The 72,089-nt window shown below is 32.2% G+C and overlaps 1 protein-coding gene and 1 long non-coding RNA gene across 2 annotated transcripts; both read left to right on the top strand.

Moving 5' to 3' along the window:
* Window positions 1-30,545: 30,545 nt before the first annotated feature.
* On the top strand, window positions 30,546-47,027 carry LOC143050997 (uncharacterized). The gene is made up of 6 exons (XR_012970533.1): window positions 30,546-30,623; window positions 41,962-42,087; window positions 42,792-43,267; window positions 44,218-44,338; window positions 45,645-45,855; window positions 46,937-47,027. It is a non-coding gene; the product is annotated as an uncharacterized LOC143050997 (long non-coding RNA).
* A 1,571-nt stretch (window positions 47,028-48,598) lies between these two features.
* Window positions 48,599-56,910, top strand: LOC143052036 (uncharacterized). Its single transcript, XM_076225010.1, has 7 exons — window positions 48,599-48,605; window positions 48,913-49,242; window positions 50,497-50,598; window positions 50,738-50,947; window positions 53,524-53,616; window positions 53,906-53,962; window positions 56,136-56,910. Exons 1-7 carry the CDS (start codon window positions 48,599-48,601, stop codon window positions 56,291-56,293), a joined length of 957 nt encoding a protein of 318 aa, XP_076081125.1. The 3' UTR covers window positions 56,294-56,910.
* The last annotated feature ends 15,179 nt before the right edge of the window (window positions 56,911-72,089 follow it).

Genomic DNA, 72,089 nt, shown 5'->3' with positions numbered 1-72,089 from the left:
ATGCACCAGTAAGATATAGGTAACAATATGAATGCAACTATGAGCAAAAGCCATACCAATGGCGGATCCAGGGGGAGGATTCCAGGGTGGAAAGTTCAACTTGGAACCCCCCTTTTTTAAGGACAGTCAATGCATTTAATGGGAAAATATAGATGGAACAACAACAACCCCCCCCCTCCCCACCCTGCCGTCTTGGGTTGGGAACCCCCTTTTTAAAATGGCTGGATCCGCTTGGGCATACTATCTAGCTAGCTATAAAGGCTTTAAAATATGAAATAAATCAAACAAGGAAATTAACGGTGTAGATATGGTAGACAACTGTTTGAAATTTTTAAAAAAGCCTTCAATAACAATGTTAAATTTTGTGTGCATTTATTTTTGCTTACTTTCAATAATCATGATAATAAACAGAATTCAGTGATCGATTATTTTAATTTAATAAAAATCTGCATACATGTTATAAAATGGGAAGTGAAAACTGGGACTTTGTCAAAGAGACAACAACCCAACCAAAGAGCAGACAACATCCCAACCAAAGAGCAGACATTGACCAAAGGTCACCTATGTGTCTTCAATGCAGTGAGAAAATTTCGGCACTGGTCTTCAGCTCATCAATAAATCAGAAATGAGAATGAGATACAGCTCTCAGTTGCTAATAAAAACCTCACAATAACATAAATAAGTTCTGAATATATCAGAAAATACAGTATTGCAACATTCTCTCAAAATTTACACATGGAGCTGAGAAACTAAAATTAATCATGCTAATTTAACATTAAAGTCCTTGAATTCAATTTAATATGCATACTCCTGTACAAAGGAATATAAGTATGCAATAGACATATATATGGTCTTCAAAAATTAGAGTATTGATGCTATTAATTTATGACAAGATCTTAATCAAGTAATAATTTTGGTTTGTTTTAATATTTCGGAGGTTAGTATGACCTTCTTTTTTTTGATAATGTTTTCGTTTGGAAAAAAATGTTTGTACCAACAAAAATAAAAACACAAACATGACAAAGTTAATTTAGAATTATGTTTTTATCATTTTTTTATGTTTAGGTTGTCAGCAAGATGAAAAGAACAAATATGCAGTTAAAAGTCAAAATGTGGATAAGCTTCCTACCTTTGCAGATTTTCATATTTTGCATGAATGAATTTAAAGTTTATATCATGGACGGCAGTGAAAGAACAAAAAAATCTTTTCAATTTTCCTGCTACGAAGGATAAATATAAAGACATCTTGTTTTCGGTAAGTTTTAATTATGTTCTGTTTTTTTGGGGCTTGCTGGTCTTAACCAACAGGTCGCTGTTCATTTACGCTCATAATCTGCCTTCGATGAGTCAAAAAAATTTTAATGCCCAAAAAAAATGGCATTTTTACACCAAAGGGAGATAACTTGAAGCTTTTTTAATGAGATCTAGAATTTAAAAGTCACCTAGGGCCAACATGAATTGATTTTTATGCCCCACCTATGATAGAAGAGGGGCATTATGATTTCTGGTCTGTCCGTCCGTTCGTCCGTCTGTCTGTCCTTTCGTTCGTCTGTCTGTTCGTTCGTTCGTCCGTCTGTCCCGCTTCAGGTTAAAGTTTTTGGTCAAGGTAGTTTTTGATGAAGTTGACGTCCAATCAACTTGAAACTTAGTACACATGTACCTTATGATATGATCTTTCTAATTGTTAAACCAAATTTAACTTTTGACCCAAATTTCACGGTCCACTGAACATAGAAAATGAAAGTGCATGTTTCAGGTTAAAGTTTTTGTTCAAGGTAGTTTTTGATGACGTTGGAAGTCCAATCAACTTGAAACTTAGTACACATGTTCCTTATGATATTATCTTTCTAATTTCAATGCCTAATTATATTTTTTATCCAATGTCATGGTCCATTGAACATGGAAAATTAAAGTGCGAGTGGGGCATTCGTGTACTTTGGACACATTCTTGTTTTGAATTATTTTTGTACCATATGATAAAGTAACAAAATTCTATTAAAGGTAACTGATAAAATTTGTAACCATGGTAATGAAAAAAAGTGTTTAATTTTTTTTCTGAAAATCTTATACCCGTGAGCCTCCTTAATAGTCATGATAGTGTTTGTGCATTCATCTGTCCAGTCTTTCCTCTAAATTGTATTCTCCTTAAATATTGGTGAGTGTTCCTCATGAATTTCAGTAAGTCACTTGTGGATTTACATGTAAATACTCAAAATTTAGTACTTATATTAATGGGATTTTAGCATGACATCCTGTCAAATGCTCGTTAATCATGTTTATATTCCAGAACATATGAGTATTTGGACTGTACACGTACAGTCTGCCCAATTTTAAGAAGTTGGTCAAGTTTATTAGAAACAAATTTACATTACAGATCAATATAACTGAAACCTTTTAATAGATAATACAAAAAGTTAAATTTGTATTAAGTTAAAATTGAAATAAAAACACATGTTTGGTCTAGCTGGTACTAGACAGTACAAGTATACTCAAATGGTCTGACTTGCATACTGTATGCATATGGTCGGACTGTAAGAGTATACTTATATGTTTCAGACTGTAAACATACGGTCCAAATACTGATATTGTCTGGAACATTAATATACATGTCTTAAAATTAATATCAACCACATTGGTGTTTGTGAACTTGGTAATAAGTTATTCAATAGATCTGTTATGTTTTGGGATATGAAAAATATCTCATTTTTAATTTTAATAAAGAGGAAGATTATTGATGTATGTATAACTGTATATAAAAATGAGCCAGCAAGCCAACAACACAAAAAATAAGGATAAAACAATATAACATTTTTGTAGCAATGTTATAATTTCCAATATTCCAAAGAGTTCTAGTTATTTTTTCATTGAAATAAAGTTGAACTGTCAGAACTTCAAAAGCTTCAGGAAATGTTATTTCTTTTGTCTGCGTTTTGTAAAATATATTGCGAATTCTTGTGAATAATGGAATGGTATCATAATTGTCTAAAGTTTTAACATTGATCTTTATATATATAGCTTGGGAAAATACCCAAATGTTATAAAGAAGAATAAATCAATTGATTGTTATATAGTATTAGAATAGGAATATGTGGTATATTGATAATTTGACAACTCTCCATCAGAGACCAAAGGAAGTAGGCGGTTAGCAACTGATGACCATGATGACACTGGACAACCTTTAACAATCAGTAAAATCCATACCGCATAGCTATTTTTATTGAAAATCATATTATTACTACATGTATGCAAACAATTTTGTATAATCAATAACTTCAATTTGTGTTGGTTCTTTTGCAGAAGGATTGAAATTCATCACCTAGAATAAATGAAGAAAACATAGAAACAAGACCAGAATAAATTCAAAGACAATGTTGGATCAGTTATTAGTTTCATCAGTCAGTCAATGATTTAGAGTTCTTTAAAATACCAAACGATCTTGAAACCACAATAATGTCAATGTTCTTTGCTGAATGACCAAAAAGTGGACAATACAAACACACAATGCTTGATGATAAGAAACTATTAATGTTTTGTGTGGAGGGATATTGTGAAAAAAAATACATTTACTTAAATAGCTACTAGTATGTTTAGCCTAATAATAGAGTTTTTCACTGATTTCAAATGGTAAATAATTGTGTTTCGAAAAGTATTCTATAATTCATAAATAAACATATATTGATACTTACAATATCTGCTTTATAGAACAGTATGTTGAATTAACATTTTCAAAGAAAAAACGATATCAATTTAAAAGATTCATCTTATAACAATTTACTACCACAATAGAATATATTGTAACATACACATTACTGTATAATTATATCTATATATTTATAATTTGAATCCCATAGGATTTTATTTTGTCCCATGGGATATTAAAAATCCCATGGGATTTTTTTTTGTCTCATGGGACAACAAATTTCCCATGGGACAACAATTATCCCATGGGACCAAAACAAATCCCATGGGATTTAACCATAATCCCATGGGATAATGGTAAATCCCATGGGATTTGGCCCTGTCCCATGGGATATTGAAAATCCCATGTTTTTATAAATCAAATAGCAAAATAAATATAAAAGAAACAGTAGAAAACCAATGTAATTATTGAATCCCATGTAATTCCGCACATTTTGGTTATATACATGATACTGTAGCTCTTATTTGAGGCGGCGGCGGATTTGCAAATGAGTGTTTTGCAAATTAAAAGTGTCCAGTGTTTTTTGTGGATTGTCGTCTCATTAGCAATAATACCACATCTTCTTTTTTTATATTTTCAACAAAAACGGACTGCAATAAATTTTGATACTCTGCAATATTCGTTCTCAAAATGGATTGTTTTGAATCTTTGCAAATTGGCTAAAATTCTAGGGTTATTTGCCTTAAATCTAGGAGTTTTAACAACTTTATATCAATCTTAGAAAAAAAGGCAAATCTCAACATCCTTCAAATGCATCCTGCAATAAAAAAAGAAATGAATAATATGCATACTAAAATTTTAGAATTCCTTTTTGTAAGTTATATTTTACATTTTGAATTATACAATAAACTAAAATTGTTAGCCTACTGAAATTTTACATTCAAAACTCAGTGCTAAATTTTTAGCTTTCAAAGATTCTCATTTCAATGTTATTGGCTCGAGTTTTAACTGTTTGAGCAATTTGGACAAGAACAGTTAATACATGAACAAAAATGCTAAATTTTTAGTAAAAAAAAATATCACATTTTGCTCGAAAAATTGCAATTTGATTTTATTGTAATATAGTTAATTGTAAATTATAAGCCTGGTACCTTTGAAAAGCACTTAAACGTACCGCATTTCTCACAAAATTCATAAATTGGCATCACCATGCTTAATAGTCTATCATCAAATTATACTAATCGACATTTTGTGGGATTTTATTGCTCTAATTTGTAGGTATGATGTGGTTTGAGAAGGTTTGGTATTCTTTTCGATATTTCACGTTTTTTGACACGGTATTGTCGATGTTTTCGCCAATTGAATTCTGAGTTTGCCTTAGGCATCAGCAGCCTGTTACTATTCAATGTACTATAACTATATTATATTCCCCATTTCCATTCTCAGTTTTATTAGACAACCCCCCTTTTTCCCCTTCTGATAATGACTGGATCTGCCCCTGTATCTTGATTTCAGAATACTAAGTAACACAGGTACTTGTTTACATGAAAGTTTCAAAGAAACACAATAGCTGCATTTGCATATTTATGACACGGTATTATCGCTAAATCTTTGTTATCATCCTCCTTTTGTATACTTCAAATTCATATTGTATACCAGTACTGTTTATTTAATTTTGTGTCTACATATATGATACGTCGTTTGTTTTAATAACAATATGTAAACCATTAAGATTAAGTCAAGACAAGACAAACTAAAAGAGGGGTCAGTTTGGCTTTGGACAGGCGAGTGAAGATGTCCAAAATATGAATAAAAAAATACTTGAATAAATGTATAACAAACAACAGTTGACTGTGCTGTTTGAACACATATATATCAGCTATAGCACTTGTACATGACCATATGGGTTCAGTAGATTTTTTGTTTACATTTTATCATACATATAACAACTAGAAAAACAAGTCAAATATAAAGAAATACTCACGTAAAAGATTCCTGATGTTTCCTCCTGTTTTGGTATGATTCTTTCTCTAAATAAAATTCTTATTGCAATTTATAAAACAGAAAAAAATGATGTTTTTGCCATTTAACTATAAATAAAAAATAAATTTGCGCCATTTTGAAGTCTTCAAAATTCTTTATCTTTCAAACGCTTTAGACAAAGGATAAATCAAGGACTTTTCAAACGTTCAGGTGATTTCAGCATTTAAAGCGCTTTTATGTTTTGACTTTTGTCTCCTAAATGCTTGAATAAGTGTTTGACCTTTTATATTATTTGTTTTAAAGGGTGTTTCAACAAAGGAAGCAATTATAATATATTTCTAATTTAATTTTAACTGCTCTGATGTTATTACCTGTCATCACGGACCAGTCCATATATATACAGGTTTTTGAGATAAATTCATTAATTAGTGTTCAACTATTTGTCCCATACTAGTATCATACCGTCAGTTCTTTTATGTATCCGCGTGGTGACACTGATAAGTGATTAGAATCAATAATAGTTGTAACGACAATTATCCCTATCACACACATACTCAAATAGACTGTCCATATGCAAATTAAAGCGTAAGATCAGTTGAAATTACATTTGTTATAACAGATATTATTTCGATTTTTTTTTAAGAAACCATGCCAGCAAAAAAAGGAGTTTTTATTCTGCAATTCCTTTGATTCCCTAGAATTGTCCAATAATAAATATTTAAAAAAAAAACCCTAATATTTCAGTCCACCAAGTGCAGCTGACAGTCAACTTTGTTGTCTTATCTTTTTGCTCTTTTGGTCGAATAGCTCTTCAACTGTTTCTGTTGTTTTTCTTACATTCTCGTCTTTCAAATATCAGGCTCTGAGCGTAAATGATTAAGATCAACCCGGAAAAGCGCTTTGGACGCATGCAATATATATACCTTTTTTTCATTTTTTTGTTGTCAACAGTTATCTTAGTCTGACTTCAGTAACAAACTGTTTTCATAAGTGCTGTAATATGAAATGTATGACACAACGCAAGGAGGGGGATATAAGGTAAACTTTGTTTGCAAAAGAGGGGCGAAAGATTCAAACTCATACATGTAGATCGAAAATAAACTGACAACGCCATGGCTAAAAAAGAAAAAAAAGACAAACAGACAAATGATAGTACTCATGAAACAACATAGAAAACTAAAGACTAAGCAACACAACCCCACCAAAAACTGGAGGTGATCTCATGTGCTCCGGAAGGGTAAGCAGATCCTGCTCCATATGTGGCACTCGTCGTGTTGTTTATGTTATTACACATCCGGTATATAGTCTACTTCGGTAGGTCATATTCATGCACAAATGAAAGGGGATCAATGTTACCACTTAAGGAACATATACAATATCATCTGTGAAACTGTTATTCCATAACGGCCACCCGTCTCGTGATGGCGTCTGTAACATTAACGAAGGGATGATTTTAACTTCACCATTTGGAACTCTTGGTTTAATAACTTCCTTGTGAGCAGCAATCCTCTACCAAGAAAATCCTGTATTGATAGGAAATACAAGATCGGGAAAACCGTATCAATTTAGAGATATCTACTCAGTATGCAGGCGCTGGCTGCTAGAATGTGCACTACTAAGACCCTCATTGTCAATGTTTAGATGTAAGTCAAGATAAAGGCCGACTTAACTGTATCTGTTTTATCCGTTATCTCATGCTCGATGGGATAGATGCGTTCAATATAGTCACAATAGCAATTGCGATAGTGGACAAAATGATACAGTAGTATTTGTTAACTCGTGCAAAGTTAGGATTTTTGGAAGGAAATACCTATGCTTCCGAATGTATATATAATATGCATGATTATTTATTTGTAACTCCGATTCTTCCACTTAAGCATGTTAAACTCACTTTCTCATTCATTGGTGTGGGAGGAATCAAACTTTAGAGATAAGTGCCAAAAAAGAAGTAGTCGACATTTCAAAATCTTTGCATAGACATTTGTTAACTCATTTAAGCTCTCCTGCTGAAGAAGCATTCATAAAAGTACTCCGGAGGCGCATTGTTTATGAAATGTAATGCGAGTTCTTTATGCTATCAATGCTAAAAAAAAACTTCAATTTTCGGAGAAAGCATATAATTTTTGTTTAGGTCTGTTAAGTGAGCTGATGTTTTATACTAGAATCATAAAACAGTGTGGTCCTGGCCATTGATTGACGACCTAAACTATCCCATTGACTGGGACAGATTAGGAAGTCGGTAACAATCACTGCTCACTATGTACTTGTTAAAGACACTGAATCTGTGGTGTCACCAAAGGTTCTCAACACCTAAATAAAGCAATTCGAAAAACGAATCCGGATTAATACGATGTGTTGATTTATATCAATAATATAAATCAAAACATAAAGGTTATTCCTGAATAATTTTTTGAATTATTTTATTATTAAAGGTGTTAAGAACCTTTGGTGACCCCAAAGTTTAAATTATGTAAGAAGTAAGAAGTAAGCAATGGTCGTTACAGACAAACGTTCACCTAATCTGTCCCAGTCAATGGGATAATTTAGGTCGTCAATCAATGGCCAGGACCACACTGTTTTGAATATGATTCTAGTACCATTATGGCTTATTTACTGGTTGAAATTGATCTTTTATCTGTAGATAACACTTGTATTGATGACAGAAATGATAGGGTCCTGATATTTTATATACTTTAATATGCTAGATGCTCAATCAACATTTACCCTAAACTTGGTCTCTGCTTTTGAATAATCTCTTTGAACTGTTTCTCTAGATGTTATTCCTGACAATACAGTTTCTATGTATGTTCAACTTGCCGTTTGTTTTCGTTGTAGTTCAGTGCTTTTGATGTTCTGTTTTCCTCTTATTAATTGATTGTTCGGTTTTGACTTGTAATTCGAATTTGTTTTATTGTTTGATTAGATTTAAATTTATGACTATTGAACAGCGGTATACTTCTGTTGCTTTAAAGACAATCAAAGAGTTTTTTCATGATGAAGGCTATACTGTAATATTCATATCCTTGTGTCTTTGGTTGGTGAGTAGACCATAAGCAATCATGAAACCTAATTACCTAACTAAAAAAGTTATTCCAGGTATGCATGTAGGATTAATGACTTTGAAGGAGGAAAATAAGAAATAAAACTGTCACGTTGAGAAACTTTAAAATACCCAATCAAGAGAGTCTAAGTTCCCTGTACAACAGTAATTGAAAAAGGACATTATTTTGTCAAATGAGCTACACAAGTAACAAAGTAACAAAGCCAAAAAATCAACAAGCTGAATGATACACAATAATACATTAAAACAATAACAAACAATAAAAACACATAAACCTGGTTGAACTAAAACATTTTTCTATTTGTTTTTAAATAATGGCCTGTACCAAGTCAATAATGTGACAGTTGTTTATTAGTTGGTCCGTATCTATAAGCTTTCGAGCGTTTCTTTTGGCCAGGCTATAAGGGATTGTTTTACATAGATATTTTGTTTGAAGTTTAGTATTTCGGTTGTTCCTTTATTTTCTTTTAGCGACTGATGCGTTTCCCTTAGTTTTTGTTTGCAGCCTAGATTTGTTTCCTTTTTATCGAATTATGAATATTGAACATTGGTTGCCTATATTTGGAAATTTAATGAGAAATTGTTTCATTAATACATAAAAAAAAAACACATTTCCGTGAATCAATAGACCTTGAGACCTTTGAAAATGCTACAAAAAATGAATGTTCATTCAAAATATGGCCTTTTCAAATCTTTTTTTCTGTTTATTGTTTTTCAGTGTGTTTTTTTTTTTTCTGTCAACAAATCAATAACTACTAGTAACTTATATATGATTAAAATAAAGACAAATGGTAATCAATTGTGTACTAATTATGTATCATGACCTGTTGTAGTTCTACTAGTAAATCGGACAGACAGGACTATAATAGGAATATGGTAAGGTGTCGCATAAGTACATTCTGAACGCTGATTTATTCCTTCATGTCTATATCCAGTGCATCTCACACAAACTGGTAAAATGTGCACTAAATGATGAGCATGATAGGTTTTAAGTTCATGCAATAACCTCATAAAATCTTCTACACCTATATGTCCCTGTGAATTAAGTCCATTTGAATTAAGTAAATAAAACTCATTAATGACAGAACGATACATTGGTTTGATATAAAGTGGATGAATTGCAGCATCATTTTTTGCACTGAATTTTAGTGGCAGAAGCAGTTTAAAAAAGTCGGTTAGAACTTTTCAATCAGTGGAATAAGAAGAGCTGTTCTGCTCTCTCTGCATCTTTTTACTTCCCTGTTTTAATTTACTAAGTGTTTTAGTAAAACGTCTAATGTAAAATTGCGATTATTTTATCTATTTAAGATACTAACCAAGTCATTTAAGAATAAGCTACTAAACCAGATACCCCCATGTGCTTCAAGAAAAAGGCTTAAAGTGACATGATGCACAGCGATTCTGTTTACTTGAAATATTCAAAAGCTAATCAACAGAGCAACAAAAAGTATAAATTCAATATGTTCCGCAACGGCTATCAGAGGAGAAAGGAAGAACCTAAATGTCTAAATACGCATGAACATTAAGAAATAACTTATTTTAAATAATGAAATGGCCTGCTGGGACCGGCAAACCCTTTCTACAGAAAGTTTATTCACCCTTTTCAGATTGTTGAAAGAGGAATTAACAAAACAGATTTGAAGCTATATGTTCAAATCCGCATGAGCATGCCCCTAGATACTCTATTGGTAAGCTTTGAAATGAGGCATATAATATTTTAGTAATTAGGGGCAGCAGTCCATTGGATTATTCAAAATAAACTATTTCTTAATGCTCATGCGTATTTCGACATTTAGGTTCTCCGTGACTCTCCTTATAGGCGTTGCGGGGCATATTAATTTGATGCCTTTGGTTCCTCTTTTGATTGGCTTTCGAATGAGGTCTAAGACATATAAGTAATAAGGGGCTGAAGAGTCGCAGCAGTCCATTCCATTAATCAAAAATGGCTCTTTCTTATTTTTATTTTGGCATTCATGCTCTCCATAACCCCTAATATTGTTATTAAGTCACTTACTGTGTATACCCATTTTGTTCCATTATCAACAAGCTTTTAAAAAGTTTATTTACTGTTCTGTATATAGGCGCTAGAGGCTCGCACCAGTCAATGCCATTACTCAAAATAAGCAATTTCTTAATGTTAACGCGTATTTCGACATTTAGGTTCTCCGTTACTCCTCTAATATGCGTTGCGGAACAAATTTACTATATACCTTTACACCTTGTGTACCTCTATTGGTAAGCTTTCGAATGAGGTATAAAATACATCTGTAATTATGGCCCGAAGTGACGCAGCAGTCCTTTTTGTTATTCAAAGTTGGCTAATTCTAAATTTTCATGTGTATTTTGGTATTCATGACCTCTGTAACCTCTCTAATAGTCATTGCGGCACATATTTATCATATCCATGCATGTTGTTCTTCTATCAACACGCTTTCTAAGGGTGTATAAACTTTTCTAACAAAGGGACTAGTGGGTCGCACCAGTCCATTTCATTATTTAAAAGAAGTTATTTCTGTTAAATGTTCACGCGTATTTCGACATTTAGGTTTTCCGTGACTCCTCTAATTGTGGAACATATTTACTTTACACCTAAATGTATATATATATTGCTCCTCTATTATTTAGCTTTCGAATGAGGTGTACACACTATTTTTTTTAATTATGGGATGAAGATTCGCAGCAGTCCATGCATTCTATTATTTAATATATCCATTCCATCATCCAAAATTGGATATTTTTGAATTTTCATGCGTAATTTTTGGCATATAGGTCCTCCGTAACCCCTTATTGTCGTTGCGTCACATATTGTTTATACCCATTTTGTTCCTCTATCAACAACCTTTCAAAAGGTGTACGACATTTTCTGTATCTAGGGGCTGATGGGTCTGTTTTATTATTAGAATAAGTTATTTCTTAATGTTCACGCGTATTTCGACATTTAGGTTCTCCGTTACTCCTCTAATAGGCGTTGCAGAACATATTTACAATTCACTTATTGTATCTCTATTGATGAGTTTTCGAAGTGGGTATAATGTTTTTCTCTGTTTGTTTGTGACGTCTTTCCACTAAATCCATTGTATGTTGGATGTGTACGGATTGATTGTTTTGTCTTAGAGGCATGATTTTTTTATTAGTTGTAAGTGGCTTTGAACTAGCTGTCAGAAAACTGCGAGTGCTCTCAGATCTGTTCATTGTGTCTTTTTGTGTCGGGATGTATAAGTACCCGGCCACGTCCACTTGTATGTTTTGTATGTTTTGGTCGATGCCACTGCTGGTGGACGTTTCGTCCCCGAGGGTATCACCAGCCCAGTAGTCAGCACTTCGGTGTTGACATGAATATCAATTATATGGTCATTTTTATAAATTTTCTGTTTTCAAAACTTTGAATTTTTCGAAAAAACTAAGGAGTTTCCAAGACTAAGTACTAGTGTTACAGTCATTTTTTTATTTTATTTCATTAGGCATTTTTCAATTTGAATAATTAAATATAAACTATATCATTATTTATTATTCATGATTTAACATAGAATAGTAAATAATGAACTATTTCATTATTCATTATTGAATTTTGAATAATGAAAAATGAATAATGAACATACTTCAGCGCGGTAAATATTGCACCTGCATTTTATGAATGTTCTCTCATTAACCTTTTTCAAAATTTATAAACCTCGAAAAAAATCTCAAAAACCGTGGTCAATAAAAGTCGTCATATCAACTTAAGGTTTTTGTTCTTTATGAAATGGAATATCGCTCCTTTAGATGTTACGACTCCCTTTTTACACCCTAATCGATTTAGAGCTGAACTATATTGATTCCAACAAAGAAAATCAGAAGATAGGTACCAAACGCATGTGTTTTGTTTTTATTTTGTCTGTTAGTTTGCTGTCTCAGTGATAAATATTTTACATCTTTATTCAATACTTACATAATTGTGTCATGCATATCAAGCGGCGTGCACAATAAGCTTCTTTTTCATAGAAAAGGCAATCGTATAGGTTTAAGAAAGTTCACCAAATTATGAAGAAAGATTTTGATACTTTCTAAATAACTATTGCCAGAACGGCTTTGGGTGGGATTCCGTCTTTGGGAACGATCCACAATGCGGGGTACTAGCTCTTTATTCACACACAAGTCGGCAGTTCAATACAGTAAACATAAACAAATTGGTAAAGTCCAAATTCATTTTATTAAGTCCAAATATAAAGTATCAGTATTACAACTTAGTTATTTTAAATCAAAAACAATGTATATGAATGCGATGGAAAATCCGAACGCAGTTCATGTGCTCTTGTTGGCATATCCAAACGGAGTCCCTGAATATAAATTTATCTTTCTTTAAATACCAAATAGCGTTGCTTACAACAAAGTTTGTAATGGTCATTTCGTCAACAGAAATTAGATAACAAATTGAATACGTTTATCAAAGAGAATTACGATAGGTGATCAATCTATTGGTGAATTAAATTATGTGTATACATGTATTTGATATGACCGTATAAAAGTTGCATAACGAACTTGTAACATGTTTGCATTAGCTTAAAGTTTAAAAGGTTATTGACAAACAGAAATTTATGATCTTACATGTTTCAGATGTAAACAAATATTTCGGACATGTAAATTCATAGCGACTTTCGAGATCATTCTTATTATTGAATAAATCAAATACGCATGCAGTATACGAAATGTACATAATAGAAATCAATATAATTAGACAGTTTGAAATATAAAATTTAGTACCAAAATAATGTGTGACAACTATACGTTTTATTTAGAAAATATAGTGTGTAACAAATTTAAAAGGCAATTTCACTTTGCTGAATAAGCATTTAACATTTGCACACATCAACAAGGGATATGCACCTATTTTCAGTTTATTTTAAATTTGTGTTCACCTAATATTTGTTATGATAATACAATGTGTCATTTTCAATGAAGAAACGGCCGTGTGGTACGCCAATTTCAAAATGATGTAATTAAAATGCCTACATTGCATATTAATACACTAATCAGTTTAGACAGGCAAGTGCACGGCTTGTAGAATATGGATTTTACGAAAATGTTTATTAGGTCGATGTTATCTGAATGTTACAAAATGACTATGTTATACATTTGTACTATCAATACGCAGCTCATCATAGTTTCTCTAATAATCCGCAGTGACTCTGTCTTTTCATAAGATTGACTGTAATTGCTATTTAAATCGGTTTAACTATATTAACCTTGAAACAACATCTTGTGTGTCCTAGCTAGCTATATACCTGTAGCCCAAAAGGCTTCGACTTTTACTTCTAGTCTAACATCCTACAAACTGCCGTAAAATAAGTTTCATCATTAAGATTCTTGAACAGTCTATAAATACACATGGAAAAAGGTATTTTGAAATTGAAAATAAAAAATGCTCTATATTGTTTTGTGATATAAGTTATTGAAATAGGACCATTTAAACATTATTTGAACATCGCTTGAGTTTAATCGAAATAAATGTCGACTCGATAAGTTCTATTTACTGTTCCAGTAAACAGCATAACAACTGCGTTTATCCTCATTGTTTTCAACACATAACCTGGGTAAAGTCTCTTTTTTTATTACTGTGCTATAATATGGATAATGCACAGTAAAAGTGTGCATAAACTACATCAGATATTTTGCACAGTGTAAAATACTCTGACCTGTAGGAGCAGACCCTGGATTTTGAAAGGTGTGTAATTCCATTTGATTTAAAAAAAAACCAAAAAAAACCAAAACAAACAACATCATCGTGTGTAGCGAGACTAGCCAAATTTTTGACAATTTTACGATTAAACATTGTATTTGTTTTCCATTCAATAGGTGGGAACTTAATGTATGATTTATTTTTGTATTCAATGTAAATCCAAATCAGTGTTTAAAAGTCCAACCGATAAAAACACATTTTTTTTTGGTAATCTCTGCCAAAACTGTGATGTATATCTATCTATCTGTATTCTAATTTAGCTTATATACTTTTTTTTGCTTAGGGGCAAGCTGAAGCACGATTCCGGGTGCGGGAGTTTCTCGCTGCATTTAACACCTATTGGTAACCTTCCTGCCGTTCTTTGCTCTTTGGTCGGGTTTTCCATACTCAATTATTTTATTTTTTTATTTTATGCTCGAATTTAAGGAGGATCATACTTAAGGGTATTAAGCTGCAGATCAACCAGACTTAAAGATACGACATGTCTTCAATAATTAATACAGTAGAAACAAATTTAAAGATTGAAACGAGATTTTTTTCATTCGGTTTACTTTATCTGTATAAATTTATGTAGATCTATCCTTGGTTCATCTTCCTCTTCCTCTAATCATATTATTTAGCGAATGAAATGCAACTTATCTTAACTCAATAACCCTGTCAATTTTGATTTTTCTAACATATTCAATCAAAGTACTGAAGTACTGAACATCAGAGGACCTCAAGTTGTGTTGAATTATTGATAAATGACAGGTGTTTATATTATACTTGTCGGACAGATATGTTCACCTTACAATATAGTACATATAACATTATTTGCTATGCTATAAATATATATCATATCTGAGATACTGACTTGAACTAGGATACTTAACTTTGTGAATTATCAATGATTATGTGGTCAAATGAGAACTGTTAGATTGGCATTATGACTATATAGTTGCACACATACAAAAATAGTTAGCATATAACATACAATTATTCAATAGTTTTGTTGTGTATGATTTACAAATAGAAAAATAGAGATGGCAAGACCTGAAGAAGGCCGCCTGATTCTTTTAAGTGACATACATGTATGAACAACAGAGTCGGTGTGGGGCCACTAAGCTTAACTGCCCGCTTTGCACCAGCCAATATAAATGAATGCCTAGGGTGGGAATCGAACCCACATACACCAACTCTGTTGTCCCTATATTTTTAAATGAACAAAAAATTATCAAAAATAAATTTAAAAAATGTATAAATTGGTTAAAATTTAATTATCAATCTATACATGAAAATATTTATAGGTTGATTTTCTGTGATTCAGATGGCTACTCAGATTGTAATCTCATAGGCTCTAATGTACAGCTACATGAATAGACAGCGTAAGAGTGTTTAAAATTGCTAAGGCAGATTTTTTTGGGGGGGGGGAGGAAGGAGCTTAAGGCATGCTTTTTCGAGGAGCTCCATGTATGGTAAATGCGTAGTCCTTTTTTATATAGTTTTACCCAAAGTGTTGACTTGCTAGACCCCTCCCCCTTTAAAAATCCTGGATTCTCATCCAATTTGATAGAAATCTAAACTGCTTTGAAACAAGGTTGTTTAGGTAATAACAATTATGTTTGGGAAAAAAATAAATAGGTTGCTTTAAACATGTTAAATGTTGCTGAACATTTTGTTTGAATTATCTAGAATATACATGTCATTTTGGTCTTTTGTGGATAGTTGTGTCATTGGCAATCATACCACATCTTCTTTTTTATATGTACTTGTGGTTTTAATTGTGGACATTTTAAATCCATGTTAACTTATGCATGACTCTGGCCTCTGGTACAAATTAGAACATGGAATTATTCATGCAAACTCACAGAAAGATTCTTGAGATTTAAATTTCCACAGAATAATAAATAAACAAAAACATTAAACATTTTAAACAATTAACATACTAAAATTTATGATAAAACATTTAACATACTAAAATTTATGATAAAAGAGATAACAATCCATTTTTAGATCGTGAAACTCCCTTGTCACCTACTTACAGTGTTTATATATCTCAACTTGTATGATTCTCTCGTGTATGTACACAATGTAACAATGTTTTAGATTTTAACGAGAGAAATTTATGTATTACTGAAAAATTATTACACCAGGGTTTTCCATATCACAACCTAGTCATTACATATACTCAATTTTATCAGCGGTATAAGGACATTATTTATCCAATATAGCTCAACATGCAGACTTCTTAAACGTTCAGGTATTTCACATCCAATGTTTTATGGAAATATTCTTTATAAAGCACACAGGTGTCAGTATTCACCTCAGAAACTAACAAACCTTTGAATATACTTTTTAAGAAGGAATATAGTAACGATACTGTTATCAGGTCATTAAAGATTGCATATTTTGGCGTTAATATCGATTCACTTATAGGGTCTTTGCATTGGAACTAAACACATTTATTCAAAAAACAGTTGTTGGCATGACACTGGTTATGTTCTTCTTATATATGTTATGATGGTATGATACTAAACCCCTAACAGGAAGAATTGTGCTTGATATTCATATGATGAAATCATAATCTTTCAGTCAGTTTTATTGAAGTCTGGAGCTGGCATGTCAGTTAACTGCTAGTAGTCTTTTGTTTTTTATGTATTATTGTCATTTTGTTTATTTTCTATGGTTACATCTTCTGACATCAGACTCAGACTTCTCTTGAACTGAATTTTTATGTGCGTATTGTTATGTGTTTACTTTTCAAAATTGGCTAGAGGTATAGGGAGAGGGTTGAGATCTCACTAACATAACCCCGCCGGATTTTTGCGCCTGTCCCAAGTCAGGAGCCTCTGGTCTTTGTTAGTCATGTAATATTTTAATTTTGGTTTCTTGTGTACAATTTGGAAATTAGTATGGCGTTCATTATCACTGAACTATTATATATTTGATTAGGGGCTAACTGAAGGACGCCTCTGGTTGCGTGAATTTCTCGCTACTTTGAAGACCTGTAGGTGACCTTCTGCTGTTGTTTTTTTTTTCTTTGGTCAGGTTGTTGTCTTTTTGACACATTCCCCATTTCCATTCTCAATTTTAACATTTTGATAAAATAAAATAATACACTAACCCTTTGCAATGTTACTTCAACTTTTAATCTGGGGTTCCAGAAAACTTTTAAAATATCTCTTGCAGTCATATGCAGGGTATACATGGTATAGCGCTCATAGGTTTGTCTCTATAAACATGATAAAGATTTGCTAAGTTTACTCATACAGAATCCCAATATCGCTCTCATTAGTATATATAGATACATGTGTGCTCAAATTACCATTTGAATTAGTCTCAAAATTGATATATCTAACTCAATTGAGTAGATCTAGCTCAAATTTTACTCATAAATGTAAGTGATCATATTTGCTCAATTTAAGATCTCATGGGTGCTCGTAGTGATTGGAAACTGATTGTATTTGCTCAAGTACTCATGTATGCGTGAACATAATTATGTCTTATTCAAATACCTAAAATTTTACATATAAAAAAAATTATACAATACTACAAAAGAGGGACGAAAGATACCAAAGGGACAGTCAAACTCATAAATCTAAAACAAACTGACAACGCCATGGCTAAAAATAAAAAAGACAAACAGAAAAACAATAGTACACACGACACAACATAGAAAACTAAAGAATAAACAACACGAACCCCACCAAAAACTAGGGGTGATCTCAGGTGCTCCGGAAGGGTAAGCAGATCCTGCTCCACATGTGGCACCCGTCGTGTTGCTTAAGTGATTACAAATCCGGTAAATAGTCTAATTCGGTAGGTCATATTCATGAAAGGGAAGGGGATTGTAGTTACGACGTAAGGAACATATCCGATATCATTTGTGAAACGGTTATTCCATAACGGTCAACCAACTCGTGATGGCGTCCGTAAAATTTACGAAGGGATGATTTCAACTTCACCATTTGGAACTCTTGGTTTAATAGCTTCCTTGTGAGCAGCAAACCTCTATCAAGAAAATCATGATAGGAAATGCAAGCACGGGAATATCGTATCAATTGGGAGATATATACCCCGTATGCAGGTGCTGCTGGAATGTTGCTACTTAGAAATGGAAAGTTCACAATTGGAAAGCTGAAATCATCTCTTTTGTCGTAAAGTTTTGTTTTCAACCGACCCTCATTGTCAATTTCTAGATGTAAGTCAAGATATGAAGCCGACTTAACTGTATCTGTAGTATCCTTTATCTCTAGTTCAGTTAATCTATATTTATACCTCTAAAATTGTTGGGATTCTTCAAATATATCTAGAGGCTAGTAAATGGTACGGACAACGCCACTTATTGTAATTCAGTAAATGTGATTTACCCAAATTCTGACTTTCAGTGTAAAATAAGACTCTTGCTTTTACGAGCAAGAGTCAACATTCACACTCAAAAAAAATAGTCCATCTCTATTGGAAGAAAACTCTGAATATTACATACATGTAAAATACAATTATTTCAACCAATAATTATATATAAGAATTACTTACAAATTCATTAACAAAATCGGCTTTTTTTCTAGTCAAGGGACGTAATTATTCAAATATACTAATGCAAGTAACTAAGTCGGAGAAGGAGCGAAAATCCGAAACAGTACCTTAAAAAACAGAAAATAGTTCCAAGTGTGTCCAAGTGATCAATCTACTTGTTATTTACGAAGAAAAGAAATTTAACTTAAAAAATTGTTGAGATCTTAAAAAAAAAACCCACAAATTGTTGCATTTAAGAATACAAAGAAAGTAACCTTATCTTTAAGGGCCTTGCAGGTTCTTGTTACTCCTACCCAATCTGCTGGTATTTTCAAAATGGCTGCGGGGGACGCGGCCTGAAAAATAATTTTAATATTGTGTCAGATTAAATATTCCTGATTTTGCTACGTTAATATTATAGACAAATATGCTACAAACGGTTTAAAGATGTTACTCTAAATCAAATAATTGAAATATAATTACCTTTCTGTGTGTAATTGCGTGAATTGATTTTCTCTCGCTCGCTCTTGCTCACTTGATGAATATGCATTCGTGGTATTCATCCGCAACAACAATTTTTCGGTATATCATTGATATTGAAGATCGTTTGATTAATATACGAATATTTCTAACGACAAAACATTTTCATATTATTAATTTGCATTTAAAAAAATCCAAAAAATCTTAGTATCCATTGAAAACATAAATTTTAAAGAAGCGACAAGGAATTTTGTTCTGCACTATTGTCCGCGGGTTCATACAGTTAATTTCCCAACACGAATTATATATGCATTTCTTTGATCTTTGAAGATCTTTGAAAAGTAGGCGATGGCAATACACCCGAGGCCCCTCAGGGGCCTCTGATGTAAAAATTACACCAAATCGAACTAAAACTGTAGGTCTGGAGATGTAGATTATACGTCAATAGGACAGCAATCGTACAACAGACACAAGTTAAGGACATGTATAGGGGGCAACATATAGTAGTATTCAACAATAGAGATCTCTACACAATTTCGTCACTTTTTTATATAAAAACTGAGTATAAATTTAACAGAAACGATAAAAAAAAATCTACCATTAAATCGAATCCAGTTATCTTAAAACAATGTTTATTTATTATTATACAAAAATTTATCATATCTTATCCAAAAAAAAGGAGGCTAGTCTCTAAGGTTAAAACGAAAATACGGCGTTGCATTACTTTTTCCATGTGTATATATTCATTGATTTTGAAATACAAAACACATAAAAAAAAATCATGATTTAGAAAGTTCCACCATCATTATATATATATATATATTAGACGGCATGCAAAAACGTGAAAAAGACACCACAGTAACAAATGGGCGTCTAACGTTCAGTGTCAAATATTGTGTACAAAAATGGAGGAAATCTGATAGAAAGATATAGGAAATGTGATATGATAGTCAAATTGACAACTCACAGGACTTTCATGAGTAGTCAATGTTGTTAAACACACCCGTAGAAGCAATGGGCTGTCACTATTTGACCTTCAACCAAGAACAAACCACAAACAATAAAGATTGCATGCTATTAAAATCCAAACATGAACAAATGCTAGTACTATGACTATGGATACAAATTTATTGCACCAGATGCAATTTTCGTCAAGATATGTCTATTGCAGTGTTGCTGATCTATATAATGTACTATGTATATGCATTCAGTTATCGCATCTCAAATTTATTCGTTCATAGTGTGTTAATTTACGTATTTTGATTGAGTCAAGCTTTCCAATTGATATTTTATCGCGTGTTTTTCTATGTTGTGACTATTGTCTCAGTAATAAGGAGAAGGTTTTGTACGTTGAATCCCGCTTCAAATGTTTGCACCTGTCCTCAGTCATGAATCTGATGTACAGTAGTTGTCGTTTGTTGATGTAATTATACGTGTTTTTCGTTTCTCGTTCTTGTTATATAGATTAGACCGTTGGTTTTCTGGTTTGAATGGTTTAACACTTGTAACTGTGGGGCCCTTTATAGCTTGTTGTTCGACAAGAGCCAATGCTCCGTGTTGAAGGCCGTACATTAACCTATAATGGTTTACTTTTATAAATTATTATTTGGATGGAGTGTTGTCTTATTGGCACTCATACCACATTTTCCTATAACCTAAATAACGGCTGGTTTTGATAAGTCATTAGATGTGCGATCATATATGTTTTTTGACATTCTTTACTTCAAGTATAATATCTTGTACTCTTTTAGATTATTATTTCGCACTGGAAATGTAAGACTATATATACTTGCAAGTGCAAAAAGTCCATAATCAATAATATATTTATTATGTTTTTTAGTGCTCGCTTTTATGATAATCAGGTCTTTTAATATTTTTATTGACAAAGGGCTTGGTTTTCAAAAATATCTTTTGACTGAGCCATGTCTTATGATAGTTGTAGGACATGCCATAGTCATAAGATTTGTTTTCAAAACTGTCCAAAGTTACGATATGTCATAACATTTTTCGTAAATCTTAAATTGAGAATTGAAGAATTGAAGAGTTTTCCCGATATGACTGACCCGTCTGGTGATGGCCTTATGGTTATCAACTAAAATGTAAGTTACTTTCGGTGATTATTTTCATGTTAATTATGATAGAAATAATAGTTGTGTTGCTCAGTCGGCTAAATAGTAAAGATTTGTTTTTCTCCACTTCGTCAATTAAGTTTGGATTTCCTGCTACGTAAATCTTAGACTATTTTTCTTACCCATGATTTTGTATATAATAACTATACATATTATATCTTTCCTTATTTAGTACTTTATAAACGTTTTTTGCGCGGCATTTCGTTAAGTACAAATGTAGGTACTCGATGTACGAGTCGTTATATATTCACGATCAGATAACCCTTCCGGTTCGAAAAAACATGAACGCAGAGTCGTAAATAATGAGAATAGTCATTTTTTTATTTGTTTTTGTCTATTTAAACCAAAGGAAATGTGTCCCTAAGTCATGACAGCCATACGAGCATCATGCACAGGTATGACTACGTATCTTAGGACAGCTTGGATATACATTCTATGACATATCATATTTTCTCGGATACAAGAAATGGTATAATCAGGACTTTGGAAAGGAGACGTAGAATAGAATCTTTCGGCTAGCGGAGCAAAGCAAAAACATTACTAACCCTTTATTGGCCGAAACATAAATTAGCACATATTTGACGGTTTGTTACGTGAACATATAGTGTAAAAGTGAAGTTAAATAGACAATAATTAGACAATATACGTATAGTGTCTTGAAATATGAAATTTATTTGTATGAGGCTTAGAAACGGGAAAATGCGAGGTTCTACCGAGCATTTTCCCGTTTCGTGCCGAACACAAATAAATTTCATATTTCAAGACACTATACGTATATTGTTTTAATACTGAAATCGAAAAAAAAAAATGAAAAATGAAAAAAACATGTAACAAAAATTGTTAAAAAAAGTGTTTGGAATTTCCCTCTTGAGGTACCATTTTGGGGTATTTCCCTATGAGCGTAGTCCAGGTGGTAAGACATTGGCGTATTAAGGAATTAGAAAGGGAAAATTAACTTAAATAATAACATTTGATAAACATGATATATAAATAACCAATTTGAAGACATAAAAGTTTAAATTGAAAAAAGTTTGACCATTGTTACTTTACGTTGTCATGGTCGTGACGTGATGTTGATGAAATACAATAAGGAGGCGGGCTTATAGGTCAGTTGGGGTCATTGACGTATAAAGCTAACGTTAATACGTATAGCTTTATCTGTACAGTAAACTAGCTGATTGCAGTATAAATATAATATAAGTGTCTTTAAATATTAGCTGTATTTGTACGAGGCTAAGAAACAGGTGTAATGCGAGCATAAGCCGGCTATTACTTCTGTTTCGAGCCGAGTACAAATACCGCTGATATTTTAAGACACTGAACAGTTATTGACTTTATCCTGAAATTAATTCTGTTATTGTTTGTCTTTTGAATGACACAAACAATCACTTTATTTTGCATTTATTTTCGATTTGAAATCCCCTGAGGCAAGAGTAGTAAAATTAAATCACATATTCAGCTGGAGATTGGTTATCAAAAAAAGAATCTGGAATGGTCAACAATAATACATCGCTCAAGGTAAATAATTATCTCTTTTACTTTGATTTATTTCGAAAAACTAAGGATTTTCCTATCCCAGACATAGATTACTTTAGCCGTATTTGGCACGACTTTTTTGGAATTTTAAATCCTCAATGCTCTTCAACTTTGTACATTTTTGTACTTGTTTGGCTTTTTAAATATTTTTATCTGAGCGTCACTGATGAGTCTTATGTAGACGAAACGTGCGTCTGGGTACTAAGTTATAATCCTGGTACTTTTGATAACTATTAACATAACAACTTATTTTAACAGTAGAAACAAATAACAAAACATTGTCCAATTTGAAACAGAAGTGTATGAGTTGTCTTACGCTTCAGACTTGACATTCACTAAACATGCATGCTAAAATTTACATGGTTGATTTTGTTACACATTCAAGTTTTGAAATCGACAATTGTCATCTGCTGTTCGTGTGTGTATGTTATCACAAAATTGGGGTAATTCGTATTGCTCTTATGCAATGTTTGAAAACAAACACAACGTATAAAAGTAATCGTTAATTCGCATAAGGTCAAACAATACGTCATTGGAATGCGACTGCAATACACATTCTGAGGTCACGCAGGTTCATACAATACTCAGTCCATCAGTGGGCGGAGCTTTACAGCAATATCTGTATAGTATACAGATACAAGATAGCGATATATGTAGGGCTGTAGGCTGTATCTGTATAGTAAAATAATTTTATTAGGGTAAAAATCATTGCAAGAACATGAAAGCAGAAATGTACACGTGCATAGTATATTTTACAAAACAGTGTGGACTATTCAACCTGTAGTGCTGTACCGCACAAGTAGTTCCTGTGAAATCAAAGTACTAGTAGGCTAACCGTTGGAAGGTCTAAACATATAACATATAAACACTTGTTGAAATCTAAACACTTGTTTAAATCTAAACATGTTTAGATGCTAAACGCGTTTCAAAACGTACACAGAAAAAGTGTTTAGATAAGTGTTTAGGATCTAAACACTGTTTTTACAGTGTAGGACACAATATTGCAGGATAAAACCGGATCACTATCCTAGTCAAGTCGAAGGAGAGATGAGTAATTGCAACGGTGACTGACGTTTGTTGTAAGATTAATTAGCATAACCTCACAGGTTTCTTGTTGTAAACAAGATTTACGGTCATTTAATGAAATGTAAGATACGACCGCGACTTAAATAAAGAAAGACAAACAAGCATTTTTTATTCAAATGTACGGTTGAAATGTTTCACCCAACAAGGGAAATGAGTGGTTCAATATCAATCAAAGGCTTTATACGAATGAGTCTTAAATGACAATAAAGTTGTGAATGACGGTTGAGAAAGGGGGATTCCCAGTAGGCAAGTTGCAGTCGGTCCTTGCAAAAAGGACTCAGTATAACATTTCGGCGAAACAGATTTTCCGGTTACAGTCATATCCTGTTAAAAACATTAAGGAAAAGAAGAAAAGTAATTCAAAAACCAACAAATGTTAAGGCACGTACCATTTGATTTTTAGGGGGATTGCCTGGGATTTACATGCGGAAAAAAAAATACGTTGGTCTTCTTTTATAAAAATAGTAAAAATAAAAATTCAAATAATGAATTTGTTTGAAATTAATTTTGTCTTATAGAAAAAAAAATGGACTAGATTACTGTTTTCAACCAAGGTACAATCATAGTTGTTTCAGAAACAAACAAGTTCAAAATTATCCCTACCCTTTCCTCTCCTTCCCCTCTGAGAAAAACAAATGGTCCGTACTATTGACTTTAAATTTAAATAAGAATTACTGACTGGGGATTATTATCAATCAGGCACAAATGGACTGGGGCGTGTGGGGTTAAACATGTTTTGTATGTAAATACTTAAGCTGTGGAACATTTTGTTATCATGTGACTGTAATGGAGTATGACCTTCTGTTGGGTGGAATTGTGAAATAGGGGTCAATACGTCCTTGCTCCATCCTTTGTCGCTTTAAAGGCATCATGGCTGTCATTTTTAACCTAAGCAATCCTGAGTATTCGAGCGTCACTTGTGAGTCTTTTGTAGACGAAACACGCGTCTGGCGTATATACAAAATATAGTCCTGGTATCTATGATGAGTTTATTAACTTTAATAATGACCGAGGGACGTTGGTCAACTCCACGGTGGCAATTTGCCAAATCATGTTACGTTGAAATATTAATCAATAATTTATTACACGTAAATAGAAACAAACAAATTATTTATATATAACGAATTGTCCCATAAAAAATAGATATACGTGAAATGACAAGGTTAACAACGATATCTAGTGGGATTAATTATAGTATAGTCCTAATGAAAAGAAAAGTGCAAGTAAGAGGTGCGTACACCCTCTACGGCCCTCGTGATCTGCCACTGGTTATTCTGCCTAGTACCCGCAGTCATTCAGGGGCTTTGCTGGTTATTTATTTAGTGGTTTCTATAGTTAAGTAAACAATGTATTGTTCTGAGACCATCCTAAGACACGTCCTAGTTATATGACAGTTTCGTTGACACAGCCACAGATGTATTATAATTCTTCGGTCAATGCAAGCCCATGACGCAAAGACTCGAGGACTGACACAGATCCCTCTGCTGATAAATAGTTTATTATATAGTTTATTTCTCATGAAACCATGAATGTACAAAGGTTATCCCATAATTTATCTGGGAAATGCCACGTAATAATCTGATAGTATAGAAGAATGAAAAATAGGTTTCTACCAGGTCGCCCCAACTGAGTGCGTGCTTGGGATCGGGTTGCAAATACCAATAGCCGACCAAGAACGACCCTAGTACTTCATACGTATACGTGCAAAGCATTCACGTTACTAATAGATTACCAGAGTCGAGCGACGTTAACTAAAAATATAATTGACTACTTTTGAAATAAAAATAATTTGGCCATGGCCAATCATCTAAGTTTAAACATTTCAAATATGTGACTCTGGATTCGTCGTACATTAAATTAACGTCAAGGTTAACACAGATATAATTGTTTACAAACCTTATCTAACCTTGAGCTATATATGGTCTGCTGTGAATAATACAAAAGGAATCATGAGTATACCTCCTGTAAGCAAAGCTTTAGGTGTATATACGAATCACCATGTCCATCCATTCGTGTGTCCGCGTCCATCTGTCATTTGGTCTGCATGTCTGTTAATTTGTCTGGTAAACGCAGCTCCTCCGTAACGAATGGATTGGTATAGAAGGATGGACGGTTATAGTACAAGACATGAGGATGTGCATAGAGTAGTGCGGAATTGGGGAATGCTATTGTGAGTAGACTCACAATTATAGTTTCAGCTTCCTTATTGTGAACATTACATTTTCTATGGATGAAGTTCCTTTATATGGAGGAAATATCCAAATTGATTTCATGTTATGAAGTTTACATGATTTATGTGGTAGAGGGTTGCTGCTTACAAAGAAGCTCATAAAACCTAGGGTATCGACCAGATAAAATTGCAGTCCTGCCTTGACTGATTTACGGACGGACCCATCACGAGTTGGTTGAACATTAGGGGATATCTGAGACACGGATATTTTCCAAGTGTTGATACCACATTTCTCTGTAATCTTCTTCAAGTATGACATCACTTAGAATGCTCGAGACTTGTCAGCTGAATTATACATGACCATCAAGACTAGTGTCACATGTGGAGCAGGATGTGTAACCCTTTAGGGGCAACTAAGACCTCTTCCAGTATTTGTTAGGTATTTGTTGATCCTTAGGTTTCTGTGTAGTGCTTTGAAGACTGGCGCTGGTCTTTTTTTATTGTTTGATTTTTTGCTATGACGTGTGTGCGATGTTAGTTTGTCTTCTGGTAATGAGTTTGATTGTCCCTTTGTTATAATGCATAAAAGCAAATTCCAAATACTTTACATAACAATATAAGCTGAGTATTGTAGTTGCCCTTATAGAAACATACACTATTATTGTTCAAATAAGAAAAGACAACCCGAAACAAAGATAGAGATATTAAACAGCCACATGAAGTACTCTGGATTTATACTTCCCTATTCAAAATTCAACTCAATTATATATATTCTAGTATAGGTGCATTAAAAACCTCAGAATCCGTGTTTTGGCGCTCTCCTATAGATAATTACAATATTGGGCAAAATTCAGAATGAAAACAAGACTAGAGGTTCTACAGAAAGAAAAACATCTAAATCATATCCTGAATTTGCTTTTGCTTAGATAACCCATTTCAAAAATGTTAAAAAAATTTACATTGAAGCAGAAACTTAACTTAACTTGGGATTTAGCATATATGCTGATAGAGAGGTAGCATTTAATATATATACCACTGTTATTGTAAATTAGATTTACAGGCGGAAAGACAGGGATATAAAAAAATAAGCCCCGCTGACAATTTGTCACGGAAACATTAAAATAGAGTCGATTTAAGCCAGGGTTACACATTCACGATTTTTAATTTAGATTTTTACTGTTGTCCTTGACAGGACAATTCTAGATTCGAATTTGTCCCAAGTCTGATTAAGATCCTGTGAATCGTAACTGAAAATTGAAACGTTTACGCGGCGTTATCACAGTGCCGATTGTTGCTCCCGTTTGAAATCAGACATCGTTTAAACACGAAAAGTAAAAAAGTCGGATTCCACAATGATCTGGAGTGTCCTATTTTTGGCTAAATGCTGTTGTAAACGTTCGTTACATATTTGAACGGATCGAAGCACCCCAGATAGTTAGATGCGTCTCGTAACATTCGGGAACACTCATCCGATTTTGTCTAGTCGGATTACAATCTTGATTATGTCACGACAGACTCTGCTGTATCGGATCAAAATCGTAACAATGTTCTGAGTTACAATGTAGACTTTGTCCTATGGACCGGGCATGATCTGGTGCGATTTGTCATTGCTATGTTTTGCCGGTTGAATCCACATCCTGAATACGAACCGTTTGTGACGAAACCGTTCCGGAACAGTCCCGTTATTAATACGAAATTAGCAATAGGACCCTCGTCTGAGTCCTGAAAATTACAGAACACGATACGAGTCTATACAAAGCCGTTTGAAATGTTGTCCAGCAAACTGTGATAGGGTTGTGTTCCGATAGTACCTGATCATCCCAAATATAGAGACAGTTTTCTAACGGATATCTTCCGTCAGCGTCGGTTCACTGTCTGGTCACTGTCTGATGTCTGTTGCGTCGCATACAGCTTAATAGGGACGCTGTCGAGATATATTCGGTCGTTTTTAACCATGGGAAAGATGCAAATCGGACTAAAATCGGATGGAGGACGGGATAATCGGTACAAGTTTGGATGGAAAAAAATTTTTTTGACGCTTCCAGAACAAACTAATTTTCAACAGGACGGACGTACAAATCGTGAATGTGTGATCCAGCGTGTTAAGTAGACGCGTGACCTAGCTGGGGGTGTACTTTGGCGAACTCTCTGGAAATATGACATACGGAAGATTCAATGAATGAATCGTCCAAGAGATAAACAAATGTTTTTCGCTGTTTATAACGCGAAAGAAAGTTAGTAACTTTTATTTTAAGCTGACATATGATATACATAATACCAGACAACAAATGAGCACCATTCGAGAGCTCTTTAACCGACTATCGCATGTATCGAAAATGTTGCGGTTTAAATATTTTCTATAAATGTACAGGTTGTGAAATTTTCTTGTTAAAACTGGTCAGGGAATTCTTCTTGACCCTTCAGCGTGTACATTCATAAACGGTCAGTAGAACACACATGCATTTTCTTTCACGGTCATCATTCGATCAATAACCAGTTATCTATTCTAGTGAATGAAAATTTATATTTTTGATGTTATATTTTTTCTTTAAATACAAAAATGTACATCTATAATATACGTGACATAAATTTTCATTAATCGACCGTGTTGACATCTTTTTGCGCAATTTTCTATTTAAGTAGACAATCATCCCTAAATTTTATTTGTATAAAATCAATTTCACCACGATGTAAGGCCAGCAAGTTATATGATTAGTGCACTAAAGTTTAACATTTACCTGTCAACTACTACAATTAACTACTCTATCATTTAACAAAAGGGCAATTGTAAGGTCTTTATTTTAATACAAATCGTTCTAAATCTCATTCTGTAATATATTATAGACTTTATTTGTAGCATGCAGATATCAAATTAAAATTGTAAACCAGATATGGAAAAGTCATTGTTCGTTTATATCTACAGAAACACGGCACTCCAATAACTATTTACGTTGTTTGGAGAATTAACAAGTTTAACAATGTTTCATTTGGAGATAACTTACGAGACCAACACACTTCTTATTTTTAAGAGTGCAGTAATCTTAATTCAGACCAGAAGTGTAAAAAATGAGAATAGACCGAATTATATTATAACTTTCTCTGAAAAATGAAAATTTATTTTTTCAAACAAAAATTGGTAAAAAATCTAAACCAGGAAAATGTTGTTTTTTTATTATTATTTATTATTATTTTCGGAAAAAAGTTTTTTTTTTAGGAAAACGCAAATTCTTATAAAAATCAAAGCAAAAAACAAGAAAAAAACACATGAATTCTTCAAATAAAATAATATGCAAACATAGTTTTTGCTCTTATCATTCTTAAAACATAACCAATGTATTGTCGCCCTAGGCTCCACTGATACAGTTCCGGGCTCTGCCAATAACACCCACGTCTCGTTAAGGTCAACTCATTTAGATATTTAAAAATAAAATCTAGACCATTAGTCCGATCTGTAAATGTATCAACTGTATATTACAGTGTGGGAAGCTGGGGACGGAACTGTATGGTTTTCTAATAGTTTGGTTATTCGGGAGACTGTCAAGCGGGGCTCCGACATATGACATATGAAGCTGCTTGATGAAAATTTTTATGAAATTCATCTTACTGTTTAACGTTTCTGCTTCAAGTTTCGGTAGCTAAAACATTCAACATATAAATATGAATCAATCAAATGGTAAAAAAGAAATATCCATCCTAACGTGTTCTTTAGGATGGAGGAGCTCCGAGTAAAACGATCGAAACTGCCACACAACAGCGATACAAAATGTCAAAAAAACATCAAGAAAACAATCGTTACTACCAGAATGTTCACGTGTACCATTTCTGGTATATTATAGTCTTACCTGTCTTGATGATTTAAAACCATTGTCGCAGTAAAAACCCAAATACATTATTTTTATCCATGTCGAATAGTTTTCTTGAATCGCTTGCGATCTAACTGTACAATCACTTGAAACTTTCCTGTACAATCACTTGAGAGCTTTACTCTGCAATCGTTGGCAAACTATACTACCCATACTATACTTCTATACTGGTTCATAAAAGTTTTAATCAAGCAACTTGTTTTTTGTCGAATGTCGGAACCCCGCTTGACATGTACAGTCTCCCGAATTACCAAAATATTTAAAAACCGTACACTGTGTATATACTTTCCAATGGTTACATTTTGACTGATAGTTAGATTGTACGGCAGTATGTTTCCCCTTGTTTTGATTATAGTCGAATTATACCAGTCATTTTTGTTTTGTTTCAGAATTGCAGGGCAATATACAGTTACTGATCTTTTATGAACACAACGATTAGAATTAAAATACACATAGGTAGAAAAGGTAGGAAAAAGCGATCGTCAACTGAACTTTTTTTTTCAGTATTTAGGAATGATATATATACTAGCCACAAAAAGAAACGATACCTGATTTTTATCAAAAATATCTACTTTATTTTTCAACAATATTGTTTTTGTTTTGTATTTTATGAAACAATGACATCAAAGCACACAAACTTAACAAAGATAACAAATCACAAATAATTTTCCTTATTTCAAGGGCTGTTGAAGTTGTTGTTGTCAAAACCAAAAGTTGAAGAGTTAATATCGCGTATGGCCACCTCTTGCGTCGATAAAAGCAGTCAATCGCCGACGCATTGATCCAAGTAATCGTTGAATAAATGCTTGTTGAATGTTATTCCACTCTTCCACTAAGGCGGCTCGTAGCTGGTTGACTGACTCTGGTGGTTGATGACGTCTGCGAAAACGTTTATCAAGTTCATCCCATAAATGTTCAATGGGTGATAGATCTGGTGATAAAGCTGGCCATGGAAGAATGTCAATGTTATTTTGTCCAAGATATTGTGTTGATACACGTGCCACGTGGCATCTAGCATTGTCCTGTTGGAAACTATGCCGATTTCTATGCCTTGCAATGAATGGTTGTACAATGGGAGAGAGAAGTATATCACGATAACGAACTCCAGTAAGGCTTTCGTTAATGAACGTCAAGTCAGTTCGTCCACAATGCGTGATTCCTGCCCAAACCATCACACCACCACCACCAAAGCGATCACATTCATGTACACACGCGTCTGCATGACGTTCATTTTGACGTCGGTTCACTCTCATTCTGCAATCACTTCTACGTAAGAGAAATCTTGACTCATCGCTAAAAATGACGTTTTGCCACCTTACACGATTCCAATACAAATGTGCATTTGCCCAATGTACATGTAGGCGTGCAGTTCGATGACACTGTTTTAGAATGGCTCCTACTACTAGACGTCGTGAACGTAAACCAGCCTCTCTTAGCCTATTACGTACTGTTTGGGCTGATATCCTTGGATTATGGCTTCCAGGTGATTGTCTAGCGGTAATTGTAGCTGGTAAAACCCGATTCCTGAGATGTGTGAATCTTATTCGACGATCTTGGCGTAACGTCGTTTCTCTTGGACGTCCACTACGTCGTCTGTCATTTGAGAACCAAGTCTGTCTTAGACGACTCATTGATCCTGTTATTGTCAATTTAGAAACACCAAAGTTGTTTGCGACGTCAATATGACGCATATCTGCTTGTACCATTCCCACAGCTCTATCACGCTCATGTTTACGAGGCATATGAAATCCCCTTTTGTGAATGTCACCTTCAATCACCTTTTGTTTACCTGTGTTGACCGGATATTTAATCACCCTCATTAAATTGAAAACCCCTGTTCGGACGGCATAAATGTGGTTCGGCTCGAATTCAAAAAGACGCTAAAATGACGTTATTGTCCGGTAAAATAAAAACAAAAGTGCAGTACCCTACAGACTTATGACTCTTTTCGAACATATAACTAGTCGCAATAAATATTATTTTGTCAATAAAAAATATTATGAAAAAATGTTGGGTATCGTTTCTTTTTTTGACTTGTATATAGATTCTACCACTGCATCATTTGTAATACGATATGTATCCACTCGAGACAGTTACATTTTCAAATTTTAAGTCCGAGCCGCCTCAGCAAGGACTTTAAAATTGATAATTTAACTGTTGAGAGTGGATAAATATCGTATTACACGATATTTTGTGGTGGAATCTGTTTCTCTAATGATTTTCTAACATTATGCAGGCAAACATATTCTTTCTTTTCGAATGATCTGCAAAAAGATGTGTTCTTTCTATGTGACGTCGTCAGACATGGTCGCCTTTTTCATGCCGTCACAATAGGAAATTCAGGGGAAAGCAAGAAAATTCGACGCCACAATCTGAATTTAACCAATGAAGTACTGAGATCAAACGAACCACACGTTGATTAAATTTTTGGTATACAATGGGTGCAGAAAGGGATAAATTGACGAAGAATTAGAGAAATATATATATATATATATATATATATAATTAGTTATCAAAAGTACCAGGATTATAATTTTATACGCCAGACGCGCGTTTCGTCTACATAAGACTCATCAGTGACGCTCAGATCAAAATAGTTAAAAAGCCAAATAAATACAAAGTTGAAGAGCATTGAGGATCCAAAATTCCAAAAAGTTGTGCCAAATACGGCTAAGGTAATCTACTCCTGGGGTAAGAAAATCCTTAGTTTTTCGAAAAATTCAAAGTTTTGTATACAGAAAATTTATAAAAATGACCAAATAATTGATATTCATATATAAGTAACAATAACATCTCCATGCCTTATATATCATGTACTGTAGTACGACGCTAGATTAAAACTGACGAGGAAAGGTAACACACGGCCACTGAAGGCTTTATTTTTGTAGAGCCCATGTGGCCGTGTGGTCTAGCGGGACGGCCGCAGTGCAGGCGATTTGGTGTCACGATATCACAGTAGCATGGGTTCGAATCCCGGCGAGGGAAGAACAGAAGATTTGCGAATGCAAATTTACAGATCTAACATTGTTGGGTTGATGTTTAGACGAGTTGTATATATATATATATATATATATACATATTTATCAATTTGATCTTTTTTAGAACAAGCACTAGGCCACCGGAAGCTAAATTATTAATTCAGTCTAGATGGTCTAGAAAGAGCGATCGGTAACTTGAATACTAAAAAAAAACATTATGACAGAATTTAAAAAGAAGTAGGTAGGAAAGTGCGATCTTTAAATGTACAATGTAAGTCTGTCAGTGGGGCGGGGGGGAAGGGGGGGGGGTCATTTCTCAATAACATCAAATAAACTTATCATAGAGGACTAAATTTAGTATATACGCCAGACGCGCGTTTCGTCTACAAAAGACTCATCAGTGACGCTCTAATTCAAAAATGTTTAAAAGCCCAAATAAAGTACGCAGTTGAAGAACATTGATCATTTTGGCATTCCACCTTTTCAGCTTTTTTTTCTTGATGCATCTCTACGTCATATTGTGAATGATGGAAAGGGCTTGTTATTAATATATATATATCAATATTAATTCGATATCAAGTTATTTTTATAACGCAGACAGAAATATCTGTTTCTTTTTTTAGCCATTACTTGGCGTTCATCGACTCCGTCTGTCGTCGTCGTTTCCGTCTGTCGTCGTCGTTTCCGTCTGTCGTCGTCGTGCGTCTAGTGTATACTATTTCAAACAAAGTTCTATCTACAAACAAGTTCAATGACCAATATTGTCAATTTTCCCCTAAAGGTGTTATTGCCCTTTTAAAAAAATCACAATTTGTTCATTTAATTTGCTTACTTTAAAGAATCTGCTCCTTTGAAACTGCTGAAACAATTTCAGCCAAACTTGGGCCGAATGCGTTTCAAAGTATCTACTATAAATTTTATATTTAATTTCTTTGTCAAGAACCATAGCAACTAGGACTAAAATGGAACATATGGGTAAAGTGCATTTCTTTGATTTTGAAGAAAATAAGACAGATACAAAGATCATTTCAAAGGAAATTTTAAGTCATTGATTAATGTACTATATTGAAAAACAAACAAAAATCATAGATAAAAGAATTACAGGTGAAAGATTCAAGTTCTTGAGAGCTTCTTGTTGGTTTTTTTGTCAACTTTTATTTTTCTGTTTCATAATTGTAAAAAGAAAGTTTAATTTTTTATTCAAGTGAAAATGACACTAAATCGAAGGCGTGAAGGTGGGAAAGAGCGATCGTCAACTTAAATTTTCTTCTAAGTATGAAGTTTGTGACATAATTAACGGTTGTGGGTAGGAAAGAGCTATTTAAGGCCTATATTTCGTCAGTAAAAGGTTTATAACACAATAACATAAAAAAGATCATTTTTGCAGCTTTTTTTCTTTGATGCACATCACTATCCTATTTTTAATGATAGGAAAGGCGATCGGGTTTTATCTATGTTTGCGGCTAAACGTTCGATATGGAGTTGTTCTAATAACAAAGACAGCGATATGTTTTTCTTGTTTTTGCTAATAATCTTTTTTCTATGTCATAATTGAAAAAAAAAAAACTTAGTGTGATTGGGTTTTTTGTTTGCAAGTGAATATTAATTTACTTTAAGGTACAAAAGATCAATCAACAACTTAATTTTTACCTAGAGAATTGTTTATGTCAGGATGATTACATTATGAATATTTTGGTATTCTGCCTTTTCCAACTTTAACACACATCATTATCTTTCTTGTGACGTTCTGCTTATAAAAATGAAGACAGCGATAGTTGTATATATTTTCATGTTTCTATGTATTATTTCAACCTTTGTCTCACTCTGTGTCACAATGTGTAGTGTTCGACAAAAGGAATGTCATTCGTATGGGAATTTATGATAGAATAACAAGATATAAATCGTGTATTCGTATCTGTAATTTTATAGTCGTTATCTTTAAAGCAAATCTATAAAACTATCCTATACATTTTAAAAGTGATGGGCGATCATTGGTTAAATATGTTTGATTTGGTTTTAACCGTTTAAATCTCTGGTTTAGAGTTCTGTTAAGAATGAACACAGCGATAGTTTGTTTGTATGTTTTTTTCTACAAAAACCTCCTTTTTTGTTTTAATCGGAAGGAACATTTCGTTATGAATAACGTTTTTTTCGTCAAGAGAAAAAATACGTTTACATTTTAACAACTTAAATTTATTTTAGCAATGGACATTAATTTTGACAAAATAAAATATTCAGATAATGTTTGCTTTCCGCATTTTTCATCCAACTCTCTTTCAATTTCCAACTTCAATAGTTACACATCATTATCTTTCTTGTTAAATTCGGCTTAAGTTCGCTCTTTATTTGAGAATACTCTTTCTGGGTAGTAATTGCATGATCACTGCATTATTGTGCAAGTTAAAGACTTTGAAATATTAAACTTGCACGGAAGGTAGGAAAGTGCGATCGTCAACTGAATATTTTCTTAGTTTGGAATTTAAGAAATGATGTAAACGGTTGTACATGTACGTAAGAAAGAGCGATCTTTAGCTTCAAGTTATTCAGTAAGGGTTTCATGACACAATTACATAAATAAAAGGGCCGAAATATACCAGTGGCTTTGAAATGATTTTCAGTAACTGCAAGTACTCTCAGATCTGTCTTTATGTTATATATAAGATGTTACATGGACAATCATACCACTTCTTCATTTTTTATAGTTTTTATTAGGGACAGGCCGCTGGCTGAGCAAAAAAAAAGGGGGGGGCAATCATGCTTCGGTCATTCCCTATATAATCAACCAAATTGTCATACAAAAGGTCCTACTTGGACCCGCCTTTGCCACTAAATAGTCCAATATTTCCCAAAAAAGGCGTTAACCTCCAAGCAATCAACCAATCTCTGAAATACATCAAGTTAATGTTTTTGGTGGGGTTCGTGTTGCTTATTATTCAGTTTTATATGTTGTGTCGTGTGTATTTTTTTTGTCAGTTTGTCTTTTTCATTTTTAGCCATGGCGTTGTCACTTTTTTCGATTTATGAATTTGAATGTTATTTGGTATCTTTCTTCCCTCTTTTATTAATGCCTGCGTCACACTATCCCGATTATTATATACGATGGACACCCGAATGGGAAAATTTTAAGTTCGTACGAAGTTGTTCCCGATCTCGTTAAAATACCAAAAAGAGACCGAAGCAAGAACGATGAATAACGAAGTCTATACGATGGTGCCGAAATTATATATGATAGCAAAAGATGGACATTTGAAGGTTACCGACGACGTGTATTTAAGCTTCATATCTCAGCCGAAGCCTACACGATGGATCACGAAGGCTATGTACACGATGGATTACGAATGCTACACGATTGATTACAACGATGGTGCGAAAACAAACAAGATACATAAAGGTAAAATACATGTATGTACATAATACATGTATGAAAACGATCAAAACGGCGTTCTACCTGTTTTGATTTTTTTATGGTACGAACATAATTTCGACAACATATCGTATCTGTACAAGGCTGCCATGCATGGGGGAAATCGATCTTTTTGTCTAATTCTTATGAAACTTAGTTTATTGTCCCCTCGCCTACTACATGTAAGTTGCGTGTAGATTAACTGTTATGGACACTCTAGAACAAAAATGCTCAAAACTTGGTATGGTGTTACTCGTTAAGAAAATCTTAAGCACTATTGACTTTAAAGTTCAAAGGTCAAGGTCACAGTGGTAGTTGTAATACATGGCAATATCACCCTTGTGGACACTCTAAAACCATTATGCTTCAAAACACATTTGGTATGTTCTTCCTCCTTGTAATGATCTGATATTTTTTACGTTCAATTTACAATTTTCTGCATGTGTCATATACACATATAGTGTCCATATTTGTCCCCAATATGTGATATACGAGGACATGCCAGGCTCGGCATTGCCTTGTTTGAACTGTAAAATGTGTCTACTAGTCTGAATAATCACCCATACTTATGCCCATGTCTTCTGGTCTATCTTAAAGGTAAGGTAATGCAAAACGAGCTCTTTCCAGTTGAATATCATTATGATATAGACACACGGAAGGATGTGGGGAAATCATCAAATGCGACAAAATATGACATATAGAAAACAAAATGGTTATGGAGTAAACATTCGTGTGACAACAACTCAAACGATACATAAATAATCAGAATAACGAAGAAAAAGTTGGTTTCCCTATATACATGTACCTGTAGTGTTGGTGTACGAGGCGCATTTATGATTTTCATTATGTTACTTGATATGAAAAATTGACAAAAAATATTATAATACTTGTAAATGTAAATCCTGAGCCTGTAATAGCTGCTCTTCTTGTTCTATTTGAAATAATAGAAACAATGCAGTTCCCTTTTTTTGTTAGAATCTCATAGAATCATATGATATGAGTTCCATTTTTTGTGAACGTCTTTTTTAATTGTGGTCTTAGACTGACCAGCTGTGCATATCGCGCATGGCACTTAAAATGTATTTTAGCGCGAAAATTAAGCTTACATTTTGCTGGATTTAATGCCGTCGTAGTTCCATCTTTTCGCCTTCTTACTTGTATTCGATGGCAACACGACGAGATTACGAACATGTTAAAAATTAAAAACCTTTTCCGAAGTTGTCCCAGGAGGCTTGAAAAAGTGACCAATGGTTCTACGATGGTTAAAGATGGCACCACGAATAGCCCGATCTGGAAACGATTAGTCCCGATTTAGAAAATTTCCATAATCGAGTTGCCATCGGCGTAAAAATCAGGACAGTGAGACGCGGACATAAGGGCGATCACTATAGTGATGTTTGATTTAATTTCAATAATTTTGCTATAACATAACAAAGGGTTTACAGTTTAGCTCAAAATGAAAACAGCGATAGCATGCTTCGAAGGGCTAAGTGAGCTTTTCTCATCACTTGGCGTCATTCGTCCTGCGTCAATCGTCCTGCGTCCGTCGTCCGTCAATTTTTACAAAAATCTTCTCCTCTGAAACTACTGGGCCAAATTTAACCAATCTTGGCCACAATCATAATTGGGATATCTAGTTACGTGTCCGATACTTGTTTGGATTGATAAATATTTTGATACGAACGTCACTGATGAGTCTTATGTAGACGAAACGCGCGTCTGCCCGGAAAAATAGGGTTTTTTTGTGTAAAAAAAGTGCAAAACATTTTTTGTAATTTGTGATAACGAATTATTTAATTGGTTAGAATGGTTTAAATTCGTTGAATTAGTAATTATCATTTTTTAGTAATTTATGATTTCTGATTAAAAATCATTTTCACAGATGTTTAGCACACCTGACCCACGCTAGAATGTGAGATTTTCCCCTTAGGTTGCACCTGTTGCTGTTTTAAATAAAAAGTCTTATTCGCTGAAACAATTTGACCAAATGTTACAATATTTATACGTTATACTTTTTACCACAAAACACAATCAAACTTGTAATTGAAGAGCGTCACTTTTACAGTTCATAAGTTCATAGGTTAAGTCCTTTATTAATGGAAAAGTGATAATTCTGTCGTTTCCCTTGTCAACATTGAGTTTGCCTCAACCAATTGTTAATAAAGGAAGCTATTAAAACAAGAGTTCCAAATGGTGAAGTTGAAATCATCCCTTCGTAAATTTAACGGAAGCCATTGCAATTTGGTCAGTTAATTAGTAACAACGATTGGCCATCTGGTCAGAATGGGCAAATTATATGAAAGACTTACTGCTTAGTTTATTTCCATTTTTCTCTACATGTAGTTGTTTTAGTGGAGAAGACAAAATGTTTAAAGTTGAGAGATCTATGGACGACAGACGGATGGACGAATGAACGGACTCAAAGTGTTGACAAAGCGTTAAAAGGGAGGTACAAATGTTAATACGTATTCTAAAAGGTTTGGCAATTGTCACAATGTCACCTTTTATACAAAATGTATGTGTTCGTGCCTCAAGTTAAGAGTTTCATTAATGTCTGAAAGATTTTAATGGAGCTGTATAGATCTTTTGTGGTCACAAATTGTGTTACGGCAAAACTAACGGGATGACTTCATAAACCCATCCTCTTGTTTGTTATTCATAATGGTTCATATATATTTGCGTCGACTTAACAATCGATACCAGCACTGTATAAACTTTTCGACATACAATGACTAAATTAAATTTGACATTTCAATTAAACTGTGTATTAGTTTACTATGAACGTCGAGTTAATCAAGTACATAAGTGTTGAAAACCGTCACGCTAAATGCCTAAGAATCCCGAATAAAAAGTAATAAATCGCCATCAAAGGGACGTGTTGGTAGTTATTCTATATATTGAGGATTTTGTCAAATCATTGAAGTCGTCTGTCATTGCAGTTAAAAGAACTGATTTGAAGATATATACCTTGGATACGTAAATGTTTGAACTGAGGCGGTTGACCTTCATCGCCGAACAAGTTCCGAAAATGAAGATCGCGAGAAGGAATATACAGAGAAAAATTTGCCCCCAGTAGCAGTATTTGATCCTGTAACGAATTTAGTGTTAGATTCTAAAAGGATAAGCGTGGAGTTTTGTTTAATTAAGAGGAAAATTAAGCACGATATTTCAATCATTCGTAACAGTTTCCGAGTTTTAAACTTATTTCTGTGGTGCATGATAATTTAAAAGGAAAAAGTTGTGAGAAACTTTTCTTGGTGTCTAAAGTTAATATACCGAAAGATATAGAATTGGTTTTGGACTATGGATAGACCAAGAGAGATAGGATTCTAGGAAACCCTTGAATGACCGGATAACTCTGTCGCTTCTAAATTAAATGTAAAATGTCAATTATCAATTGGTAAGTAGGAAGACAATAATTCATTGATTTATTTTTATACATTCAAATTCAATATTTGGTAAAATTTGTCTAGAGACTAGGTAGTAGTGGTCAGGCTAGCGCTTCGGGCACAATTTGTAAGTTGTGCGTACAAGTTTCAAGAATTGAAATCTATACTTGAACAATGTTTAAAGAATGACTGTAATATCTGTTTCTTTCTAATTAAAGTTTGGATCACATGTTTGATGTTATTTCGAATAGATACTACAGCCTACCTTAACTTATTAAGAAAGAAAAAACATTTTTAATTTCATTAAATTTTTTCGTGTCTAAAATATACGTAACAGTGGGGATTAGTGAGTGACTGGATTGAATGTGAAACAATTTCATATATGTTTACAAAAGATCAGGAAATTTGGATATTTTATCGAAAGGTCATTTATTATTTTACTGCATGCATAAATTGATTGAATAGATCAAATTGGTAATAAATATCAATAAAGATATACATTGTATTCCAGAATTCGTCTATGCAAATCACAGGAAAATAATTAATTAGTTGCGTCAATACAAATATTCACCGATTGTTTGTCAACAAACTTTAATATACTTTGTTCTAATAATAAACATTATGCAACTAGACAACAACAAAACATAATAATCAGGGCAAACATGTACTAAATAGAACATGAATAAGGGCTAATGGACCGGGATTCTGTTTTATACAATATAACAACTAGTTTGATTTTATATGAGGCTTCACACCAGTCCATATGGACTAATACATATAAAGGTAAACAAGGAATGCAGGATATAACTACCGATCGAAAGCAAGGTAGGTAAAAGGCAGTGGCTATGTTGCCGGCTCCGGAGTATATGAAATACATTTTATTGAAAAAAATTATCATGAACACACATGATATATGTGGCTACTAGGTGAGATTTCTATAATCTTTTAGTCTTCGACTAGATAAAGGATAACCATACTTTCGTATGTCGAACAGTTCCACCACCAAATAATAAACGGAAAACTCAATTAACAATCCTAACACAACAACCTTATGTTCACTATTTACATTAGGATCTTTAAGTTTTAATGACTTTATACATGGGAAGTTTACAGTTTTTTTACTTTGACATGGGAAGTTTACAGATTTTTAAGACTTTTTACATACAAAGTTAAGAATATTTCTGATTTTTTACTTTAAGCAGTTTGTTTTATTTTGGTATAGTACTATTTAATGTAATAACACTTACAGAATAAATTACATAAATTCTTTTTAGATAATTCGTAATTCAGAAAAAAACTAAATTCATAGTCTTTGACCTTTAAGAATTGACCTTTATATCTTTAAAGTAATATGGCACTAATTTATTTACTGTGTATTATGAGGGTAAATAGAAAAAAACGACTTATTTAATGTTAATTCACATATTCATTAACTGAGACTTTAAGATTTAATAAAAAGGATTATACTTTTGAAAATTGTATTAAGTAGACTAGATTTTCATATGTTTGTTTAATTATTCATTGCTGCAACACCCATCCTTGGACCCACTCTTCGTGCATCTTTTTTGTTTGCTTGGTCTTTCATCACCAGTTGATATCGTGCATTATGTATAAGGAACACTGACCTTCTTGATTGGAATTTTATTTTGAGATATCAGGTCAGATGTGACTCAGTAAACAGTTTATATGCTTGTTTTGTCCATTAATACTTGTATTGTCATTTTATATGTGAGGTTTTCTTCAAGCACATCAACATTTGAGGTCAGGATGTTCTTACTTGTTCGTAAAATTGTTTGTCTTAATAAGACCGGCAAAATAGCAAAACTCTATACAAATCGCTTTTTTACCGAAGCCGATAAAATAAACCCTAACTAAGAGATGGATGTCCATCAATGTCTTTATCATGTTTATCTTTAATAGTGTGACGGTTATGTGTATATTTTATATATTCAGCCTATGTTCAAAATATTTGTATGTGCGTACTAGGTATGTAAAGTAGATGTAAATGATAATACTATAGATTTTTTTTTCAGAGGCTATAAATTGTACATTGTGACAAATGATAACAGTGTGAATGTGAAAAATTGTGAGCTCTGCACATCTACCTCAAGCAATTTTCGTGCTAATGGCAGAATAAAGTAATTAAAATAGCTGCCAAGGTAGTGTGAATGATATGATAATGTACATGTAGTTTGGTATGAACTTTAAAGTTTTCTTGCACTAATCTTTGAAATGAAAGAGCTGAAGAAGGACTACAAATTGATATAAAAATGTGTGTACACCTAAGTAATACATGTATATTCTTATGGGCCTCAGGAAAAAACAGTCCTACAGCTTACGATGTTAACCTCTTTAAATATGTAAGAAATTGTTATTATATAACATTTACAGAGTAAAAAACAAAAACACTGAAATAAATGTAGATATTGTTTTCAAATCTATATATTATGTATATTGAAGCTCAACATTATGAAAAAATCACACAAGAGAAGAATAACATTCAGATTACAGAAATGAACTTTGCATTATTTTCATAATTGAAAATTCTTAAAACTTAAAACTTTCTCATAAATTCTGTTGATACAATGTATACTTCACATTTTGCTGCGCTTCAACAATATTTATTTCTCAGATGATTTGCATTATGTTCAGAGTAAGAAGATGTAACCTGTAAGTGTTATCTATACACTTGTATGTGGGTTTGAATGAAGAAGAGAGGAAACCCAACATCACTATTACAACCTAAAGATTTGTAAAGATCTATATTCAGTCATAAACTATCATTATAATGTTTGTTCCATTTAACGTTTCTAAAATTTTTTCTACAATTTTAATGTATCTAAAGATCTAAATTTATTTGTAGGGGGAAATCATCAGAAATGTATGTAAAGAGGAACCTCCTGAAAGAAAAGACAATTCTGAAACAAAATCAACTAATGTACAAAAGATTGATGAAACTCATCAACAAAGGACAAACAACACAAAAACCTCTTATGTTGTCCCGAAAAAACGTCAGATCAAGCACAGAAATTTACTAAAGGCGAATTTTCAAAATTAATGCTGGATAGAAGCAATATGCATCTCGATATTTTGAAATATATTCAAAATTGTTCAACTACATTAAATTAATGCCAAAAGTAGGAGACCCCGCGAATAGTTGTGAAGGCTATGCTGATAAAACTAGGAATTTTACTTAGGAGCAAAGATCATCAATCCTAAAATATTTATGTGACAATGTTCATCCAATCACCTTGCAACACCTTGATGTACATGTACCAAGTCTAATTCATGTCACTATTACATGCACTTTGATACACAGACCATCCAACTTTGATTCAGGTTTGTCTGTTTTTGCTTCTCTTTTATTTCTGTCAGAAGAATATTGACTTTGAAATTTTGCTTAGTTTACATGTATTAGTTTGTGTTTAGATTTGTTTAAAGGCAACTACTTGTGATAAGTCAATGGGATTTTGTAAGTAGGTCCGAGACCACAATTGTCGTTCCTTGATTAATATAGTCCCTAGTGTTAACAGTGGGTTACTTGCCAATAATTTTTATACCCCTTCCAAGTTTATTTCTCCATGTTTAATGCCTCAAATTGTAAGTAGGGGGTGAAATTACACTGTAAAAAATTTGGGTCCAGAATTTTACAAGAAAGTAGTGATTTGGTCCAGCTGAAAAAAGGTTAAAAATTAGCAATTTGGAAGCTGTTAAAAGATTTTAAGACACCCTAAACACAAAATTGTCCATATTTTGAGTTAGAGGCGATGAAGTTTTCTATAATTTTGATATAATTTGTCCCAAAAGTAGTACAACACACTGTAAAAATTTCATTGAGAAAGCGCAGGTGGGATTTTTTCAATTTTCATCTATGTTCTAAAAGAAATGCACTACGAATTAATTGTGTTCTCAGACCAGAAGTTGTATTAGCATTGGCACATCTCTTTTCTATAGAGATTGTTTAGCCCATGTTCCTTCAGTCATGCGTGGATAATTGTCTTTCAATATTTGCAACACTGACATGTTAAAGTGTAGCTATTTTAATTCCAACATCTGTCAAAAACAATTCTAATGATTTGCCGTTCGACAAATGTTCCTATTCATTTGTTAAAACTATAATTTCAAGAAAATGAAAACAGCGTGTGCATATTTGTAATCATTAAATAGCAAAAATATTATCATTGATACTCAAAATATTACAGATGAGTGATGCAGGCTATTCAAATCCAAAACCTTGTCATATCTGATTGAAAAATCTCATTTACCTTATAATACTTTTGATCTTTTAGACAAAGAATATAAATCCTTGTAACATATGCATGAAAGTTAAAATAGAAATGTATAAAATAAAAGATGCTGTTAAAAAGATCTGCTGAACAAAAAGTAGAAAGATCACCTTGATAGACAAAGGTAATGTTATTCAACTGAACATTGAACTTGAAACCATTGAAGCAGATTTTATATGATACAATTCCCATTACTTTTGTTAGTTTAAAAAGAATAGATTGTTTAAGTTTATAAATGTCTCTTAAATGTAATACATTTGACCAAAAAAAAAGTTTTTTTCAAAAATGTTGCTACTGATGACAAAATGGATGTCTAGTTCAATAGAGGCAATTTTACCTTAACAGTTCAGGAGTTATGGTGTTGAGATATTGAAAATGAAAGTGTGAGTTTCAGGTTAAATTTTTCGGTCAAGGTAGTTTTTGATGATGTTGAAGTCCAATCAACTTGAAACTTAGTACACATGTTTCCTATGGTATGATATTCCTAATTTTTATGCCACATTAGATTTTTTACCCAATGTCATGGTCCATTGAACATGGAAAATTATAGTGCGAGTGGGGCATCCGTGTACTTTGGACACATCCTTGTTCTTCCAATTTTAGTTTGTTTGTGACTGTACAACCATAAGGTCAAACCAAATGATTGAAAATAGGAAATATGGTTGATTCCAATTTTGTAAGCTAGGACAAAAGTGGCCATTGAAAGAAATTAGTTGTCTTAAAAAGTATGTTTGAAATGGACAGTCTACTTTTATGTGAAAAAGTATAATATTCTTCAAAAAAACTTATTTCAAATGTGAAAACTGTAGATATAAGCTGCTAAAGGGGAACCACTAATGATATTGTTATATATAAAAAAAAAAGAAGATGTGGTATGATTGTCAATCAGACAACTGTCCACAAGAGACAAAAATATGGGCTTCAACAATGAGCAAAGCCAATACTGCATAGTCAGCTATAAAAGGCCCCGATATGACAATATTAATGTAAAACAATTCAAACAAGAAAACTAATGACCTTATTTAAATATAATAATGAACAAAAAACAAATATGTAACACATAAACAAACGAAACGACAACCACTGATTACAGGCTCCTGACTTGGGATAGGCACATGCATAGATAATGTGGCTGGGTTAAACATGCACAGTTTTTTTTACATTGGCATTTCCACATATATCACATTGCATTGCACTTTCAGTTTCATTCATCAGTCATTAACGTTTTTTCACAATTTAAGGTTAAGTTTTATTTGTTTTGAATGATTAAACCATTTGCATGATTTCAAATGTCATATCCACTTTTTCCTACCTGCCCCTGGAGGACTTTTGAATTCAGTGTTGGTTTGAAATAGCACATCCTATTGATGGCCTCTTTTTCTAAATTTTATTAAAAGTTTCAACTACATAGTTAGATCTTAATTTTTCAGGCTTTTTACATCATATGGCTGATCTAGATGCTGTTTTAAGAGCACAGTCTGTACTGTTTGTGATTGAAGAAGAAGTGGAAACAAAGCCAGAAAATCTGTTGAGTCATACAGATATTCTGTTTAATATGTCCTGAAACACAAACTTCAGCGAAGACATACTTTAGTAAAGATGCATGGCAGCTTGTTTTAAATACTCTCAAAGTATTAGAAGGTACACAAATGTAACAAGTCTGAATATTAAAAAATAGAAAACTAACGACCTTATTTAAATATAAAAATGAACAAAAAACAAATATGTAACACATAAACAAACCACTGATTACAGGCTCCTGACTTGGGATAGGCACATGCATAGATAATGTGGCTGGGTTAAACATGCAGGTTTTTTTTTACATTGGCATTTCCACATATATCACATTGCATTGCACTTTCAGTTTTATTCATCAGTCATTAACGTTTGTCACTATTTAAGGTTAAATTTTAACTTAACTGCTGCAATCAAAGAATTTTCATTGCTTTTTTAGCTCACCTGGCCCACAAGGCCAAGTGAGCTTTTCTCATCACTTGGCGTTCCTCGTCCTTTGTTCGTCTCCGTCGACATCGTTGTTAACTTTTACAAAAATCTTCTCCTCTGAAACTACTGAGTCAAATTTAACCAAACTTAGCCACAATCATTATTGGGGTATCTTTTTGAAAAAAAAATGTGTGCAGTGACCCAGCCAACCAATCAAGATGGCCGCCATGGCTAAAAATAGAACACATGGGGTAAAATGAAGATTATAACTCTGAAAATAAAGCATTTAGAACAAATCTGACAAAGGATTGAATTGGTATCTAGTCAATATCTATTTTCCCTGAAATTTTCAGATGATTTGGAGAAATGATTGTTGGGTTGCCTCCCCCTCAATTGGTAATTTGAAAAAAAATGCCTTTTTTGGTTATTATCTTGAATATTGTTATAAATAGAGATAAATTGTAAACAGCATAAATGTTCAGCAAAGTAAGATCTACAAATAAGTCAACATCACCAAAATGGTCAGTTGACCTCTGAAAGAGTTATTGCCCTTTATAGTAAATTTTTAACAATTTTCATTAATTTGGTAAATTGGTTTACAAAATACTTTCCTTTCTATCTAAAGGGCCAAGTTTATTATAGATAGAAAAATTGTAAGTAACAAGAATGTTCAGTCAAGTAAGATCTTCAAACACAATTTTGTCATGAATCCATCTGTGTCCTTCATAGACTAAGGTGAGCGACACAGGGTCTTTAGAGCCTCTAATTTATGTTTTAGATATGTATATTAGTAACACTCAGAAGTATTATGATAAGATTTCTCCATGCCAAACAAGAAAAGGCAAAGCTTTAATAGGTCCAGTTGAAGGTGAGTTTCATATTAATGAATATTGAAAAAAACATCTGAACGTAAGTACGTATATGTGGAATAATTGTCATTGGTACCAAACCCAGTTACGACATTTAACAAGTATTAAATAAGCTCTCTACGAGTTCAAGTTTGACATCATTATAAAGTTGACTTTTGACTGGTTTCTGCTGGTTTATAGTAGAAACGTGTTTAACTGGCCATGGACCTAAGAGCAAATTGATTTTATTTCCAATAAGTTAATTAATGAAAATATAAAATGTGTAAAAGATTTTCAAGGAGACAACAATGAGCTAGAGACCAATTTGCATAGATGTAAACTACTATTGGTTACTGTTTGGCCTTCAACAATAAGCAAAATCTTTAAATGTAGGAAGTTATGAAGACTTTGTGACATTATGTTAAGACTTTGTAATAACTTCACCATTGTTTTAAGGATAAAGCTTATTCAAGCACTTTTAAAAAATTTTTGTAGGAAGAATATTTAATAAGTTTTCAAAAAGGACATCAGACCAGATTAAATCAAGTAAGTAATTCTTGACTTGTGTTAGTATTTTAATTTATAATGGTCTGATTAGTGCTGTTTTCTACTGCACAAGTATTTCTTTGGACATAATACAGTTTGGGTTCTACAGATAAGTCTGAACCATCTTAAATATTTATCAATATGCTCCAGTAACATTGATAGTGCAAGATGTTAACTCTGCATAGTATATTATTTACTTTTTATATTTGTATCGATTTAGTATAAAACCAGATAGGTTGTTCATTTGTGTAAGTTGAAATTTGAAAATTCACCTCTTATTCCATTTTTTTCTCTTAAAAGATGATTTTAATATATTTTTTTAGCTTTTTGGCAGAAAAAAGAAATAGCATTTTTGAAAATGTATTTAATTGTACTTAAGGCATCATGAATTATATATAATCATTGATAAAAAATCTGCACCAAAAAAATTAGAGGTGAGTGATTTCAGGCTTTCATGATCCTCTTGTTTCTGTAGATATCTTGTTTCAATATTTGTGAAAAATGTTTATGTCAACCTGGGGAGATATGATATAACAAAGAATACTAAAAATTTAAGCAGTTTATTTATACACATTTTTTATACCCTATGCAACTTAAGTTACGAAAGGTAAAATGTTTTTGACTGGTCCATCTCTCTTTTTGTCTGTCGCCATCTGTAAACAAAAAAGCTTGGATGGGATTGCTATTGACAGAAATAAGAGGAAGGAAGCTTTTGTCACGAGGGGACTGGATAAAAATCATCGTCTGGATGCTGCCTTCATTTCTGGTGTGATTTTCTTCTTTACATAAATAAAGTGTTGGTTACCATAAAAGCTTCGATAGGATTGATTTTTAGATAAATATGTAGAGGGGTATTTTTTGTTCAGGAGGGGGACTTTCTGCTTTATGCCTAGAACATGTAGAAAGCACATTTATTTTTTGTGGGTTGGATTTCCTATAAATTTCAATGAAGTGCTGGATATCGGTAAAGGTGGACCACTTTGTCAGGGGGGGACTTGGATGAAAATCATAGATTTATATTTTGTTTGCCTAGTGACAATATAGGGATGTGGAGTATGTGATCCTGCTCACTTAACTTAAGTTCTTTTATAGATAACCAAGGTATAAAAAAAAGTTCTATGACATAATTCTAGGTAAAAAAGATAAGAAATCCTTTGATAGTGATGACAGATCTCCATTTAAAGCAAGAAAAGGTAGGTATTTTGATATTTTTTGTATTTAAAAATACTTATTGCTGTTGTTCTACACATCTACAAATTTCCTACTCAATTATGCATGTATCAGGCTTATTATGTTGCATGCCACAAGCATTTCATCTTAACAAGTCACTTCTAACATCTTATAATTAATTACTTTATAGAAAAAAGAAGTGTATATTCCTTTACAAGTGAGGAATTTTCTCCATTAAAAGCTAGGAAAGCTAGGAAATCCTTTACAAGTGAGGACAGTTCTCCATTGAACGCTAGGAAAGCTAGGAAATCCTTTACAAGTGAGGACAATTCTCCATTAAAAGCTAGGAAATCCTTTACAAGTGAGGATAGTTCTCCATTAAAAGCTAGGAAATCCCTTACAAGTGAAGATAGTTCTCCATTAAAAGCTAGGAAATCCTTTACAACTGAGGACAGTTCTCCATTAATTGCTAGGACATCCTTTACAAGCAAGGACAGTTCTCCATTAAAAGCAATAAAAGGTGAGTGATAATATGTTATATTTTACCTGTCGACATAGTTGCTGAACTGGTAACTGTCAGTCTGTCAGTCCAAAAGACTTTGTTGTTTAATTTTTGTCAAAGTTTTCATGGCTTTTATGAAAAGAAATAATTTTATTTTTGATGTGGAGCTTTGTAAAGGTGAGGTTTTTTTTTTGGATACAATTGCTTTCAAGCAATCTGTAGACTTATACTTATATAAAAACAAACAAAGGGATTGAACTAAAACAACTTTCCTATAATATTCTTTTCATAATCTTCATGTTTGATAATTCCATTGACTAATATGTGTGATTTTAACAACACGAAAAATCAGAATTAAGCAGTATTTATATTGAATGTTTTTATAAATTTAGAAACACGTCAGAGGGAATCCCAGTTTTGATAAAATACGAGAGTTCTCTGAATTCCGATAAATCTATTTTTGTCATATAAGAAATGAAGTGGAGTTTTTCTTATATGTTACTGTTATGAAACTGATATTTAAGATCATTGTAATTCCATAAAGAAATAGAGAACCATCTAGGTCGTTTAGTTAACATTTAATATACGACCTTGCTCAAAGGTTTGTTTTGGTAATTATGCGCATGCGTATAGATTTCTTGACTTCAAGGGGTTTTAGCTCTGGATTCCCCACTCAATTAATTTATAACTCATGGGATCTTTTCTATGAATGTCTGCTATTGAGGGTTATTGTTGTTGCATTTCTTTAAATCATATGCATCATTTAAAAAAAATGAATGTAGTCATCATCATAGAACATCAGGCAAAATGGAGTCTTCCATATTATCGTTTCGAGTTCTCTCACTTCCTTAAATGTTGAATCAAACGACATGTCCAGTATTAGCTCGTTCTGTCAATAAATGTTGTATTTTATTTAAAACGATCGCAATTTGAACCAATAAATGTGTACGGAAAGGAGTCATGATCACTGACTCACAGAAAATTAAATATTTAAAGAGTTAGGAATGGGGTTCCTCCTAGAACTAATGTAGGAAAATAGGTGATAAGATACGAAGTGGAATATACTTTCTCTCACTCTAATTCTTAGTGACTGCTGTGGAAAGTAAACTTGGAATTGATAGTACAAAAATAAAACACAATAGGCCTAATTTCATTGTTCTTACAGGATACAACATATAAATATTAACATTTTAAGTAATTTAAGAAACAGTTTATGCAGACACACTTATTGATACAATCAAGGTTTAACAATAAACTATGACATAATTGTAGGTAGTAGAGATAAGAAATCCTTTGATAGTGATGACAGATCTCCATTAAAAGCTAGGAAATCCTTAAATAGCAAAGACAGTTCTCCATATAAAGCAAGAAATGGTAGGTATTTTCTATATTTTGTATGTTGATAGTTTTTTTCTGTTCTAGACATAACTGTGTAGTAAGCTGACTTAAAAAAGAACACACAAGTTTCTTCGTAACACTTACTTCTAACACTTTACAATTAATTTCTTTATAGGAAAAAGAAGTGTGGATAATTCTTCATTAAAAGCTAGGAAATCCTTTACAAATGAAGATAGTTTTCCATTAAAAGCTAGGAAATCCCTTACAAGTGAAGATAGTTCTCCATTAAAAGATAGGAAATCCCTTACAAGTGAAGATAGTTCTCCATTAAAAGCTAGGAAATCCCTTACAAGTGAAGATAGTTCTCCATTAAAAGCAATAAAAGGTGAGTGATAATATAAATATGTTATATACCTATTACCATTAAAAAGAGGAAGCTAACATAGGGGACAATGAAAGTTAATACCATTACTTTAACCATTCAAAATCCTGAAATTTAGTTTTTGATCCAGATAGTCATTTGAGCTTATGCCATCACTTGCTTTAATCCTCATGAATTATTTCAAGAATCTTCTGTTCTGAAATTAATTTTGGAGTTTTGGATCCTTAAATGCTCTTCAACTTTGTATTTATTCGGCTTTTTAACTATTTTGATCTGAGCGTCACTGATGAGTCTTATGTAGACGCGCGTCTGGCGTATAAAATTATAATCCTGGTACTTTTGATAACTATCAAATACTTCAAAATAACTTAAAGTGAATGTTCCTTAGGGTATATAGTTTATAAATTTTAATTGATGATTTGATTCATCAACAAATCTTGATGCTGTTGCTAAGAAAAAGAACATAGTTTAGTGGTTTTTGTGAAATTGCTGTCTTTTTAATAGAATTATGCCATTTTCAATTAATATTTTTTAGTGCGTCTTTTCATGTTGTAATGTTATACTATTGTTAAAAAGGTTAGGGTAAAGGTTGGCATCTGTTAAAACATTCAAACCTGTTGCATTTATTATTGTATGCACCTGTCCTTAGTCAAGAGGCTGTTGTTTAGTGGTTGTCGTTTGTTGGTGAAATTAAGGAATAATAGTACTGTGGTTAAAGAGTTGCCACAGTCAATTGTCGATTTGACAGTTGCAAATCCAGTTTTACTGCAACGCGTAAGGGAGCCAGTAAAACGGTTATTTGAGACAGTCAAATCAAAATTTATGGTGGCAACTCTTCAACTTCAGTACTGTTATTCTGATTCTAATGCATTATAAAAAGAAATAATACGATGGCTTTTATCCAATGAAAAAATAAATGTTACATAAAAATTGCATTAGAATGGTAAATTGACCTCTTCAGGAGTTATTCACCTGGAAAGACAATTTTTTTGTAGGAAGTATTTTTTTCAAAAATCATCTTCTCTGAAGCTACTAGACCAATATGAACTGAACTGTACTTGAATTTTCCTTAGGGTATCTTGTTTGTATAAATATTATCCAGGGATTTGATCCTTCATCAATGAAGTCTGATGTTGTAAAAGTAGAACATAGGGGTTAATTGCAGTTTTTGACTAATATCTCAAAGACAAAAGCTGTTAAAGTAAAACTCAAGTTGCTGTTGTTAAAGTAATTATCAGGTTAAGATCTATAGGCCTTGTAATTTTCAGACATATCCAACAACCCATTGTCAGGTTACTGTTCCGAAATAGTTATTTTTTTAGGGAATTTCATTGTTTTTGGTTATTATCTTCAATTTTTTTTGGAGATATATAGAGATAAAATGTTACAGCAAAAAATGTTCAGCAAAGTAAGATCTACACATGAGTCAAATGAGTGAATTTGAAATGAGATATTAAACTGTATGCAATTAAAATAGGAGGAACAATTTATTTGCTTATATTTTAAGATTCTGTGGATTTATTGATTTTCGTGGGATACCAATTTTTGTGGATTACGTGGGTGTAGGTGAACCACAAATTTGAATACTCAACGAAGTAGGAATTTTATATAGGTTTGTTTCAACACATAATAAAAACCATGAAATCAAATATACTAGAAAGCACAATTTTTCCACAATCCAAGAAAACTGGTATCCACGAAAATAAATGAATTCACAGTAAGACAGCTTACATGTTCCTATATCCTTTTTTTATTTATTTTAATTGAAGTAAATGAAAAATATTTCCTCAGGTATGCCCATCTCCTTAGTTATAAAGGCAAAAGAAATGAAAGCTGAAATTATAGAGTATCTGCAGAATTATAAGCCATTTAAATCATTGCCAAAAGTTGGAGATAGCCTGTTTAACCATTATGTTGACAACACTAGAGGCATATCTGAGGAAGTGAGAGATGAATTAACTTCATATCTTAGCTTGACATATTAAGACATTTTCAATCTATCTGTCAGTTCTGACATTCCATCTATGATGCACAACACTATATCATTCATAAACATCATTCAGGAAACAAAGGTACAACTTTAATGAGAGAAAACAATATTTTTTTTTACTTTCTGTTACATAAGGAATAACAGTACTGTAGTTGAAGAGTTGCCACCGTCAATTGTTACAAAGTAGACAGTAAAACAGAGATTTGCGACCCGATGAATGATTTTTTTCAGTGGTTTATTTATGTTAGCTGAAATATTTTTGTAATAGGCTAGGTAACTATAGCTAAGATGATAGACTTAGTGCCTCATGTTCAATAATATTCATGTAATTACAGTAGCCCATCCAGAATTATTCAAAATGTTACAACTTACATGAACATCAGTGTAAAGGTTAAACTTAATGATATACATTTTCCGTTTTTACAGGAAAACAAAATTATTTCCTCTTAGATTTTATTCTAAAAAAAATTCCCAATTTGATGTTTAAGGGACCCATTTGAAAACACCTAGAATCATCCCTGGTGGAATAACCTTGGTTTTCTCCTTTTTCATTTACATTGTTATTGTATTTAACCTTTTAATTTTCCAGATTTAAATAATCCAATAGATGTTTGCCCAAATTTAGAAAGGACCAGTGAGACTACTGGAGAATATGAAAGGATTGGTAAAAATACTAAAAAGGGTAAATAATCTAAAGTTTTTACAACTTTATATCAGTCCAAAGATTGTTTGTTCACAGTTTGTCTTTTAAATCTTATTTACAGTCCGAACTGCAACTTGTATACTTTTGAAGATTTGACTGATAAAAGAATTTTATTCAGATTTTGAAAAGGATGATAACAGTTTGTGAAAAGAAGTTTTATCTTTATAATGCACATTTAAAATAGTTTTAATTGTATTAATTCCATACAAATATTTCAGGGAAGGTTAGAATGAATTAATTTTTTTTTAAATCCTTATTTTCATTTCAGATGCAATTACAGGACTTATTAATCATTCATCGACAAAAGATAAAAAATCCGAAATAGGTGAGAAATCATTTAGTATAAAATAATAGTTGGTTAAAACCTCACATTCCCCTCGTATAATTTAGTATACATTCAACTTTTCAGCCCCATATATTTATTTTTTTATTTTTCTGTCATTGACCTTATATTATATATATACATTCACTACTAGCTATTGATATATTGTTGATTCATGCTGATATTTAACCCCTTGAAAGCAAAAATGGTTATGATATAGCCCTAGATGCTTTTAAAATAAAAATAAAAACCCAACACATTTCTCTTTATATTTGAGATGTTACTTTTACTTCTGAGCTTTTTTGGAAATTTATTATTGTTAAATGTACTTGCAATATTATTATTATTGAAACATATACATTTTGAACTTACCAAATGAATGAAATATAATAAGAGGCATTTTGACATTTATTAAAATTATGCACAATAGATCGAAAGATAGGAGTAAAAGAAACAAAAAGATATGCAAATCCTCATTTGAAAAAAATAATATATTTTATTACAAACTTATTGTTATTTTACCCTATATTGAATATAAATCAAAGTCAGAAGTATTTTCTTTTCATGTGAGTTATTAAGAAAGTGTTATTTTTTAGCTCACCTGGCCCGAAGGGCCAAGTGAGCTTTTCTCATCACTTGGTGTCCGTCGTCATTAACTTTTACAAAAATCTTCTCCTCTGAAACTGCTTGGCCAAATTTAAACAAACATTGCCAAATTCATTATTAGGGTATCTAGTTTCTAGTTTAAAAATTGTGTCCAGTGACCCAGATAACCAACCAAGATGGCCGCCAAGGCTAAAAAAAGAACATAGGGGTAAATTCAGAGATAAACGGTAAACAGCAACAATGTTCAGCAAAGTAAGATTTACAAATAAGTCAACATGACCGAAATTGTCAGTTGACCCCTTAAGGAGTGATTGCCCTTTATAGACAATTTTTTACCATTTTTCATAAATCTTAGTAATCTTTTACAAAAATCTTCTCCTCTGAAACAACTGGGCCAAACTAAACCGAACTTGGCTACAACTATCATTGGGGTATTTAGTTTAAAAATTGAGTGGCGTGATCTGGCCAACAAACCAAGATGGCCACCACAGCTAAAAATAGAACATAGGGGTAAAATGCAGTTTTTGGCTTATAACTCAAAAACCAAAGCATTAAGAGCCATTTGACATGAAATAAAATTGTTTATCAGGTCAAAATCTATCTGCCCTGAAATTTTCAGATGAATGCGACAACCTGTTGTTGGGTTGCTGCCCCTGAATTGGTCATTTTAAGGAAATTTTGCTGTTCTTAGTTATTATCTTGAATATTATTATAGATAGAGATAAACTGTAAACAGCAATAGGAGGTATTGTCCTTTATAGTAAATTTTTAACAATTTTTCGTAAATCTTAATCTTTTACAAAAATCTTCTCCTCTGATACTACCTAGCCAAATTAAACCAAACTTGGCCACAATCATCATTTGGGTATTGAGTTGTAAAAATGTGTGGCGTGACCCAGTCAAACAATTAAGATGGCCTCCACAGCTAAAAATAGAACATAGGGGTAAAATTCAGTTTTTGGCTCATAACTCAAAAACCAAAGCATTTAAAGCAAATCTGACAGAAGTAGAATTGTTTATCAGGTCAAAATCTATCTGCCCGGCAATTTTCAGATGAATTGGACAACCTGTTGTTGGGTTGCTGCCCCTGAACTGGTAATTTTAAGGAAATTTTGCTGTTATTGGTTATTATCTTGAATATTATTATAGATAGAGATAAACTTTAAAATACAATAAATGCTGTCAAAGTAAGATCTATGAATAAGTCAATATGACTGAAATTGTCAGTTGACCTCTTTAGGAGTTATTGCCCTTTATAGTCAAGTTTTAACCATTTTTTTTGTAAATCTTAGTAATCTTTTACAAAAATCTTCTCCTCTGAAACTACTGGGCCAAGTTAATTATAGATAGAGATAATTGTAAGCAGCTAGAATGTTCAGTAAATTAAGATGTACAAACACATCACCATCACCAAAACACAATTTTGTCATGAATCCATCTGCGTCCTTTGTTTAATATTCACACAGACCAAGGTGAGCGACAGAGGCTCTTTAGAGCCTCTAGTTTTAAAAGCAATGTATTTGCATAATAATAGTCTTTTTAGTTAGTAAAATAAGTTGATGTTTTGTAGGCAGAAAAAGATCAGGAAATAAGAAAATATATACAGCAGAATCCAAGAAGTGTACAGTAAGACTGACTGATATTGGTACTATTAAAAACTTGAAAACATATGTAAACAAGACAGAGAAAAAAAGAAAAAGAAGGAAGATATGTGTAAAGAACTTGTAAAAAAAAATGTTAAATGTTAAAGGGGCACTAGCTGTCAAATTCATGTTCACCGATTTTACTTAATTTCTAGTATTTGATTTATAATAATGAATAATGTTAACATTTATCCAACCTATTAAAAGTCTACAATAAATATTAAGAGGACACGGTATAAAATTACATAGCTTCATTTCGTGTGTTCTCAGTCTAGACCGCCATCTAATTAATTATTGAGTTGACCTCTAAAGTCATTCAATGATCATATAAGCGATGTAAACATAAATATAGATATAAATAGATCAAGCAAATTCATGCTCTTGGATTATTCTAGGTCTAGTTAATTTTATATTATACTGTGGATTTGTTTATTTTCGTGGGTACCAATTTTTCGTGGATTGAGGAAAACTTACATGTTCGTGGATATTTAATTTCGTGGTTTTGGAGAAATCTGCATACAAGCCAATAGAAAATTTGGTATTCGTTGAACATTTAATTTCGTGGTTCGTCTGTTCCCACGAAATCCACGAAAATTGATATCCAACGAATAATAATGAATCCACAGTAGATGAAAAATTAATGTTTATCATCGGTTTTTTTTCTGTGGATCAAATCAGTCAATCAATTGATTTACCTCTGTTTCACTTTCAATGTTGATATTCTTTTCCTTTAAATAATTTTACACATTCAATTCATGTGTTATCCATTTCAAGCTAAGGAGTTAAATTGAAGATCACATTAATACAAATTCAATGAGGTTGAATTATTCACTTGCAAGTGAATAATTCATTATCAATGATTTTAGCTTATTTTGACAGAACTAAATCATACTGGCTGCTAAATGCTAAAAGTGAATTATTATTTCACAATTTGTATTTCATTAGTGATTGAGCCAAACAAAAATATATAATTGTTTTTTTTTATATATCTTGTAGCTAGTGCCCCTTTAAGATTGAAATAAGTTCGTCTGATATGAAACAACAAATTCAGGATACTTTGTGTCATATTTCAAATAAGTTGAATGTATATCTACTTATGATAAAACTATGGTATTGCAAAATGTTGTAAATTTTTTTTTGTCTTATTGATGAAAATCGATAATAGGAAAAGTAAAAAAAGCCTGTGAAGTAAGAATATAAGTAAATATATTAATATATAACAAAATCCCTTCAAGAAAATATTGTGACCTTTAGTTTAGTCATGCAGTTCTATGACAGCAGAACTTTTTTATGTTATGCAACTTTACCATAAGTTTGACCAAATACAAAGCAAATGCAAAGCAAACAATAAAAATCAGGAAAGAGAACACATGGATGTATATTAGTTCTGTTTGACTTGAATTTACATTATTATTTATCTAAAGTTTTTTTCAATTTTTCAATAGATAGACTAAGTGTAAATGTTTGTTATGTCTGCAAATTTTCAATATTATTTTGTCATGGAGTAAATGAGTCTGCATTGCAAACAAAAGAGTGTATTACACAGTTCTTTCCATTAAGTTCATATTTATTCATTTATGCACAAAAAAAATCATAATTATGAGTACTGTTTTTTCACTGTGTATTGTATACACCCCTATAACATGTATATAGTATAAGAAGCTTGAGAAAAAAGTTTCCATGTGTATAACAGGGACATATCCGAAAAGTTACAACTTCATAAGTTCAAATTCAGTAAAGTTTTGCTTGAGTCTGATTTTTTTAGCAAGAACTTAATATATATAAAGAAAATTCAAGTCAAAGATGACCTTGATTTTTGCAATGATATATATATATATAATACTTTTACTTAATCATTCTCTTGGATAGCAAACTTGTCAAATTTTCAAATTGAATAAAAAAACAAACAAATACTTGTGTTTAATGATCTTCATACTGTTAGCGTTCAGCCAGGACGAAGAGATTATGCCCAAAATTGTCTCTTTATTGGATTGAATCAAAGAGTTTTTATCTTTAATATGAGAAAAGTAGGAAAGTTATAGATATACTGAAAGAGATTGAACCTTATAGTTATTTTTAGTTACAGTGAGGATAATGATATAATAAAGACTATCTTGTGACTTTAATATTTTATTGTTGTTGTTTGTTTATATAAACAATGTATTAAGTTTCTGTGAATAGGTATAGTTTCTTTATTTATTCCATGTTCTGTTACATTATCAGTTTTTTTGTGGACCTTCAGAATTGGTGGATAATCTTTTGCAACATAAATGTCAAAATATTCACGCATCATGCATCTTTAACTTTATTTTTCTTTACCTATAATATGAACCATAATGTATATAGATATAATCCTTTTACTTCATCATTCTGCTTGGATATACAAGTTGTTTAATTATTGAATTGAATAAAAGACAAATACTTGTGTTTAATGATCTTCATACTGTAAGCGTTCAGCCAGGATGAAGAGATTATGCTCATAATTGTCTCTTTATTGGATTGAATGAAAGAGTAAGTTTTTACGTGTCCAAGTCATTATAATGTTAGAGTACAGCTAGGATGAGAAATAAATGCTACAGTGTTAAATTTAAAAACAAAATTGATTAAGAAATATATATTTTAACATCTGAAACAATGATAAAAAATGAATCAAAAGTAATAAGGATATTTTTTTGTATATATATGTACATAAATCATGTAAATATTTCTATATGTTGTATTCAAATTGCAATTTTGTACATGTTATATCATGTACAGAAATATTGTACATGTTATAACTTGTATATAATTGCAAAAATGGCTTGTTATGAACTGTACAAGAATACCTCAAACATAGTATAACATGTACAATACATTGCTTAAAAATGGTTTAAACTTTACAAAATTTTAAAATGAATTAATATAAAGCTGCAAATACATTTAAATTTTTCTGACTAAAACAAAAATAAACTCAGAATGTAATTTTAGAGCACAGTGATCAGAAAGTTTTAGAATTATTTGTATTGCTTCACGATTCATGTTGGCAAAATATGTTTTCATAACATGTTTTAAGCTCACCTGGCCTAAAAGGCCAAGTGAGCTTTTCTTATCACTTTGCGTCCGTCGTCTGTCGTCCGTCGTTGTTAACTTTTACAAAAATCTTCTCCTCTAAAACTACTGGGCCAAATTAAACCAAACTTGGCCACAATTATCATTGATGTATCTAGTTTAAAATTTGTGTTTTTTGACCTGACCAACCAACCAAGATGGCCGGCATGGCAAAAAATAGAACACAGGGGTAAAATGCAGTTTTTGGCTTAAAACTAAAAAAACCAAAGCATTTAGAGCAAATCTGACAAGGAGTAAAATTGTTTATCAGGTCAAGATCTATCTGCGCTGTCATTTTCAGATGAATCAGACAACCCATTGTTGGGTTGCTGCCCCTAAATTGGTAATTTTAAGGAAATTTTACTGTTTTTGGTTATTATCTTGAAAATTATTATAGATGGAGATAAACTGAAAACAGCAATAATGTTCATCAAAGTAAGATTTAAAAATAAGTCAACATGATCAAAAAGGTCAGTTGAACCCTTTAGGAGTTATTGCCCTTTATAGTCAATTTTAAACCATTTTTTGTAAATCTCCATGATCTTTTACAAAAATCTTCTTCTCTGAAACTACCGGTCCAAATTAATCCATACTTAGCCACAATCATCATTGATGTATCTAGTTTGAAAATTGTGTTTTTTGACCCGGCCAACCAACCTAGATGACTGCCACGGCTAAAAATAGAATATGGAGGTTAAATGCAGTTTTTGGTTATTACTCAAAAACTAAACATTTAGAGCAAATCTGACAATGGGTAAAATTGTTTATCTGGTCAAGATCTATCTGCCCTGAAATTTTCAGATGAATCAGACAACCCATTGATGGGTTGCTGCCCCTAAATTATTGATTTTAAGGAAATTTTACTGTTTAAGGAATATGACAGTTAACTTGATATTTATTACAACTGAAAAATCTTAAAAGACATTTTTCGATTCATCTGAACTTATCTATTCTATTTATTCAATGATCAATTTAATTATTCATTAATATAAATATTTATTTATTCTTTTATTTTATTTAAATCGTTATTTAAATTCTTATTATTAACACTCTGTATTATACCACATTTGTATATCTATACTCTCCTGAAGGAGGATAATAAACATATATATAATGGTTATTATCTTGAATATTATTATGGATAGAGATAAACTGTAAATAGCAAAAATGTTCAGCAAAGTAAGATTTACAAATTAGTCAAGAGAACCATATGGTCAGTTGACCCCTTCAGGAGTTATTGCCCTTTATAGTCCATTTATTCGTAAATCTAAGTAAACTTTTTCAAAAATCTTCTTCTCTGAAACTACTAAGCCAAATTTTACCAAACATAGCCATAATTATTATTAGGCTATCTAGTTTAAAAATTGTGTTTTGTTACCGAGCTAACCAACCAATATGGTCGCTACGGTTGAAAATAGAAAATAGGGGTAAAATGCAGTTTTTGGCTTATAACTCAAAAATCAAAGCATTTAGGGCAAATCTGACAGGTAGTAACATTGTTAATCTGGTCAAGATCTATCTGCCCTGAAATGTTTAGATGAATCGGACAACGCGATGTTAGGTTGCTGCCCCTAAATTGGTAATTTTAAGGAAATTTTGCTCTTTTGGGTTATTATCTTGAATATTATTATAGATAGAGATAAACTGTAAACAGCAATAATGTACAGCAATTTAAGACTCAAAAATAAGTCAAAATGACAAAAATGGTCAATTGACCCCCTAAGAAGTAATTGTCCTTTATAATCAATTTTTTAAATTTTTCATAAAATTTGTAAATTTTTACTAACATTTTCCACTGAAACTACACGGACAAGTTCATTATAGACAGATAATTGTAAGCAGCAAAAAATGTTCAGTAAAGTAAGATGTTCAAACACTTCACAATCACCTTAACACAATGTTTTCATGAACTGTCTGCTTCCTGTGTTTAATTCACATATACCAAGGTGAGCGACACAGGCTCTTTAGAGCCTCTAGTTAATATATATTATATTCAGTCCACCGTGGCCTATAGAAGTTTTATGCTGTTTGACCCACTGCAATGATGAATTATAAGAATTAGTTATAAACTGTTTATATTTTGTCATTGTTAAAAATAATTGGATATATTAAACTATATTTTGTTGATTCTTGATTAACCTTCAAGGGTCACATTAAAGACCAAATGTTTGGACATTCAAAGAGTGTTTTAAAAACACTATCCACATGATTGTCTGAAGGTTTGCTATGGTGTAGAAGCATCTTGAAAACATATCTGCTTCTATCCTTTTTCCTTTTTGGGGCGGGCAAGAATATTGTTCTTAATAGGGAACTATAATTAAATAGTTAGGGAAAAAAAGGAAAAGGGATATTGCAATTCTATCATGAATAAGCTAATTCTTCATTTAAACTTTGGTCATGATGGTGAACCCAGTGTGGTTACCATTGCGCCCCAGACCAAAGTTCATTTAGCACTAAAAAGAATTGAGTTTTTATTAGATGTTGTTAATAATTATATGCAAATGCAAAATGAAAATGATGTAATAGAAATAGAAATTATTTTATCAGAGTATAATCGCAATTTTACATTAGGCTTTTTATTTAAATGCTTAGTAAATGACAATAGTGAAGTAAAAAGATGCAGAGAGGGCAAAACAGCTCTTCTTGTTCCACTGATTGAAAAGTTCCAACTGGAAACAGACTTTGTTAAACTGCTTCTGCCACGAAAAATCAGTGCAAAAAATGCTGTTGCAATTCATTCGCTTTATATCAAACCAATGTATCGTTCTGTCATTAATGAGTTTTATTTACTTAATTTACATGGAGTTAATTTACAGGGACATATAAGTGCAGAAGATTTTATGAGGTTATTGCATGAACTTAAAACCTGTCATGCTCATTATTTAGTGCACATTTTACCAGTTTGCATTTGTTTAATTTACATGGAGTTAATTTACAGGGACATATAAGTGCAGAAGATTTTATGAGGTTATTGCATGAACTTAAAACCTGTCATGCTCATTATTTAGTGCACATTTTACCAGTTTGCATTTGTTTGAGATGCACTGAGTATAGACATGAAAGACTTAATCAGCTTTCAGAATGTACCTATGCAACACCTTACCATGGTCCTATTACAAATAGCCCTTTTCGTAATTTACCAGTAGGACAACAACAGTTAACAGGTGGCAGACCTGGCTAATGGTATTCTGTTATTCCATAGTTTACATGTATCACATGATCACATTATTTTATTGTTATGTATTTATTATGCTAATAAATTATTTTAATCATATATAAGTTTCTAGTAGTTGTTGATTTATTGATAGAAGAAACATACTAAAAATAATAAAACAGAAAAAAAGGATTTGAACATGTTGAAATGGCCATATTTTTAATGAATCCTTAAGAACTCAAGGTCTGTTGATTATACGAATCAGTCGCTAAAAGGAAATAAAGGAACAACAAAAATACTAAACTCCAAGAAAAATCTAAGTAAAAAAACATCGCAAATAGCCTGTCCAAAACAAAAGTTTATAGAAACGGACAAACTGATAAACAACTGACATATTCTTAACTTGGTACAGGACATAATTTAAAAAAATGGTTTCAGTTCCACCAGGTTTATGCTTTTTAATGTTTGTTATTGTCTTGATGTATTATTGTGTTTCATTTAGCTTGTTGAATTTGTTGCTTAGTTGCTTATAATTTTTTACCTCATTTGACAAGAGACAGTGCCCTTTTTCAATTTTTGTATTAACGTGGACTGAGACTCTCCTTGTTGGGGTATTTTAAAGTTTCTCAACATAACAGTTTTATTTCTTATTTTCCTCCTTCCATAGTAATAAACTCTAGACATGAAATAACTTTTATAGTTGGGTAAGGTTTAATGATTGCCAAATGATCTACTATCCAGCCAAAGAAAATGAATATTACAGTATAGCCTTCATCATGAAAAAACTCTTTAATCGTACTGAAAGCAACAGTAATATACCGCCATAGTCATAAATCTAATTAAACAATAAAAACAAATCCGGATTACAAACCAAAACCAAACAATCAACTACAAGAGGAAAACAATAGAACAGCAAAACAACTGAACTACAACAAAAATAAACGCCAAGTTGAACATACATATAAGCTGTATAGTCAGAAATAACATTCAGAGACACAGTTGAAAGAGATTATTCAAAAGTTGAGACCAAGTTAAGGATAAACCTTGAATGAGAGTATAGGATATTAAAGTACACAAAATATCAGGACCCTATCATTTCTGTCAGCAGAACAAGTGTTCTCCATAGAAAAAAGATCAATTTCAACGAGTGAATCAGCCATATAATACCAGTATTAAACTTAAACTCACTTTATAGACATTAAGTTATAACACAAAGTTATAAGCTTTCGCCGAAAAATGAAGGGCTTGTTTTATGCATACATAAAAATTGATAGCATGTAGAAATTCCATTACATTTCATAAACAAAGTGTCCCCAGAGTGCTTTTCTGGATGCTTCAGCGAGAGCGCACAAATGAGTTCATAATTGTCAATGCCCAAATTTTGAAATGTCGACTTATGTGTAGAGTTTATAACTGAATGCAAGCGTTTGCTTGGGCTACTAACTTTTATTATGGTTTATATCATTTTATTTGTTTTGTTTTGCACTTATCTTTAACGGTTGACATTCTCAGTCATACCTCCAGTGGATGAGAAGGTAAACATGCTTAAGTGGAAGGTTCTGAACTACAAACTAGAGTGGTAAACATGCATATTATATATAAAAACGTGAGCATCGGTAATTTCCTCCAAAATCACACGTTGCACTGTCGTCATCATTTTGTCCACTATAGCAAACAAAGTTTACCTTACATTTTCCGGCCGTGTTGTTTAACATATTACATATTATAGCATTTTTAAAACAGTTCGTGACTGGGGTCAGACTAAGATAACCGTTAGAACAAAAATCGCTGCAAAAGTGATAAAAATGAAGCTATTCTGGGTTTATCTTCATCATTTACGCTCAGAACCTTATATTAGAAAGCTAAGGATGTAAAAAAACAAAACAAACAGTTGAAGTGCCAAAATAACACACAAAAAAGATAAAATAGTCGAAGGCCAGCTGTGGGGACATCACAATAAAGCAACCAATTACATCACAATTAATTATGTCATAATGAAATTATCACAATTCGGAAGACTTATCCTTGGTACCTCATTTATAAAATATATAAAAATAAATACCTGGATATCAATGCATGTTAAGTTATGTTTTAAAATATCAAAATAAAATGAATTTGCGATATAGACAATATTCAAATTTAACTATTATGTGGAATGTCACTTACCAATTGAAGGTTCTTTAAGTAGAAGTTTCAGCTGAATATTTGGTTATTAATACCTGATTAATTTAATCACCAATAATATAAAGATTACAATTAAACCTAAGTGTATTGTTGTATGAATTGAAGTATGTAGGGAAACAATGTATAGTCTGATATATCATTTCGTGGATTTAGCAACAAAAATGCCTGTACGTTTCTGAAATTTGAATTAAGTACAAGGCATTAACACAAACTGATAACGTATACTTACATGACTTTAGTGTACATCTATCTATTTGTTTTGGTTTTCATTAATCTCCTATCATTGATCTTCATGTAAATACTGATGAGAAGCTCAAGTGAAAGGTTCTTAACTCAAATATTGTCATTCAAATCTGAACATGCTTAGCTGATATATCACAAATGTGTGTCTATAGAATCTTTTAAGTTCGGAACAGTTAAATAAAATTAGAAATGTATAATGATATTTTTTTTATTGAAGCTGTAACATTAATAATTACAGAACCAAATAATCTAAAGGTGATACAATTATTCAAGCGTTTTAAAGACAAAATGTTAATCATAAAGGCGCTTTAAATGTTAAAATCACGTAAACGTTTGACATTTCATAAATTCATCAAATATAATTAAAGCATTTGAAGGACGCAGACTGTTTATGATTACAAAATGGCGCAAAGTTGTTTTTACTCTATTGTAATATTACAATACATCAACTGTTCGTGTTTTCTTAATATAAATGATAATTGTATTCAAGGGAAATAAGCATACCAGAAGAGGAGGAGAAACTTGGTAACTTGAACGTTATTTAATCTCTATATATAACTAGTTTTGCTAGTTTTATTTTGTATGAAAATATGTAAACAAAATATGAATTGTAACCAGAGTTCATGTCTGGTTTTCATTTAAACTTTCTCTCGTTTTTTTCAAATACCATGTTCCATGTCTTTTGACCTCATATAGAGTCCTTATAATAGAAGACATTTACTTTAAAGTGTCAACACATACTATAGACAAACCATAGGCATAAAATCAAATCAAATAATTTTATTGGTGTAAATTCCTATACAGAAATGATACCAGCCGACATTTACAAAATACAAATACAAATACAAAAATGAACAAACAAACAGACAAAAACAAAAAAAACAAACCAAACATATTTTCTCAATGATAAGAGATACATATTTTATATTTACATTGCGTGGAGGTGTTATTCATACAAAATTATTAATTCAAGCCATTAACAATTAGCATTAATACTATAAAAGTTCTTAACAACATTATTTTTGCTTTAAATGAATGTTCAAATCATACATATCGCTTATTCCAGCTACACTTACAGTACTAATGTCTGTATCATTACTTTTCAGAATGAAACTAAACTTATCTTGTTCACACATATTAGCAAAAGATGGAACTATATCACTTAAATTACAAAAGAGTACATTTCTATTAATTTCTAGCGCTTTACATTGAATGAGGCATATGTACAATATATATACTGCCTGGTACAAACTATAGTTTTATAGTATTGAAGAGGTTGCTGATGCCTGAGGCAATCTCAAAATGTCGAAAAGAATATCAATCCTACCAAAACCACATAATACCTACAGATTGAGAAATAAAATCCCACCAAAAGTCGATTAGTATAATAATGATAAACTATTCTACATGTTGATGACAGTTTATGAATGTTGTAGGACATTCAATTCTAGTGCTTGTTTCAAAACTTAAATGTAAACTCTTACTCGTGATTTTCGTGATCAAATCAAAATAATGATCGCTAAAGTCGCTAAATTTCATCTCCAAAATCGATTATCAAAGGTACCAGGCTTATAATTTACAATTTACTATATTGCATTGCGATCAACATGTTATTTTTTTTTACTAAAACTTTAGCATTTTTTTCATGTATCAACTGTTTTTGTTCAAACTGATCAAATTTATAGTTAAAACTCGAGCCGATTACATTTAATTGAGAATCTTTGAAAGCTAAAAATTTAGCCTTGAGTTTTGAATGTAAGATTTCAGAAGGCTAAAAATTTAGTTTATTGTATAAATTTAAAAGTACAATATGACTTAGAACAGGGAAATGCTAAAATATTAGTATGTATATTATTTATTTTCTTTTGTTATTGCAGGAAGAATTTGAAGGTAGCTGAGAATTGTCTTTTTTTTTCTAAGAAAAATTGAATTAAGCTGTAGTATTTAAAAGTTTGATGCAATTTCTCTAAACAAAAAGAAATTCATTAGATTTCAGGCAAAAAACATAGAATTTTAGCCAATTTGCAATGATTCAAAACAATCCATTTTGAGAACGAATATTGCAGAGTATCAAAATTTATTGCAGTCCGTTCAAAGCGATAAAATCCCTCGCCCAAAGGCGGGCTTCAGATGACCCTTTACAAAATGTGTACCAGTTTAAACTGTCTATTCGAAATAACATAAAAAATGTGGTGCACACTGTTAAATAACCCGCTACGCTCCGCTGTGCACCAAATTTTTTATGTTATTTCTTCATAGACAGAAAAAATATTACAGTCATTCCTTAACGTACAAAAACCAGAGACTCCTGACTTGACGTCAAGATAATCATACCAAGAGACACATCCTATATGCAAAGGTCAAGATTCCAAGGGTCATAGTCTGGTCAAGAGATCCTTGTAAAAAAACACACATCATGGTACAGAAAACTAACAATATATCTATATATCTAAGAAGATGTGGAACGAGTGTCAATCACACAGTTAATTCTCCATTTATTTCAAACAAAATATACAAATTTTACATTGAGGGCAAAGGTCAAGCTCACATGAAGTTTTTCGTGCCAATAGACTCATCATCTTATGACAATACATCTACATTCCACATATTCAGAAGTAAGGTCAATTGAAAATTATATATTGAGGTCAAGGTTATACAGATATACCGAGGAGCAGCATGATGACACACCCAACGTGCATACATGTAGGTCAGGAGTCAAAAAGTCAAAGTCTGATCAAATGTTCCTTGTAGAAAATAAACACATTAGTCTTGCACGAAAGCTCATAATGGTACACGTAACAATGTATTATGTCATGATGCATTACACATGCAAATATAGACAACCTAGGGCAGACAGAAACACAAGACATATAACTAAACTAAGTGGAAGAGTACTTGTATTGCAGGCCACTACAATTGCCTTCAACAAAGAATTTAAACTCTCGCTACAATGCAAAGATACAGTCATGAAATTGAATATTTGAAATAGTACGACCAGAACAATACAAGACAGAGTTGTAAACAAAAGAAAGTAAATTGATACATATCGATTTTTTAATTCCAATGCACAAATTAGGAACCGTAGTTTTCATTCAATTTTTTTTCTTCGAAAATGTCACTTGGGTTAAACAATGGAAATTAACACTATATATTTATATAATAACGATCAATCTTGTAAATAAATAAATAAATTTTATGAGATTTGTTACTTTTGATACACTAGTGAATATTCTCGCGTATGGGATAAATAACAAATGTTGAAAAGGAGGGTTTTTTTAAAAGAAAAATTCATTTTATATTAAAAAATAATCATAGTAAAACTTAAAAACAAATTAGAGGAATCTATTATTCTGTGTATGTGAATCATACATATCTATAATACTAAAATTACGAAGTCCAATTTTTCAGCCGTCATCCCGTAAAAATGACGAATCAAAGAATTCAACTTTATATATCACTAATATAGTACAAAGGTGCAGATTGAAAATTACACCACTCCAGGCCCTTTTGTTTTCCTCGTAATTAATATTGCCAATAATTAAGAAGTTCCGGGTCGAGTCCGATACCGATACCAATAGTATATTCACCTGTTACCTATTACCTAATCTGTACGTTCCGCATCTGATAGGCGCACCACCAAACGGTGTATTCAGGGTTAATATGCTATATACACGAGTCATAATCACAGGGTTGACACTACTAAATTGTCAAATAGCTACCTATTGTAGTATTTTAATCAGTAAGACTTTCTAAGATAACAAGACTAAAAATGAGGAACAGTTTTCAATTTGTTAGTGGGCATACATGACGTAAAACAGCGAATCAAAGAATTCATCTTTATTTATAACTAATATAGGACAATGTTGTTGATTAAAAAATACTCCTTTCCAGGACCTTTTGTTTTCCAAATAATTAATATTACCAATAATTGATAAGTTCCAGTTCGACGGGTTCAAACAGAAAGATTTGAAAGCAGAGAAAAACTCTGTATCTTATAATCGGCATGACTTTATCAGATGACAATACTAATAGTAAAATAAGGCTTGCGCATAGTTATATACCTTAATTTAGTCACGGACCCGCGATATCACGGGTGTGCTCTAGTAGAATGCATTTTTCAATACGGTTTTAATTGACAAGGAAATTTTTGATATGGAAAGAAAGGAACATCAATAGTGATGAAAAGAAAAAAAAGAAAAACACATACTAAAGAACATACGGACATTTTCAAATGGCAAGCATACAAAACTATCCTTCTACGAACCGACATTTGAGTCTATCATGTTTAAGTTCATAATACTCTTTTGTATGTATTCAATGTATAATTTCTTTTTTGCTGTGCAATGACTTATTATTTCGTTCCTAATGTTTATAATTTCTTATGTTGGCCTGTGTATTACAAACGATGTATCAGTTAAAAATAATCTATTCCATTATTCACACTTAGAACGTGTGTAGAACCCCCAACCTCATATGTATAATAATTTCTACGCTCTTTCTTTGAAACCTCTGATTAATGCATACATAACCTTTTGAAGGGGTTGACAGTTTACAGCATGGTACATTTTCTATTGCTGAGACGACATACACTAGTCCAAGAATTACCGTTTCATGCAAATTAAAATCCCGGAAAATGGAGTCATTTCTGGTTACAGGTATGTACCAATAAGAAGGTTTGATGAGGACTAAAGTACACGATGTTTACAAAACACAATCGTCTAACTGCGCTCTATTAGTTTTTTTCAACCTTTTTTGCTGTAAATGTTATTTTACAACAGTGACACATATTACAACTTCAATACAGAGTTACACAATGTATGTGCGACAACGTGAAAAATTTGATATGTTTTGTGAAAATTGCTGCGTTTGATCTATAATAAAAAAGAAGATGTGATATGATTGTCAATGAGACAGCTGTCCACAAGAGACCAAAATGACACAGACATTAACAGTTATAGATCACCGTACAGCCTTCAACAATGAACAAAGCCCATACTGCATAGTCAGCTATAAAAGACCCCGATATGACAATGTACAATTTAATTAAAATATTGATCTCTGATTACGTTATACTACATATGAAGTATAAAGTAATCAGAGATCAATATTTTAATTAGATTGGACAATGTAAAACTATTCAAACGAAAAAACTAACGACCTTAAAATCATAAAAAAAAAATGAAAGAAAAACAAATATTTAACACAAAAACTAACGACAACCACTGAAATACAGGCTCCTATACAATATCTAATTTTGATGGGATAGGTTTCTTTTCTATTTTTATAATTATATGTAATACCTCATCTTCTTATTTCTATATACAAAGCACGTTTTAGAAAGAAAAAAATAGGTAATATGGCACCCGATATGATCCAGAGACTTTTAATATTGGAGATATTTTACATATGACAACAGGACAGCAGCCGAACGATAAAAATCCTCTGAGGTATATTTTGTAATAAAATTAGCAACAAACGGATATTATCGATGGATGAAACTATTAAAAAAAAACTGTATTGAGCTATTCACCGTACCCGCTCAGTGGCGGATCCAGGGGGCGGGGGTTCCGGGGGATGGACCCCCTTTTTTGGCCGATCAGTGCATTTGGATGGGGACATGTAGTTTGAACCCCCTCCCCTTTTGTCCAGGTTTTGGACCCCCATTTTTAAAATGGCTGAATCCGCCCCTGTCGCTTTCATAACACTTATTTTTAGCATACTAAATATTATGATGTTCTTACTTTAAGTTCAGGTCCTGATAAAAAAAATACACATTCAGGACAGAAAGAAGTGTTTCAATGAAAGTTATCGTATTTTTCTAGACAGAAATGATTTTGGGATGACATTATACAGGTTTAAAAGGGCACAATTTTTTTTAAGTGGACAGTGGTCATTTCATCAAAAATTTCACTGTTTCAGGTCGTAAAATTATTGCACAGGTACAATGGAAAAAAGCCTGTTCAACAACTTTAACAAGGCGAAACAGAAATCGAATAGTGAAGCCCGTTAAACAATACTTTTTTAATCTGAGCATGCAAATTGAAGATTATGTTAAATCACATTCGCAGAACAAAAACATACATTTTGAGAATCCCAGACACTATATTAGTTGACAGTTCTTCCACTAATTTCCTGTGTTTTCAGTTTGTAGTATAAACTCGTAGTAGCCCACAATGTATTGTAGCTAATTGAGTCGATTGGTCAGTTTGTCAAGGCCGTATTGGTCTTGTGTTTGTGAAATTTCTATGCAAATATATTCTAACGTAAAGAAATCTAGAGTTCTCTACCTGTTTTAATACTGGATATTATGATGTTCTCTTTAGGTCCTGAATAAAAGTTTACATATCCAGTATAGATTAGTTTGCGTCCGTCGTAACATCCATATTAATTTGCACGACAGGCTGCAATGCCACAACGGCAATACTCTTGAAATTAAGCAGTGTTTCATTGCTAGTTCATTGTGATTTTCGAAGCAGCAACGTTTTGGAATGACATCATAACGGTTTAAATGAGCTCAAATGAATTTCTTACGGGACAGTGGTCACTTCAGTGGATATTACACTGTTTCATGTCGTGAAATTAATACAGGTTCAATTCATAACAATGCACAAAACCGGTTCAACTACTTTTGCAAGGCGTTATATATTTTACATTAAACATATTTGCAGAATAAAAACATTGGTAATGAGAGTCCCTGACAATATATTAATTGACCGTTTTCCCACTAATTCCACGTGTTTTAAGTAGTAGCCAACAATGCATTGTTGTTCATTGAGTCGATTGGTCAGTTTTTCAAGGCCATATTGGCCTTATGTTTTGAAAATTACTTTGCAAATATATTCTGACGTCAGAAACTGTAGAGTTCTCGACCTGATTAACATCAGTTTGAAATAGCTTAACGAGGGCGTGGCTTATTGATTTGACGGAGATGAACCGGGTATTAAAATATCTTGAATGACTGCAAGGGAATCTATTCGACTTGTATTGAAATAGTTTAAAATGGATTGAATAAGATAGAAACCTGTTTTACTTTTGTGTTAATCTGATTCAATATTCCAGTAATCTTTTAAAAAGGATTAAAACCTTTTGGGCAGTTTCAGCTTATTTAGGGTTACTAGTGTAAGCTTACATTGGGAGTAATTAAGTGTCAAATCAACATCAATATATAGGAAGGGAATATTATGAAAATTTGCATGGACTTTTTATTTTTCTT

Source organism: Mytilus galloprovincialis, chromosome 11, assembly GCF_965363235.1.
Source record: "Mytilus galloprovincialis chromosome 11, xbMytGall1.hap1.1, whole genome shotgun sequence".
NCBI lineage: Eukaryota > Metazoa > Mollusca > Bivalvia > Mytilida > Mytilidae > Mytilus > Mytilus galloprovincialis.
The sequence above is the reverse complement of the archived record's forward strand: the minus strand, read 5'-3'. Positions and strand labels throughout refer to the sequence as shown.

What these genes read in the sequence shown, in the direction of transcription:
- LOC143052036 (XM_076225010.1), top strand. An exon ending in TCCATTAAAAGCAATAAAAG is followed by an intron (nt 49,243 to 50,496) that starts GTGAGTGATAAT and finishes ACATAATTGTAG; the next exon opens with GTAGTAGAGATAAGAAATCC. An exon ending in TCCATTAAAAGCAATAAAAG is followed by an intron (nt 50,948 to 53,523) that starts GTGAGTGATAAT and finishes TTAATTTTCCAG; the next exon opens with ATTTAAATAATCCAATAGAT.